Here is a 72089-nt window from a genome sequence, read left to right as displayed (position 1 = left end):
TAGGATTTCTTGTGGGACCATCTAGTGCATTTCCTTGACTTAGCATGAATCCTTACAGAAATGCAATGTTACTTTGTATGCCTGTGATTTTGAGTTTACACACATGGTACACTTGAAGACTTGTTCTGTGCTTCACTTTTTTTTTTTAACTCTTAGCACTGAGTTTTCAACTTTTGCTTTCAGGTAAAAATTTTTTAACTTATTTACTTATGTATAACTTATATAAAATGACACGCAAAACCTTAAGTGTACAGCTCAATGAATTTTTTATGGCAGATTTATTGAGATAGTTCACATTCCACAAAATGCACAGTTTGAAATTTTCAGTAGTTTTTAGTATATTCACCAGTTGTGCAGCTATTACTACTACTTAATTCAGAACATTTTCATCCAAAATCACTCTCCATTTGTTCTTCCCTGCCCTTCACTCCCGACAACCACTAATCTACTTTCCATCTTTAAAGATTTGCCTATTCTGGCAATTTCATAGAAATAGAATCATACAATATATGATCTTTTATGTCTGGCTTCCTTTGCTTAGCATAATGTTTTCAAGGTTCAGTCCTATTGTGGCTTGCACTGGTACTTTATTTCTTTTTATGGTTGAAGAATGCAACAATTGTATGGGCATACCACATTTTGTTTATCCACTCCTCTGTTTATGGACATTGGGTTGTTTCTACATTTTGGCTATTGTGAATAATGTTGCTACGAGTATTTGTGTGAAAGTTTTTGCGTGGACATATATTTTCAGTTCTCTTGGGTATATACCTAGGAGTGGAGTTGCTGGGTCTTATGATTACTCTACCTTTAACATTTTAGGGGAATACTAAGCTGTTTACCAAAGTGGCCGCATCATTTTACATTCCCACCAGAGATCTATGAGGGTTCTAATTTCTCCACATCTTGGCCAGCATTTGTCATTGTCTTTTTGATTAGAGCTATCCTAGTGGGAGTGAGGTGGTATCTCATGGTGGTTTTGATTTACATTTCCCTACTGACTAAAGATGTTGAGTATCATTTCATCTGTTTATTTTATTGGCCAGTTGTAGGTCTTCTTTGGAAAAATGTCTATTCAAATGTTTGTTGAATATCGAAATATATCAAATTATCCGTGTGGCTATCACCCGTGTAGCATTTCTAGCACCCTAGAAGACTCCCTTGTGCCCTCTCTCCATCAAATCTTCCCCTCAAAGGTAATTACTCTTCTGACTTCTATCACCACAGACTTATCTGTGAGTCTGTGTTTAATAATTGTATCAGTCTATCCCTGATAAATGTTTATGGATGAAATGATGTGATATTTAGAATTGCCCCCAAAATAATCCTGTGTATGTGTATAGATTTATATAAGTCAAACAAAATTGTCCATGAGTTAATCATTGTTAACCAATTTTGCCTAATTTTAAACATCATAAAAATGGAATGAATTCTTTTATATTTGGTTTCTTTTACTTAATACAATGCATGTGAAATTCATCAATGATGTTCTTTCTCTTTGTTCCTTTTCATTACTCTGCAGCATTCCATCATATGAATATATGGCCATGTGTTTATTCACTCTACTATTGATGTTGATCTAGGTTGTTCCTAGTTTTTGGCTATTACAAATGGAGTTTCAGCACTTTGAAAGGTCTACCCATTCAGCTGGTCCCTTCAGGACGGCTGGTTAGTAACCTGGGTCCCAGATCTGGCTGGTCACTGAAACACAGTGTGGACACACACCTGAGGCCCCAGGAGCAGTCAGGCTGGGACCCTGGTTCTTGGGCTGAGGAAGGTGATCCAATCCTAGGGCAGAACCAATGGTGGTGTGGTGGCCTCATAGGGCTTAGCTATGACCTGGAAGGAAAGGCAAAAGCTGAGCAGACAGGGAGGGGGGAAGATGCTGGGGGAGCAGGTAAGGGAGAGGGATCTCAAGAGGGGCTACTGAGAAGTCTTTCTCCCCAGCCAAGTGCTCAGACGTCCTCTGATGTCTTCTAGTCCAAGTTCTTCCTTCTCCTTAGCCTCGCCCCAATGAGCAGCCATGGCGGAGATAAAGCCACTGTAAATCAAAGAAGAAAGCAAAAATGTGCTCTTTTCCCAAGAATTTTAATCATTCAGTGAGTGTGGATGGCATGGGACATCCTGGCCTCACACTCTTGGACACTCTGGGAATTTGCTCCTTCACTAACTTTAAGGGGACAGGGACAGCACAATGCACAGCTCCAGGACACTGTTCACCCTGTGTTCCATGTGAAGGAGTCTGCTGGGACACAACATGGAAGAATACATTGTGAATGGTGTCCCTGGCACTGAGCCACTGACCCTGAGTGGGGTGGGCTTTGTCACTAACGGGCAGGGCACAACCAATAGGTTTCTGGCATTTGCTTAGGCTTAGCTGTGCCTTTGTAAAACCACTAAACAAAACAAGTATTTTCCTAATGCCACGAAATGGGCCAGGGCCACCAAACAGGACCTACCAACCCACAGTACTTGGGCCAATTAAGATTGCATATCTCTTCCGACCCAGACACTCCACTCTGCATATGAACCACAGGCTGATCTCATGAAGATCACCGGGGAGACGGATGCGGACGTTCTGTGCAGTGATGCTGTGGCAGCTGATATCGGAGGCACACGGGGGTCCGTTAGAGGAATGGAGAGATGGCGTGTGGTGGCAGGCCCTGTGAATTCTGAGCAGCAATCCGAAACAATGAACTAGATGCACATACAACTTCTCAGCTAGATCTTTGGAAATGGTGCTGAGGGCGAAAGAATAAGACAACAGGGTCTACAGTGCACACCACACGTGCAGATGAAAAGGACGTAAACAAGGACATGCAACTCCAGGGCACACCCTGAAGGACAGAGTGGTCACCTGTGGGGGTGAGGGTGGGCATTGTGGCTGAGAGAGGGGCTCTGTGGGGCTGAAGGTGAGGGTGCTGTGGCTGATGTGGGAAGGATGAAAACCCTGCCCGAGAAAGGAGGGAGGGAGAGAGAGAAAGACCATTCATTCTCTGACTTGCTCGAGGATGTACACTGAGTTGCAGACAGCCAGTCTAGAGGTTTTCAAGCCATTGCCATTTCCCAGGGTCTGCTATAGGGGAAGGGAGGGCTGAGCTGCCCAATGGGAATTAAGTGAGTAGTGCTCTGCTCCTCCTACTAATGAGCCCTCACTGGGCTGGCTGGGCTTTATTAAGTTTCTGATTCATCAAGGTTATGAATGAAGTTTCTCCTCTGTCCCTTGGAGTCTATTGAGATTTGTACGAGGTCCTGGGCAAAAGACACTCTGGGCTTTATTTTCCTTTCTGGGGCTCATTTCTTTAAGTAGGTGGGCTGGGTTCCCTTCTCCAGAGAAATGCCAAAGCTGGGAGTCTTATACCTCCAGTCTGCAAGCAGAAGCCTGTCTTGTGAGGGAAATAGCTTGTACCTCCTGCCATGTCATGTCCCTCCCTCCAGGTGCCACTCTGTCAATCCTGCCCACCCTCACCTCCCTCACCATCCCTCACCAAGGCCTCCTCTCAGGCCCCTTATTACCCTGGGGCAGAGGACAAGACCAAGGGGGATCCTCACTTACATGAACACATGCATGGCTGAGGCATTCGTCTTGCAGGCCTATGTGTGAAGGTCCAGCTGGAGAAAGCAGTTAAGGCAGCACAAAAATGGGGTGTCAAATGTGAGACACTAAAGAGCCTCCTCCAGGCTGCAAGGCTTGGAGCTCTTGGAGCCTCTGCCAGGATCCCTAGTGATGGAAGGACTGGAAAGGAGTTTGTGGACTTGTAGCCTTGAGTCCTTTGTGCTGCCACTTAAGCCCATTCCTGTAGAATTACAGAGTGTGAGTGCAGGGACACAATGTAAGACCATCTGTCCAGCCAACTCCCCCGACATCCAGATGGGAAGCAGGAAGGGAAGACACTCCTCCAGACATGCACCAGTGGGCATTGATGGCCAGGAAGACAGGAAGCTGGGTCCCCCTGCCCCTCCCCACTCACCACTGCCTGACTATGTGTGTGTGTGCGTGTGTGTGTGTGTGTGTGTGTGTGTGTGCAGGCATGCTTGCATGTGCATGTGCACACGCAAGTCTGGGCTCCCACTAGAACCTGACTCTGTCCTCATCCTGTGTGGGGGTGAGGGCGACCCAGTCTCAGAGCCCAAGGGTGCTAAGTTTTGTTTTGGAGGAAAGCAATTTTGGGAGATAGATGGAGAAAGACCAGGGAAAGACAGGGACAAAGACCTCTGGGCCCAGACTAACCTTATAAAACAGACCAGGCAAGGTGAAGAGAGAAAAGCAGACATGGGATGGAGAAAGTGAGGAGGAAGTTAAGGAAGAGCGATGCACGGAGTGGCGAGTGCCTGGCAGACAAGGGGGAGCAGCGCCCACCCTCAAAACCCTCCCAGGCCAGCTCTCTCCCCACACCCCATCCCTGCCACCCATCCATGGAGCCCAGCTCCATGGTGTGCACCAAGCCCACGATGGTGCTCCTTCTAGGCCATGCTGGGCCTTCCTTGCTGCACCCAAAACTCTGTCTGGTAACTGGCTTGGCCAGAGTGAGTGGGCAGAACTCCCATTCTCACTGTCTCCCCAAGCTCGAGACCAGCCTGGGCAAACCCGAGTTTGCTCTGGTGCCGGAGTACTGGAGTCCCAGTCCCTGGGCAGCAAAGGAGACACCGAGAGGCAGTTAAGTGAAAGCATGGTGTTAGTCCTGAACTTTGCAGCCCTGAGTGTGAGTAAACCAGGACTGGACTGGGACAGTGGGCAATAGCTGCTTCCTGCCAGCCTGCTGAACAGTGAATAGAGGCTAAACCATTTCACCCCACATGGTAGAAGCAGAGAAGCTTTGATCTTGAACGCTGCCCGCCCAGACCTTCATCAACTCTCAGTCTGGAGCACACAAAGCACATCTGAGGCTGGAGGAAATAAGGCTGCCAGAGCGGGCCCCGACTTGGCACCTGTGAGCCCTGTCGTGGTAGGAAGGCACTTTAACGGCCTGGCCTCAGTTTCCACATCTGTAAAGTGAAGTTAATAACCTCACAGACCTGTTGCTGTTTAGCAACACCTTCCAGCCCTGCTCCTGCACTCTAGTCAGCATTCCGTCCAGGCTTCCCCATTCCCCATGAGAAGGTACTGAGGCTTCTAGACCCCGCAGAACCCTAGACATGGCAGCAGACCATCAGACAGACAGGCTGAGCCCTTAAAGCTCTGTGCAGCAGCTAGAGCTCCTGGGGGTGTAGAAGGACCACGCAGACACATGCAGGACCCCTAGGATCCTAACACAGATGCACACAGCTTCTCACTTTTACATCCATGTGTTCCTAGTTTCCTAACTGGGTGGGAGGATAAACTGAGGCAGTCAGTGGAGAAGTGACGGATGACACAGGGTGGGCAAATATAACTTTGGAAAACACAGTTTCCATGCTTGGAGAGGATCCCCAAATTGGCAAGGGTTAGCACCCGAGGGGGCAGGAACCTCGAGGGGACCAGGCAGCACGGAACAGCTGGGTGAGTCCAATTAGCAGCTATCACAGCTGCACCCCTGGCCCACACTCACCCAGCCCCGAGGTACCTTCACTCACTCCTTTCTTGTCGCTCACTCTCTCTGTCTTCATCTCTAGCTGCCAGTCCGTGTATCTCAAAATGACGTGAGTTAAATGTCTTAAAGAACCGGGGATTCATCATGTGGCAACATCAACTCGAAAAGCAGTGCTTCTTGGAGCCTGTCACAAACCCAGGGATTTTTATCTCAGTAATGGATGACTACAGGGTCCTCGGTGCTAGTACGGACCTATGCGCTCGTGTGTTCTGGTCTGATGTGTAGGCAGTACACATGGGGGCAGTACACCCCACCCCCCAAATCATATTGGAGTCCTAACCCCCTGGGACCTGTGAATGTGATCTTGTGGGAAATAGGGTTTCTGCAGGTGTAATCAAGCTCTGATGAGGTTGTTAGGAAGGTTCCTAGTCCAGGGTGACTGGCGTCCCTATAGGAAGAGGAGCAGCTGGAGAGACAGAGAAGAGACAGCCACGTGAGGACGGAGGCAGGGATTGGATGCAGCCACAAGCCAGGGAGCAGATGGAGTCTCCAGGCTGTAAGACACAAGGAAGAAGAATCCTTCCCTAGACATTTCAGAGGAAGCCTGACCCTGCCAACACCTTAATTTCAGACTTCTGGCCTCCAGAACTGCAAGAGAATAAATCCATGGTGTTTTCGCCCATCCTGTTTGTGGTACTTGGTTAGAGCAGCCCCGAGGAAAACGTGCAATATTTAAGTGGAGACAGCTGGGCTTGGAAGGAAGGGGGGTGCCCTATTTTAGGGACCCCAGAGTCTCTTGTCTCTACCTAGGATGCCCTCCTCTCTTCTCTGTCCCTTCAGCTCTATAACCTGTGGATCCATTCATCATTAATCCATAAATGTTGGTGCACCTAGCTTTGTGCTGGAGGCTGAGAAGGACACAGCAGCATCAGATGGAAGTCCTCCTCAGTACCTGGGCTCTGGCAGGCACGTGGGGGGAGTGGCAAAGTGTGGGAGTCCAGGGTTAGAGCACTCAGCACAGAGCCCAGGGCAACACATCTGGCTGTGTGACCTTGGACATATGACTAAACCAGCCAGAGCCTGCTTCCTTCTCTGTAAAATAGGGACAAACCTCACCTACTTCACAGGGACCTTTTGAGAATTAAATTAGATAGTATATGTCAAGCGATTAGCCCAGGCAATCAATCAGTGCTAATTATTATCATGACTGTTGTTAGTAGTGCTAGGGAAACAGCATGGCAGAACGACGTATAATCCAGGAGAAAGTGTGATAAGTACCGGCACGGAGCTGAAAGTGAAGCATCTTGAGAAGACAGAGAGAGAGGGGTGGACTATCTCCCCAGGGACCAGGAAGGCTCTTTCAGAGTGGTAGCGTGTGAGCAGAGTCTGGAAGGCTGAGCAGACTTCACCAGTGGAGAAAGGGTGATGGTAAGTGCATGTGTGTCCACAGCGTGTGTTGGAGGGGGAGGGATAAAGGGCTTTGTCCTGGAAGAAACAGCATGGGTGGATGCAAGGGATCCGACAGGTGCAGCAAACAGAGTAGTGCCAGGTGTAGGCAGCCTTCTGTGTGTGGTGAGAAGTGACTCTCAGGACTGGAGTCGCTCTCACTTCAGGGGAAGGAGTCAGGTCTTGATTTGGAAGACGGTGGCCCCTGTGGAAGTTAGAATAATACCAGTGGCCTCCAAAAGCTAGAGGAAGTCAGCTTGGAGCCAGGAAGACCAGCCAGGGCTCAGCAATCCACTCCAGTGACAAAGAGGGTCTGAACCAGGATGTGGAGGTGAAGCAGGAGGGGCAGATTCAACAATCATGGAACTAACTGGATGGGCTCAGAGGGAGGGACGTTTAATATGTATTCCTTGGTTTCTCGATAGAATTACCTGGAAGGACCGTAATGGGAGCACCCGCAAGCCTGCATGAGGTGGTGGTCAATGAAAGTTTGTTGAATGCATTTGGTGGTGGTGGTGGGGAGGGGACCAAAGGAGTAGCGGCAGGTTTAGAGGGATGTTAATTAGGCTTAGGACACCATGAGGCAAACACGTGGAACTGTCCAGAAGGCTGCTGGAAATAAATGCAAAGGGGACAGGAGCAGTGTGAAGATGTAAACTTGGCAGCCAATAGCAGCAAAGTGAAAACAAAGCCACATACAGGTTTAAAGCCCAGAAACACCCAAGACTTTAAGCAGACTTCGGGCTCTGGGAGATTTGTCACAACAATAACTTTAGAGATAATAGCAGACGCCTGGTGGGGAGGGAGCACAGAGATGGCTTCAGATAAGCCAGAGATCCTCAGCAGCCTTGGAAACAGGACCAGCAGGTGCATTTTCCCACTACGGGACCGAGAGAGAAAGGCCTTCTGTGATCTATTGGGCTCAGACCCCTGCTTGGCTGGGCAGAGCACCTGGGATCTCCCTCCTCCTTTATCTGTCCTTTGAAATGTCAGCATGAATACTTTTCTCATCGAGAGATGATTTTAAGATTTGTTTTTAAAATAAAAAGGAGTTTCAGAGTTGGGAAGCCCTGCTGGCCACAACAAGACGTGTTTTATGGGACCATTAACAGGCACTTAAGAGAGCAGCAATGACCTATAAATGTAGTCATGGATTCAGACCCAGGGCGCGTTTTACAGGCCGGCTGCAAATGCCTTGGGGACGGTATCAGCAGTAAGACCACCGCTCAGTAACCACACCTCCTTGTCCTGCCTTCTCAAGTCCCCCTCTCCCTGCTGCTGTGGGGCGAATCCCAAAGTCTCAGTATCTATTCAAAGCTCTAAGATGCCTTTCAGGGAGACCCCAGGTCCTCACCCGGGTTGTCTGTGTCCCCTCAACCCCAGACACCCGGCCCATTCAGCCTCATGTGCACGATGCCCCCAATGAGCCCAGCACCCTCAGCTTGTCCCTCCCCCTCCACCATAATGTTTTGTGCTGACAGACCTGGTCTCCCGGCTACCTTTTGCACAGCCGGCCTCTCAGAGCCTCGCTTTCTCCCCTGTACGAGGTTTCTGTCCTTGTATGTCCTCCCCTAGGCCAGGCATAGTGCCTGGCTCCTATTCGTGCTCTGCAGGTGCTGAGTAGATGCATGGATGTGTGCTTCCTCCGGCCACCACCCGCATGTAGATTCACATCGCTGGCTGGATGAGTGTGTGGTGAAGTGGAAGTTGGCGTGCCGATGTTGGTTATATCAAACCACCTCCTCCTGGCATCCTGCTGGGCTCCTCATTTGCAAAGCCCTTGTCCACACTCAAGAGCACACATCTGCCTCACTCCCGGGCCCTGGCAGAGTCCCACCTTCCTTGTGCAGCTTTCTCCGGCTGCCCCTGGCCCGTGTGGCTTCCTCACTTGGAGGATGTCTGCCTTCCAGTCAGTTCCTCAGGGTCTGGGATGTGTGTGGGCTTGGCATCGCCCAACCAAGTTCTAAGCCCTTCACGGTGCTATTTGTTATTTCTGTGCTTGCTCAATACATGTGTCCCAAAGACAGGCAGACTGGCCAGTGGGTCCCGGAATCAGTCACCAGAAAGAAATCCTAGATTAATCACATTGTAGCAGGATCCTGAGATGCTGATTTGGGACTTGGGATGCAGTCCAGGCATTGGCAGGGCACGCGGGTGCACACGCACATATATATGCACACTTGCACGTGCCAGTGCACATCGGGGAAGGGACAGTCTTCGCTTTCCTTTAAAACTTCCCTGAGCTGCTTCCCATTTCGGAGGTGTTCAGGCCTAGGTTTGGAGGTGGCCCACATGACGTGAAGAAGATTCTTGTATGTTCTGGGGCTGATTGAGTGTGATGTGACTGCCGTGCCACTGCTGAGGTGGATACACAGGGGAGAAAGGGAGGGGACAAAGTTGTGCAGTGTCCTAGCTGGGGACACTGCTGAGCCTATGAGGTGCAGGGACAAGAGGGGGCGGGTGTACAGGGATCCCAGCCTGAGGCTGCGGGCTGACGTCTGGTGGTAGGTTTTGACTTCGGGTGAAAATACACTGACACACTCATGGACACCCATTCATATCACACACCACACCCCAGAGGCAGTGAGTGTGTAATCTGCTAACACACCCTGCTCACACACTGCTACAGTAGGGGCTCCAGTTGGTTTCTCGGGATAGGAAAATAGACACAGGCAAGGGGAGCACCAGTGGAGTGCGGGGCCCGTACACGGAGGCGCAGCCTCCCTGAGTATTGAGCGGTTGGTTACATTTGTTCAGCACATAGTAGACCCACAATGTGCCAAACACTGAGGATACAGATAGGAATAAGACACACATACACGTACACAGCACACATCCCCATAATCGTCTTTTCTGCAGCAAACTGCCCCCCCACCCCCCGCAAAAGGCATGTTTAAATGTGTACTCGTACCACAAATGCATGCACATGCGTGGATACACTCACATACACACACACTTGCTCGTCCATCCACAGATACCCACACAGACACTTCCTGACCTAACCCTCGGAGAATAGCAAACTGGGAAGCTTGTAGTTTTGTTTTTTTTGTTGTTGTTGTTGTTTTTTTTTAATTTTTTTTTCAACGTTTATTTATCTTTGGGACAGAGAGAGACAGAGCATGAACGGGGGAGGGGCAGAGAGAGAGGGAGACACAGAATCGGAAACAGGCTCCAGGCTCTGAGCCATCAGCCCAGAGCCCGACGCGGGGCTCGAACTCACGGACCGCGAGATCGTGACCTGGCTGAAGTCGGACGCTTAACCGACTGCGCCACCCAGGCGCCCCTGGGAAGCTTATAGTTTTAATGGCCAGCTCCAGGCCCAACACTGTTTTCCTAGTTACCTCCCCTGGGGCCAGGGGCCAAGCATCAGCTGAAATGACTTTAAATGTCCATTTGGGACTCCAGAAGGAAAAGGAGTCAGGAATAACCCTCCCTTTGTAACCTGTCTGTCTCTGCAGCACTTGAGAAAATTGGATGCTATTAAAATCAATTTAACTCTAAAGGGCATGAATAGTAGAGACGGGAAAGCCTGCAGTAGCAGCCCCGAGGGCTCTCTGGAGCACGGCAAGATGCCATTTGGGATAGGTCCCTGCACAGGAGGATCTTTCCGGCTGTCCCTGCGTGGTTTCTCAGCAACTGGAGTATGACTCTAATCCAAACCTCCTGCAGCTAGTTACATCCATCCTCTGCTCAGCCGACCCTCTTGGGGCTCTCAGGTAAACCCAGGTGACGGGGGGATCACCCCATCCCTGGTGAGTTCCTCCGCCGATGGGAGAAACAGCTCCTGCCTTCAGGAACCTCCTGGCCTCATTAAGGGGAGAGCCACACAAATGTGCTAACAAGCAAGGGAGGAAAAGGAGTCAGAAGGGAAAGAAATATTCGTGCAGTAGGATTAGCATTGAAATTTAAGTTTAAAAGCATGAAAAACAATTCCATACATTGCTTTGGGAGACGTAGACTTATGGTGTTAAGTACAAGCAGCCCCTGCTTTTGCACAATCCCCGTTATACAAGGATTTCCATCACTACCGTTTATTTAAGCCAGTCCCCTGACAATACGGCTCAAACTTGCGACCACGCTGTGTTGACCAGGAGTGGATGCCCAAGGTATGAGCTCTGATGCTAAGCCTTCATTCCACAAATCACTCCATAAATAGCAGGTGTATTATGAACAGCGACCTGTCATGTTACGGCTTTCACAGGCCACAGGGACCGGTCAGCAGGCATCTGGGATTCGGTTCCTGCACAGACAGCAAAGCATGCACTTGTGTTGCTTCGGTGTCTCCCAGAGGTGCACCTACGTGACATGTCACCAAAATGGATAATCGAAAGAGGAAATCGGCCAACAGAAACAGAAGTGGCACAACAAAGAAACAAAAAGTTGCTAATGCAGCAGTACTATTCAAATCCACCATAAATGGAGCCATGGAGGGAATAGTCTGGGGGCGCCTCGGTGGCTCAGTTGGTTGAGTGTCCAACTTTGGCTCAGATCATGATCTCACAGTTCATAGGTTCGAGCCCTGTGACGGGCTCTGTGCTGACAGCTCAGAGCCTGGTGCCTGCTTCAGGTTCTCCCTCTCTCTCTGCCACTCCCCCACTCACGCTCTCTCTCTCTCTCTCTCTCTCAAAAATAAAATAAAAACATTAAAAAATTATGGAGGGAATAGTCTACTGTGGATGTGCAGCACTGCTGTGTCTGGGGACACTGTGGAGAAGGACAGTTAATTCACATTAATGAGGACACGGTTGTGACGAAAAGGATGAAGGCAGCTCAGGGTGCTGTGAAAACTTCCCATTAAAGAAATTCTTGGAGATGTGTCACAACATTGAAAGTGCAAAGGATAAAAATGTGGAAAGTTGATCCAAACTTATGGAAAAGCAACTTGCTCTTTATTGTGAGATGAGAAAAATGCTAGACCTAGAAGATGTGCACTATTGATAAGCTGGGAAGAAAACGCCAAGCACTGCTCAAACTACTCTTGAGAGCCTTTTTTACAAAGAAATGAAACCCTTCAATTCTCAAGGCTTCTCATGTTTTAAATTGAATAATTGGGATTAAAATTTTAAACACTGGTTTTACTATTGTGAAAAGAATTCCCCTATATACATATAGTCTACAGTAAGAGTTTTCAATATTCTAATACGTTTTAAAGCTCACAAAGTTGGGGCGCCTGGGTGGCGCAGTCGGTTAAGCGTCCGACTTCAGCCAGGTCACGATCTCGCGGTCCGTGAGTTCGAGCCCCGCGTCGGGCTCTGGGCTGATGGCTCTGGGCTGATGGCTCTGGGCTGATGGCTCGGAGCTTGGAGCCTGTTTCCGATTCTGTGTCTCCCTCTCTCTCTGCCCCTCCCCTGTTCATGCTCTGTCTCTCTCTGTCCCAAAAATAAATAAACGTTGAAAAAAAAAAAAAACGCACGAAGCAACTGTCATTTTTTCCATTGAGTTTTAAGATCATTTTGCATGGTTTCAGTGTATGTGGTCATTTTTATGGCCCTGAATCACTATGCACAGTGAGGGCCGCCTATATATTATTCACATGAGAAATACTGTCTCAAGTATAAAGAAATGCATGGAAATGATGAATATGTAAGTCAGTGTCTAGGGTTGGATCTACAGGGGGAGAGACAGAGTGTGACTGGGGAGGTGAATGTGGGGGGCTTTGACTATATTTAGAATATATTATTTCTTTTTTTTTTAAGTGTTTATTTTTGAGAGATAGTGGGAGAGGGGCAAAGAGACAGAGGGAGACACAGAATCCGAAGCAGGCTCCAGGCTCCAGGCTCCAAGCTGTCAGCACAGAACCCGATGTGGGGCTCAAACTCATGAACCGCAAGATCATGACCTGAGCCGAAGTTGGATGCTCAACCGACTAAGCCACCCACGCGCCCCAGTATTTTGTTTCTTAAGTTGGAGTTGTCATTTCAATGATATTTGTTGCCTTTTCTTTACAATCTTTTACACAGTGAAAATTTCCCAATAAAAACTTAAAGTCATGAGCTGTGCAAATAAACATATGCAACAGGCCCATTTTTTTTACTACAAATGATAAATACTGGCGCTGATCAGTGGTGTAAACATTGTACAGACAGAGCTGGTTCTGCAAGGGAGACTTTCTGAAAGAGCTGGTGGCCCACGAGAAAGAGGCAGGAACAGGAGAGTGGTTGAAAAGGCGCGGCACTCAGGACTCCACAGTCACAAAATACCCTAGAGAAGAGTCCCCAGGATGCAGGCAGGGGATGCATGTGGAGGAAGAGGGGCTGCTGGAAGCCGAGGTTCTGGTCTTCTTCCCACACTTAACAAACTCTCCGTGCTCCGGGTCAGTCCGTCATCTTCCTGGACCTCAAGCATATCATCTACAAAATATAACTTATCTACAAAATATAACTTATCCAGTAGAGACGCTATCTCGTTGTTTCCTCCGGGACTAACTACTCTACTTTCTCACACTGTAGGGTTAAGGACAAGCGTTTCCAGTTTCCCCAACACAGGAGTGTTCCCATCTGCCCCTCTGGGCAACCTGTGAGCTCTCTGACAGTGCTCTGCAGTCCAGAAGCACACAGGGCCAGCAGTCACCTCTGCATGCGCTGACTGGGAAGCATCTCCGAGAGGGTGTTGGTAATTAACAGTGGTGGCACAGTGAGTCTGAGTGACCGGAAGGTGCAGGTGTGAGACTGACCTTCAGGGGGCAGTGCTGACCTCTTGGAAGGATCTGGGGCAAAGAAAACCGGGTTAGAGACCATTTCCTCTACCTGCTATGCTTGGAGACTAAAGAGAAAACTTAAATCCCATGTGCATGGCTCTGTTCCCACTCTCCCACCTTCTTGTCCCCACAAAGGCCCTCAGCTTTGCCTGGATCCTTCAGAGCAGAGTTGGCTCCCGGAGAACACGGGGACAGCTGCGGCCTGCCCTTTCTGACAGCCTGTCATTCATTCTGGCTCACCTTCCTTCCGGTTCTAACTTAGTCCCTGGTGCCCCTCTCTTCCCGAGTGACACACCCAGATGAAAATCAGAAAGAAAGAGACTTTCTGCAGAGGTGAGAGAGGAGCCAGGCGCTTTGGAGACATCTCTCCTCCAGGGACGAGGTCGATTTTCCTAAATCCATTATTCACGAGATGAAAAAAATAACCTCTGAATTCATAACTCTCTGAAAATATTACTTTTGGGAAACACTGGTCTGGACCCTGTGGGAAGAAAGTTCTTTGTTGGTGAAGGCACAGGTGCATGGACAGCATTTGCAGAAAACAGCAGATAATGTAAACCCACAGGAGGAATGGAAACTTTCCAGCCGGCGGAAGGAGACTTTGCAACATGGTGGGAAAAAGCAGTTGTTGGTGGGATATAATGATAACATAACTACCATTTACTGTAATAGCAAGTGCTGTGCTAAGAGTTTCACATTTAATCCACACATTTAATCCCCATGGTGTGGGTCCTGTTATTAGCCCCATTTTGCAGGTGAATATATGGAAGCATGCAACGCAATTTGCCAAAGCCGGTATAGCCAGATAGAGTCACCCAAGTAACAAATGCTGACATCTAAGAGAATGTATGAATGGCTTGCTGAAGTCAGTTGCATCTAGTTGATATAGTCTTTTCTACTTCTATCTCTTTACTAGTTGCTAGTACTTTCCTAGACCCAGCAAAAGAGGAACCCCAGAGCCAAGTGCTGGACTGGAATGAGGATGATCCATTCTGCAGCCAGCTCAGCCCTTCATTCTGTGTGTGATGCTGGGCAAGCCCCTTCCTGACCCCAGGACTCCTACATTTGTCAGGGGGACAGCAGGCAGGGGGACCAGCTGGCTTCAGAAGTCCATCCCAGCCCAATCGTTCCATGAAAAACAGTCCTTGGCTGGAGCAGGGGGGAGGGAGGGCAGATCCTCATGTCACAGCTGCTGCTGGTGATTTTCCTAAGGCTCCTCCTTTCTGGGTGTCGCTCCCCCTGCTGGCTCTGTTTTGCAGCCCAGCGAGCTGTGTAGGAGTGCCTAGCTGCCTGTCCCGTTCAGGATGTTTCTTCACACCTCTGAGTGCTGGGTGGGAGTGGACATCCCACATGTTTGGCTCTGAGGAGACACCTTCCTTCCCTTCTGTGGGATGCTTGCAGCACAGGACCTGGGGAGCGATGCCTCTATTCTGACCCCTTGTGAGCTGCTAGTGCAGACATCCATCGCCACTGCTATGTGGGCCATTCTTCCCTGGCCCCCAAAGGCCAGAGGAAACACACCCTTTGCCAGAGCCGGTCCCCACACAACAGAGGAAGCCAGTTGATTTCGCAGACTTGACCATGTCGCGTCTCCTCCCTGGACCTCAGTTTTCACATTTGTAAAATGGGACGATTGGACCAGACTGTCACAAAAAATACTCCCAACTCAAACGTTGTAGGGTTTTTTCAAATCCCTCCGGGTGCCCTCACATCTCCCATGACTTGTGTACCTCGTATCTGCTGGTTGGGATGTTAAGCTGCTTTGACCACCATGCCAGAAGGATATATATCTCAGCATACTGGGCTGGATGAAATTTTGGTGGAATAACCTGCTATTAAAATACGGTTCATACTGACATTTTATTTGGGAAGTAGCATGGCATGAGAAAGGCAGGGAGGATGCATGCAACGGTTGGGGCGTGGGGGATGCGTGTCTAACAGCGCTCGAGAAGGAAATCAGATATTAGTTGCTTATTTCATACTCAATCGATTCTTTTTTGGCTGTAATGTTGGTTAAGTTAATAATTTCTAAAAATTGTGGCTGATGAGACTAAGGGCCTTTCAAATTTCATCAAGGAGCCTGTGGGGCTTCCCTAAAATTTCATTAGGAAGAGACCAATTTAAAGATTAACTAATGAAAGAGATGCGGTTTATCTAATTAATTGCGGCGGGCTCATGAGGTAACGTTGAGAGAGAGGTTCCTGGCAGCTGATAGAGACCCAAAAGAGGGGATCCAGAGAGGGAAGAATCATCAGTGCTTCTGCAGCCTGTGTTCAAGGTAGAAGGTTCTCTTTCCACATGAGTCCCAGTAGTCCAAAAAGGGATGCCCTTGGACTCGAGACTTCTCCATACTGGTGGGATGAGAATATCCTTGAGATGACATTCAACTTCCTTTCACTTATTCCAAATTCCTCAATAGCTTTTTAATAGGATTTAGCTTCTGTGCAAACCTGCCTGAAAGGAAGAAGCGCTCTGTGTAAATATTGCTGCTAAACTGCCAGATATATGTCCCAACATAAGTAATGGGTCACAGTGCTTCCTATTTAAAGGCATTTCACATGCATTTAACTATAATTTTTATAGTAACCCTGCAAGGTGGGTAGTAACGTTTCAGGGCTACCATGTCCAGTCCTGCAGATTGTGCATTGCACAACTCTGGGAACACCATTCACAGGTAAATGGTATCTTCTGGAGTTGTGCAGTACACATCCTGTACTACTGTACTGGCTTAATCACAATAAGACAAGACTTCTCCAGTGTCCTACACTGTTCTAAGTATTTACATATATGTCAACTCATTTCATCCTCATACCTACCATTCAAGGTGTCTGGGTTCAAAATATACCTTTCTGTTATCCCATTTTGTGACTTGGGAAATTATTTTAATTCATTGTCTAATGGTGTCCGGGTCAGTCTCTGCCTGTGACTACCATGCATGCGTCACAGTGTGACTGCACTGAGTTCCTGAACCTGAAGAGCTGAGAATCTGGGGCTCCAATACCCACTGAGGCAGACATTGTGGGAGGTTGTCCCTGGTCAGCCAGGAAGACACTTTTGGTATGCAGCAATCACTGTGTTCACCATTCGCCACTGCCCCTTATTGAGGAAGAAGGATGGGTTCTGCATTTTTATAGAGTAAGAGCATAAACCATTGCAAAAAATTATTTGACTCCACAGTAAAACATAAGTGGGGGAATAATCTGATAACTATCTACCCAAACCCTTACATCTGAGTGACCAAGGAGGTTAACAAGACAATTTTCAGATCATTCAGACAATTTCTAAGACTGACCTCTGGCTGGGTTCAGCACACTGTGTCCCAGAAGAAGGTCAGACAGCTCCATGGCAGTCCTTCAAGAGCCCTGGTCCTAGCTCCTCTTTTTGCACCCATGCTGGTGTGATGTGTCTGGCCTGCCAATGGCTGGAGGAATTCTTTGAGGTTAAATGGGACGAAACACCAAACAATCCCTCCAAGAAAAAGGCACACCTCCGAGAAAAAAAGTACACCTGTTCACAGAACGAATAGTGAGGGTCACCACTGGGGCTGCCCCTGGTCTGTCTCCTCTGCTGCCCCTGCTGGCCAGCTGTCAGTATAACAGACACCATTTGTCCCTCAGCCAGGGAGGGCTTTTACCCTCCATGCAGCCCCCACTGATTCCAACAAGTCTTGCTGTTGCTATAGTAACTCTACCCAGCCTGCTTCCTTCACATCTCTGAGCGCAGATTGCATCCTGTCATCTTGTCCAAATGCCTGGGGCCAGCTTGATTTGGGAGGGGGTGGGGGGGTTAGTTAGATCGGACAACTTCATGTCCCTCAGCCGCTTGGCCTTGGTGGGAGAAAGCAGAATGGTTCAGTGTGGTTTCTTATGTGCGTTAGCCCTTCTCCCATCCACACCATGAGACATTCCCTGCTTGACTTCCCCAGATGTTCCTCCTTTTCTGGTGTTCCTCAGGCCCTTTCCACATGATAACTGTCCTCCTTAACTCAGTTAGTCCTCCAGAGGCCTCCAGACCCCACCCCCACTGAGTCGGATCTAGAGGTAGATGTGGGGCTTGTGTCAAAAGACATGATGGAAATAGTAACCTAAGAACAGAAAACTTGGTTCTCTCCGCCAACCTCCAGACTCCCCCTGCCCGGCAAAAAAATATGGGGTGTACAAAGATAGAGGAATCATTGACCTTATTTATCCCCGCATGTTAAGGATAGTCTTCCAGGACCCCTAATTTTCCCTAGGTCATTTCCAGGATTTCCCTGGGCTATTGACCTTAACCCCTCTTCCCCCCACCCTTCAAATTAAGTATTTTGTCATAGTTAACTTGCTGAATATTGAATGTAATTTTTTTTTTAATTTTTTTTTTCAATGTTTATTTTTATTTTTGGGACAGAGAGAGACAGAGCATGAACGGGCGAGGGGCAGAGAGAGAGGGAGACACAGAATCGGAAACAGGCTCCAGGCTCTGAGCCATCAGCCCAGAGCCCGACGCGGGGCTCGAACCCACGGACCGCGAGATCGTGACCTGGCTGAAGTCGGACGCTTAACCGACTGCGCCACCCAGGCGCCCCAAATGTAATTTTTAAAAGCTCTCCCACCAAGATCTTAAATTGTTGTGACCCCTAATATATTAGTGTACCCAATTCCTAACCATTCCTCAGAAGCAAAGCAAACACATGTCCCTTCCTTGCCCATCAAGTGACTTATCCTGGCAGTTCCCGCGTCTCGAGAGCCTGTGGAGATGGTGCCGGCCATCTTTTGAGAGGACCCGGCCTGGTGGCTTCAGAGCTAGTGTTGGGCGCTCAAAGTTATAGCACACAAAACCATTTGAAATTGACTGCTTTTAGGCAGAACACGCACACTTTTTTTTTTTTTTTTTTTTTTTTTTGCTATAGTCTCACTGTGCCACCTTGTCTTTTCACACTGTGTGATGTCACTAAGTGACCTCCTTGACCTGCAGAGGCATTCTTGTTTGCACCCTCTGGAACAAGGACTGGTTACTCTTTGGCCAGTGGCAGTATGTCTCAGCCCTGCTGTGAACCCATTCCTTTAACAAGCTTGGTAGACTCCCGCTTGCTGAATAAAGATCCATCATTTGGAGCCAAGGTCTGAGACACAAGATATTATTCATATGCAGGGTCGGATGCTAAAAAAGTTTCTGCTTTAAATAGGAACAGGTTCTCAGTCACGTTATTAATACACTGAGATAATTACAGGTCTCCTGACACAAATCCAGGAGAAGAATAATTGATTTAGGGACTGCTTGGAGTCCAAGTAAAGCTTCCCCTTGATATAATGTCCCCAGGAACTTGGGGAGCATTGTGTCTGAGGCTGTCCTCCAGACTTTGACGGGCACGGGCCCTTGCTGGATTCCTCCAACTGGCCTGACCACAAGGTTGGGTGAGAGCGATGGGTGGAGGGGTGCAGCAAGGTTTGGGAGGTGGGATGTACAGAATCCACAGAATGGGGCTCAGTAAACCAAGCCTCAGAATCTGGAAGGATGAGACAGGAGAGGAAATGCTAAATGTAGTAGACAGCTCTCTAGACCAGCTCTCTAGACCTAAATGGGGCCCACTGAACTTGGGTGGGGAAAAAAAATCACATCTTTCATTTGGCTAACTTCTTTTTAAAAATTTTTTTTTCAACGTTTTTTTATTTTTATTTTTGGGACAGAGAGAGACAGAGCATGAACGGGCGAGGGGCAGAGAGAGAGGGAGACACAGAATCGGAAACAGGCTCCAGGCTCCGAGCCATCAGCCCAGAGCCTGACGCGGGGCTCGAACTCACAGACCGCGAGATCGTGACCTGGCTGAAGTCGGACGCTTAACCGACTGCGCCACCCAGGCGCCCCTCATTTGGCTAACTTCTAACTGTAGTCAAGCATTTGCTTCAATTATGAATGTAGAGAAACCACAGTAGTGTTAGTGGGAATGGAAGCATTGCCACCAATGGAAATCAGCTATTTTCATCACAATACCATTTTTACAGATACTTCAAAATAGTATTTCTACTTAGCCCTAAATTCTAAATTACTTATTAAAACTGCCTTTAGATTTTATTCAGTGGGTTAAGCACAGATATTCCTATATTCTAAACTAAAACTTTTGATGTTGTATGTAATATATATTAATATATATTTGATATATTTTTTGATTTTATATCTATACACATGCTAGCTTCTTTCATAATCCTATCCATTTCACCTGTACATTTGAAAATATTCTTCTAAGGAGAGGACCCACGGGTATCACCACAGTGTAAAGGGGTCCATGTCTCCAGGAAGGGTCTAGAATTTCCTTTAAAAGGAGAATCAACTTCTGGAACTTATAGTTAAGGCCAGACTGAAAGGAAAGGCCTTGGAAATCCAGCTTAGGTTTCTAGATCCTTTCTAAGAAGACTCTTCTCTTCCTAAGAAGAATCTTGGGAAGGCGACGCTTAAACCAAAGTAGTAAAATTTGAATGGTGGCATCTCAGGCACTGGGGAGAGACTTTTTGGTGGAGGGCTTTAACATGCCCCTGTAAAAATACAGCACAAGCAAATACCCAGTCTGTAGGGCACCCAAAGTTCTGTCTCAGTTCAGATGGGGTCAGAAGGGTGAACGAAGAAGGATGCATATGGAAGGAATCAACCAGGACAGACCTTCAAATCACCCCACTGCGCAATGCGGGGATAGCATCTGTGAAGTTCCCCAGTGTGTGTTCCTCACACTTCTCTTTCACGGACTGGTGTGGTGGGGACCCTGGATTTCACCTTGAGTCCAGCAACCTTGGGACTTGGACACCCTCATTGTCCAGGATGCCCTCTCCTCCTCTGGGTGGCTGTAGCCCACTGAGCCCTGAGCTGCCTGGGAGCTCCCCTCCAGCTGACCCCATCGTCTCCCCTCACTGGAAATGCAAACAAAACAGAAAGGCCAGGCTTCCAAAATTTTCTGGAACATTCTGTACAGGATTATTTTCCCTGTTGCAGGTAGCAACTTATTACTGAGTCATATAATCGCTTTAGTGGATCACAACAAGCTTTGAAATATAGAATAGGAAATCACATGCGTCACCCCCCAAGTGAAGTATTCTCTACCAAGACTGGGTTTTGGTTTATACACGTGTATGCGTACGAGTGCTGGGAGCAATGTGATTTGTTCCTCACTGCAGATCACAGCCAGGAGTTTGAAAAACAGTGCTGTCAAGATGCTTCTGCAGCCCACAGAGAAATCATAGCAATGGGAAGAGGTAATAATTGAATTCAAGGACTTAAACATTATTTTAATGACTATTATGAAGAAAATGAGCATACCAAAGTCATGGGAATCCTGTATGAGGCTCAAAACTATGCCCCATTCAGGCCCTCACCTGACACAGAGCTCAACAGTGAGCGGGTGGCACTTGGGTGAAGATAACCCCAAACACAATGAGGGAATGACCTCCTTGTGGGGAACCCTGTGAGGGGAGAGGGCATGAAGTAAATAGACAGAATGGAGAGGGCAGGACTGAGAGTGGACAGAACACAACCTATGCCCTTGCCTCACTTATTTAAACTAGTGTACTGATCTCTCCAATGGGCACAATGACACCAGGCTGTCTGACCCCATGCTGGCTGGCTTCCTGACCAAATTGGATCATGTCGAGGAAAGCCATGGAGAGTGTGAAAAGCATCAGGAATTATTATTTTTTAATATGAAATTTATTGTCAAATTGGTTTCCATACAACACCCAGTGCTCATCCCAACAGGTGCCCTCCTCAATGCCCATCACCCACTTTCCCCTTCCTTCCACACCCCATCAACCCTCAGTTTATTCTCAGTTTTTAAGAGTCTCTTATGGTTCGCCTCCTTCCCTCTCTGTAACTTTTTTTTCCCCTTCCCCTCCCCCATGGTCTTCTGTTAAGTTTCTCAGGATCCACATAAAGGGCATCAGGAATTAATGCTGTCAACAGGGAGAGGTGAGTTTCTCCTGCACAGACCAGAGCAAATGTTTGGAGCTGTATGCATGACAATAAGAGAGAGACTGCAGCCTCCAGGCAAGCAGGCCATTAGCCACTTCCTGTTCGATTCTTCCAGAACCATTTCCAGGGGCGGATGTGGAGCATGAGCAGCAGGTGCCACAGAGCACAGTGTGGCCTGATGCCTTAGATGTGGACGTTACAAAAATGATGACCGGGGCTGAGCTGGCTGCTCCTCTACCAGTAATTTGTCACCCTTCTCCCGTGTGACTGGGCCCTGCTTATCACTGGTGGTGGCCGCAGGGCCCTCACAGAGATAAGTGCTGGTGGACAGACTCCCAAACCCATGCCACGGTGGTCCCTGCTGCATAAGCAGTCTCCGGGTCATCACCTGTGGGGCTGTCTGTTGCTGAGGAAGCCAGGCACAGAGAAAACAGAACAGAACGGGGAATGGGCAGAGTGGAGAGGGGGAGGTGTGCAAGTGGCCTGTTCCTCACAGGAGGCTGAGAAGATGCTATCCGCTGAAGCGAGTCCTCCCAAATTCTCGTGTGGAAGCCTTCAACCCAAATATCTCAGAATGTGCCTGTATTTGGGGATGGGGTTTTTTTAAAGTTACTTTTAAAGTTTATTTATTAATTTTGAGATAGAGACAGAAAGAGAGAGAAGCAGGGGAGGGGCAGACAGAGGGAGAGAAAGAGAACCCCAAGTAAGCTCTGTGCAGGCCACCAGCACAGAGCCTGATTCGGGCTCGAACTCGCAAACTGTGAGTTCATGACCTGAGCCGAAACCAAGAGTGGGACGCTTGACTGAGCCACCCGGGCGTCCCTGGAGATGGGATCTTTAAAGAGGCAATTAAGTTAAAACTGGGGGCTCCTGGGTGGCTCAGTCGGTTAAGTGTCTGACTTCAGCTCAGGTCATGATCTCACAGTTCATGGGTTTGAGCTCCGCTTCAGGCTCTGTGCTGACAGCTCGGAGCTGGGATCCTGCTTTGGATCCTGTGTCTCCCTCTCTCTTTGCCCCTCCCCTACTTGTGCTGTCTCTCAAAAATAAATAAATGTTAAAAAATTTGAGAAAGAAGACTCAATTTAAAAAAAGAAAAGTTAAAATGGGTCATTAGGATGGGCTGTAATCCAATATGACTGGTGTCCTTCCAAGAAGAGGAAATTTGGACCCAGACACAGAGGGAAGGCTGCACAAAGGCTCAGGGAGAAGCAGCCATCTACAAGCCAAGGAGAGGGCTCTGAAGAAACACATCCCACAGACACCTTGGTCTCAGACTTCTGGCCTCCAGAGCTGTGAGAAAGAAATTTCTGTTGGTTAAGCCACCCAGCCTGTGGTATTGTGCTATGGTGGCCTGAGCAAATTCACAAAAGGTGGCAAGCCCTGTGGTCAAGGAAGGATGGGTGTTACAAGATGGTTTCTGGGCTGCAAACCAAAATGGGGCATACCCGGGGAGCCCAGAGCCAGTGTGCACTGAGCAGCTCTGCACCAGGCTTAAGAGGGAAAATGAACCAGTGTTAAGAGCCTGTGATTAGCAATCGTGCAATCTTGAGCTATGCTATATACATAGTCTATACTGCATACATACTCGAGTCTAGGTGGTTCTCAGTAGAGTCTCAGACCAAGAGCATCAAGAGCACCTGGGAACCTGTTAGAAATGCACACTTTCTGGCTTCACCCCAAATCCACTAAATCAGTAACCCTGGGGGTGGGGCCCCCATCAGTGCTTTATTTATCAAGACCCACGGGTGATTCAGATGTGTGCTCAAGTTTGGGAACCACTGCTTCACACCAACCTGTTGATAATTAACCAGAAGGATTTGTGAAGTTGTGCTGTACAGAGAATCAGGGAAAGTTATTGTCCTATGAATTTGACCCACAGCCTTCTGGAGGGGCCCCTGTGACGTGCAGATAGAAATATCAAGGGTGAAAGGGACACTTCAGTCCCGCAGCTCAAGATGTTCTTGTCTCAGTCAGAAGTAAGAGTGCTGGGGTGACCACAAGATCTTAGCACCGGACTCATTCAAAATGCCTTCTGTTCTTTTTCCTTCCAATTCTTTTTCTGGCCAAATCTTCTCCCACCATAGATATAGTCTTAAATAATGACACTGATCCCTTTAAGATTTATACATCGGGAAGAAGTAGGGGTGGAGGAAGAGGAGAGCAAGGACATTCTTATTTATTTATTTATTTATTTATTAAAAAAAATTTTTTTTTCAAACGTTTATTTATTTTTGGGACAGAGAGAGACAGAGCATGAACGGGGGAGGGGCAGAGAGAGAGGGAGACACAGAATCAGAAACAGGCTCCAGGCTCCAAGCCATCGGCCCAGAGCCCGACGCGGGGCTCGAACTCACGGACCGCGAGATCGTGACCTGGCTGAAGTCGGACGCTCAACCGACTGCGCCACCCAGGCACCCCAAGGACACTCTTATTTAAAGGAATGCCTACATCATGCCAGATGTCATAAGGCAGCTTTCAAAGGTGCTCTAAGGAAGCATCTCAATAAATGTTATTTTCTCTCTCCTTCCCTCTTATTATCTAATAGTTAGAAGCACACCAGCGTATCAGGAGAGAGGGCAATTCCTCTAAAGCCACTTGTGGCTCTCTTTACATGGGACAATAATGACTAATGTCAAGACATATGTAAATATGGTTCTTCTACCTAATTTCCATTTCAAAGGTATTAGGACATAACGATAAACTAGTTTTGAAAAGGCATCTTCATGTGAGGCTAAAATAATACCATTCTAGAACGTAGCTTTCGGGCATTCTAGCTAGATTCAGGGATTCTGGAGGAATGAATGTTTAGAATGTCTTTTTCATCCTCCCAGGTACCCACAATCTGTGCGGGTGCTGGCTGGAGCGCCCCTTTCTGCTCTTTCAGTGATGGCCACCGAGTTTCCTGCAGCTCTAGAGAGAACATTTGAGTCTGAGGACTCTGGCAAAGGTCTGAAGTGCAAGCAGTGGATACAGACAAGGGGTCCATCTGGCAAGCATAAAGGTGGCTAACTTGTAGCTTGGTAATGACGATTGGGACTCCAGTTCACTGTCAGTTTCTCCTGACTGCTGGAGTTGGACTCTGACAAAAGGCACATTTGTCATAAGGGCAGCTAACACTGGCTGGGCACTTACTATGAGTGTCACATACTCCATGACACACTTTTTGTTTTTTTCTTTTTTTATTATTTTTTTCTTTTTTTCTTTTTTTTCTTTTTCTTTTTTCTTTTTTCTTTTTTTTCTTTTTTTTTTTTTTTTTTTTTTTTTTTCTTTTTTCTTTTTTTTCTTTTTGTTTTTTTAAACTGCCTTCCAGATTTATTTATTTATTCTTGTTTTCCTCTTTTTGTTTTTTAAGTGTGGAAGTTCAAGCAGAAGGTAGATGTAGATTTTTTAAGGCTTACAAAAATAAACAAATAAAAGCAAAAAAAGACTTCTCTTGCATCCATAAAAATTGACAGAAAAGCATTTGGCGGGAAGAGCAGAATGAAAATGGTCTCCATGGGATAGTGGCCAGTGTGTGCAGGACAGTGCTGAGGCCCCTCTGTCCTTTCTCCCAGATGATCAGTGAGTTAAGTAATTTACCTAGATCACGCAGCTGCTAAGTAGCCAAATCCGACTTAGAAGCCATGTTTTGGAGACAACATAAGTGCAAGCTGTCATCCAGCATATGGTGACTTGGGGAGCATGGAGTGGCATCCTTCTGGGAAGGCTGGAAAGGAAAAAGAGAAGGTTCACTAAGTGGCCGTGGTGACCACAGGGACAAATCAGGTTAGGAGATGGTAAGATTATCTACCAAGTCCAGGTCATATGGGCGTGATCACTACAGGAAGGGAGCCATTAGCAAGGGGACCCTTTGAGAACCTCACAGACTACATTGGAGGCATGTAGGCAGAAACCAGCAAGCCCGGAGCTGAGCAGGGAGTAGAAATAGCTGACCATGAGGAAGCACAGGAGATGTGGGACTTATGAATGATGAGGCCCCCTGGACTACAACACCCTGTCTCCTACAATTACCCTCGACAGAGGACAGGATGTTCTCGTGCACCTCCCCAGCCTCCACACTTAGGTCTGAAAGCTGCCCTCCAAAGCTACTGTATCTCTTTGCCATGCAGTCTCCCCTTGGGTCCTCCTCCTCCAAACTTCCCTGACCTCCCCCTCACCTTTCCAGGACCTACTTTAATATCTAGTGCTTCTGTTTACTTCCGGGACCAGACCAGGGCCTTTAGCATTTCACACGTCTCAAGATGTCTCTCCACTGAGGGATCAGACCTGTCTCTGTTGCTTCATGTACCCAAGATATCTGTGTTTAATTCTGTGAGATAAACTATCACCTTATCATGTCCATGGTAATCACTACCTTAGAGGTTCTGTCAACAGAGGGACTCCTACCACAGTTGACATCGTAGGTCGATGACTTCTGATTTTATTTTTACAAACATCAGTTTCCACACAAAAACGTAACAGTTCATCCCTTTATTACATGCTTTTTTTTCCTCATAGATAACTTCTTTTTTAAAAACAATGTTTTAAGTTTGTTTATTGATTTATTCATTTAGAGAGAGTATGAGCAGGGGGGGAGGGGCGGGGAGAGAGGGGGAGAGAAAGAGAATCCCAAGCAGGCTCCATGCTGTCAAGCACAGAGCCTGACACAGGGGTCAAATTCACAAACTGTGAGATCATGATCTGAGCTGAAACCAAGAGTTGGATGCTTAACCGACTGAGCCATCCAAGTGCCCCATCTCACAGATGCTTCTTACCTCATTTCCTCTTATAATGGACCCATCCATCCCCCACCTACTTTCCCAAACCCTCATTCTGTTGTCAGTCTCCTCCTTTCTATACTTTCACGGAAGTGCTGCCCCAAACCCCCCAGTGCCCTCCAAGCCTCGTGTGTGGACTGTGCTCTCATAGAGGTGCCAGGGGAACAGGGCGGTCAGCTCTCTTTTCATGCCCCCATGATGCTCAGTACACTTCCTCCTCATTCCTTTTGTACCTGAGACCAGGCCCTTACCTGTGCCCTTTCTTGCCTCTCCTCTAGAAACTTGCTCCATTAATCATGTTTCCTTGATGGCTTCAATACCATCGTATTGTATTGTATCTTATCTTATCTTATCTTATCTTATCTTATCTTATTTTAATTTTATTTTATTTTATTTTTGAGAGTGTGGAAGGGGCAGAGAGAGAGAATCCCAAGCAGACTCCACACTCAGAACAGAGCTCTAGATGGGGCTCGATTTCACCGCTGTGAAATCACAACCTGAGCTGAAGTCAAGAGTCAAATGCTCAACTGACTGAGCCACCCAGGTGTCCCCCCACTATTTTTAAAGAGAACAGGGGGAAGAACACCCTATTAAATGTTCCCCTCCTCAGCATGTGAACTTGGCAAATTTTTCTCATGAATCCCACTAAAACCTCCCTTGGGCCTCTCCCTAAGGCTGCAGACATTTTTATTCTCAAACTTGGCCTTCACATCTCAGCCTCTGCTCATGTCTTCAATCTGTCATATCTCAGTCTAATCAAGCTCTGGATCCCTCATAACTTCATGGAAACTCTTCTTGCTATGGTTACCAATAATCTCCTAATGGTAAAGTCCAACAAATTCACCCTGCTTCATTTGGTCTGTTAGTCACTCCTCTTTTCTGAAAAATGACACCATACAGTCACATGTTATCATCCACTATTTCTTTATGGTCTCTTCTTTTATGATCTTAGGACTTATGGACTCCAAGGACTTTACGCACTTAGAGCTGTATATATGTAGCCATTAAATGTTGCTTTATACACATAGAACTGTGTATATGTCGCAATTAAATGTTGTGTGTGTGTGTGTATATATATATACATATATATATATATGTTGTGTGTGTGTGTGTGTGTGTGTGTGTATATATATACACACACACATATATATATGTGTGTATATATATATATATATATATATATATATATATATAGATGGTGCAGGTCTCCCTTCCCATTTGCCATTTCCCATGGGGCTTGTGGGCTTACTCTTGTCCTGTATTCCTGACCAAGTCTCACAGTGTGGGCCTTCAGTTGGGAAAAGAAGGAAAGCTGAAAGGAAATGAGAAGGGACAAGAGAATGATCCATGTAAATGACCCTCCTGGTCAGACTTCAGTTCTCTCTCAAGATGCTCCAGGAGAATAGAACATGTTCATTTGCATGTTACTAAAGATGTTACTAAAATACTCAAAATACTGCCCATTCTATAGATAGTATAATCCCTTGAGCCACAAAGCCTCCTGTGTGACCCAGGACAACATCAAAATGTTTCCTGGAAAGAATTTTGTGAAGGAGTGGTAGAAACAAAAGATCTGGGACTAGCCAGTCCTTTCCCATATCTCTCTGTGAGCTCCATTCCGTCTTTCTTTTCCAGCCAGAAGAGCCCTCCAGAGGGAGTGTTCCAATATTTCAATTACCTAAACATCTCTCACGGATCTTGTATTTCATGTGGCCCAACCCGTAATGACTCTTCTCTTCTGCCTCCATCCGGCTTGTATATATAAAAAGCACATCAAACATAATTCTCATCACATGCAGGGATTCTCAATGACTGCTTGGGTTGGGGGGAGAAAAAAACCATCTATTGGCTGTTATTACTTTTTTATAAGTGGGTGGGAAGCATAAATAATTTGAAAAAGCTAACTCCTCCTAGCAGATCTGAACAATTTGTCCAGTCACTGTACATAGAGAGATTTATGTTTGAACAAGCATTTCCTGGAAATATTTTAACCAATGGTATCATCTCTGATAGCTTAAGTGATAAAGGACAAAGATGAAAAATATGGGAAAAGCTTTCATGGAGTGCAGTTGTACCTTGAGGGTAGATATCTCTTTGACATTTCATAAATCAAGGTTGTCTCTGTTTACATTCAGATCCTGTTCTTGTGCCTAGTCCTTCTGAGCTTGCCTCTCTTAGCTATGATTTTCTCTCTCCCTCAGATTCATGTCCCTCTTATCCCGCTAGGACAGGAGACCCTAAGGGGACAGGAGAAAAACCAGGGCCTCAAGAGTTTTGACATTTGTCTGTGGCTTTCCCTCTCCTATCCTTCTGGGATCCTTGTCTGTGGTCTCTCTACCACTCTTCTGCAAAGTAGAAAGTTTTAATATCCTTCATCTCTTTACAAATTAACACACAAATTCTGCTGACAAGCCTTACCCTTTCCGAGGTTTAAATCCCAGGGCTCGTGAGCTGTGACAATGTAAATGAGCAAGATTTCCAAAAACTGATGAGTGAGGTTTTAAATGTCTCAAAGAAGCAACTTGCCAAGTTCTCCTTAAAGACTTCTGTAGGACAAAGTAGATGGTGAGTAGTTGCTTGCGATAGCATTCATCTGCATGTACGGAGGTGGTGGGGAAGCGGTCTTTGAAGAGTAATTACCAAGCAAAAGAACTTAGGAACTAATGCACCAATAAGAACATTTTAAGGATGAATAAAACAGCTGAAGAAGGTTAGATCACTTGTTCAAGGTCATATGTCAAACGTAACTTATGTCTCCTGACTCCAGACCTAGTACTCTTTCTTATTTCATAAGGCAGCGGGGTACAGAATATGGAAGAATGATCAGGCACTGATCAAAAAGATTAACTTAGCTCACTGTGGAAAGAAATGGCAGGTGTCATCACAAGTCTACACATCTATTTGGTCCACTTGCTGCCGTTTGCTGTTCTCCTTGATAGCTTTCTGATGGCTTCATCTCTGTTTCCTCCCCTTCCCAAAAGTTAAGCCTCCTATAAGAGGTTCATATTATTTAAGGAAAAATTGAACCTTTATTCTAAGCTAGAGAGTGGAGGTAAAACTCTTAAGCTAATTACTGTAAAGTGCAAAGAGCAATTAAAATTCACTTAAGTCATTTCCACTTCTGGACAAGTTGGAGTAGACATATTCTTCTCTCTTCCTCCCAGTAAGTACAACCAAAAGCCTGGCTTTACCTATAAAACATACATAAGAAGTTTCTGAAAGGAAGAGAGCCTACAGCCAGCCCAGTAGGGAACGCAGGACCAGAGAAACAACATGGCGGTGAGTTTCCTGGGTTTTCTTTTTGCCCTCTAAATCCCACACTTGGACTGGGACAAGCCATCAATGTGGAAGTGCCAATGAGCATAAACAACAAAAAGCCCCAAGAAAAGCCTGCTCTCACTAGCCAAAGAACCAGGAAAGAGGAAGATCAGCAAGACAGGTACTTAAATATTAAGTACCCAACTTTAGCCAAACACAACAGAAAAACTGCAGCCCTACTCCATGGCAGAGGCTGGGTGGGCAGGTTAGATTTCTCTTCTCCCCCACAGTAATAATGGGCTTCGATATCTCTACTGGATGGTGTCAGAGGAGGCCAAGTGGGGAACTAGGATTTGCTTTCCCACCCAGGCAGTAAGGAGTATGTCCATCCCATGGTGATGGTGTAGGCCACATGGAGAGTAGTGATGAGGCTTCCCTTCCTCTCGCAGCCAGGATGGATGGCATCTACTGGGAGGCCTAAGAGGGAGGCTGAACTCCCAGCTCTACTTAACACTAACAAGGAAGGAGCCCTCTTCTGTCCTCCCTCCCCATGTCAATGAAAGTTGAGTAGTAATAACGAGACAGTGCCCTCCTTTACCCACTAGCATGATGTCAAAGAGGTTTGCTAAAACAGGAGATTTAAATCTGATCCAGAGTTTCATAGTAGCCTAAATTCCAAAGTTTAATAAAGAAAATCACTCATCTTGTCAAGAACCAGGAAAATTTCAACTTGAGTGAGGAAAGACACTCAGCACACAACCACGCTGAGATGACACAGTCACCACAGAAATAATTTAATGAGCAATTAGAGATGTGTTTGAAACCAATGAAAAACAGAGAAATGGAAGATATAAAGAAGGACCAAGTGGAAAACTCAGTACAACTGTAATTAAGAACTCATTGGATGAACTCAATAAATAACAGGATGGAGGAGACAGAGAAAATGATCAATGAATTTGCAGGCAGAACAACAGAAATGACCCAATCTGAGCAAAAGAGAAGAAAATAAACTGAAAAAGAATGAATAGAACCTCAGAGACCTCTGGGTGTATAACAAACGTCTAACATCCCAGAAGGAGAGGAGAAAGAGGGTGCAATGGAAAAGTTTTTGAAGAAATAATGGCTGAAAAAATCCCTCAATTTGGTAAATAAATAAATAAATAATAAACATACAGATTCAGGAAACTGAGTAGCCCCAAACAGGATAAGCCTAGAGAATCCTTACCAAGACACATCATAATCAAACTTCCGAAAACCTGCAAAGAAGAAATCTTGAGAGCATCAAGAGATACATGGTATCTTACCTACAGAATAAAAACAATTTGAATGACAACAGATTTCTCACAAGAGGCCATAAGGAAGGCACAAGTGCTGAGAAAGTGCTGTCAACCCAGAAGTCCACATCCAGTAAACATATCCAGGAGTGAAGGGGGAATCAAGGCCCTTTTAAATGGAGGAAGATGAAGGAAACTTACTTTCAGCAGACCTACCCTAAAAGAACAGTGAGAAGAAATGTTGGAACCTCAGGAAGGCAGGGGGAAAGAATAAAGGAAAGAGTAAAACTAGGGTAAATACACTTATCTTCTCTTGGTTCTCTATATTACATTTAATGGTCGAAACAAAAAAATAACACTGTTTGATGAGAGTCTCAATATATGTACAGGAAACATTTAGGAAAATTATATACAGGAGAAGATAAGGAGAAGTAAAATTTCTAAACTTTGCTCAAATGGGTAAGATGATGACATCAGGAGATTGTGATGTTATGTTTATATTATGTAACACCTAGGACAACCAATAAAAAATATACAAAGATACATTAAAAGACACTATAGATAAAATGAATTCTTAAAAATGTTAAAGTACCTCTCAAGAAGGCAGGAAAAAGAAAACAGAGAAACAGAAAACAAAAAATAAAATGGTAGACTTAAGCCTGAAGATATCAATAATTTCATTAAACGTAGATATTCTAAATGTATCCATTAAGAAAGAGATTGGTCAAGTAGATAAAAATATGTGACCCAACTATATGCTATCTATAAGAAACTCACTTGAAAAATAATAATACAGGTAGGCTGAAAGTAAAAGGATGAAAAAAGATATACCGTGCAAACATTAATCAAATAAAAACAAGGTAGCTCTTTTAATATCAGAATAAGTAGACTTCAGGCAAAGCAATTTACCAAGGACGTTGCATGATGATAAAAGGGTCAACCTACCAAGAAGACATTGCAATCCTGTGTGCAAGCCCAAAGAACAGAGCTGAAAAATGTGTGAAAAACAGATAGAACTGAAAGGAGAAATCGACAAAGGCACAATTACAGTTGATGATTTCTGCTCCCCCCAGCTGACTGAACAACCAGACAAGAAACCATACCAGCAGACCAGCAAGGATTGTAAAAACTCAACAACGCTGTCAATCAACAGGGGTAGACATTGATAGAACACTTTACTCAACAACAGCAGCATATACATTTTTTTAATGTTTGTTTTTATTTTTGAGAGAGAGAGAGAGAGAGAGAGAGAGAGAGACAGAGTGAGTGGGGGAGGGGCAGAGAGAGAGAGGGAGCACAGAATGCAAAGCAGGCTCCAGGCTCTGAGCTGTCAGCACAGAGCCCCATGTAAGGCTTGAACTCAAGAACTGCGAGATCATGACCTGAGCTGAAATTAGACACTTAACTAACTGAGCCACCCAGGCGCCCCAGCAGAATACACATTTTAAAGTGCCCATGGAATGCACACCAAGATACACTACATGCTGGGGCACAAAAGTGACCTCCACACATTTTTAAAAATTGATATCATCCAGATTGTGTTCTCCAACCACAGCGGGATTAAACTAACAATCAAAACAAGAAAATGAACTGAAAGTCTCTTAACACTTGTAAACTAAACAAACATGCCTAAAAAATAATCCACGGTTCAAAAGAAGAAGTCTCAAGGCAAAAAGAAAAAAAGAACATACAGTATACACACTCACACACAGTCACACACACACACTCTCTCACACACACAAGCAGTGCTGAAAAGGAAATTTATAGAACTTAAACTTTACCTTATAAAAGAGGAAAAGTCTTAAATCAATCATCTAAGCTCCCACTTTAAAAAAAAGTAGGGAAACAAAGAGCAAAATCATCACAGGCAGGAGGAAGGAAATAATAAAGAAAAGAACAGAAAAAATCTTTGAAATTGGAAACAGAAAATCAACAGAGGAAACCAAGAAAAAAGCTGTTTTTTTTTTTTGTAAGGATTAATGTAATTGACAAACCTCTAGCAACACTAACAAAGGGAAAAAGAAGACTCAAGTTACCTGAACCAAGAATGGAGCAGCAGATATCACTGCAGACCCTGCAGACATCAGGGGTTAACATGAGAATACTTTGAACAGCTCACACATGCAAACTTAACAACTCAGGTGAAATGGACCAATTCCTTACAGAGCACAAACTACCACAACTTACTCAATTTAAAAGAGATAATTTGAATAGCCCTGTCGCCATAAAGGAAATAGATTTTGTAAGTTAAAAACTCCTGAGAGGGGCGCCTGGGTGGCGCAGTCGGTTAAGCGTCCGACTTCAGCCAGGTCACGATCTCGCGGTCCGGGAGTTCGAGCCCCGCGTCGGGCTCTGGGCTGATGGCTCAGAGCCTGGAGCCTGTTTCCGATTCTGTGTCTCCCTCTCTCTCCGTCCCTCCCCCGTTCATGCTTTGTCTCTCTCTGTCCCAAAAATAAATAAACGTTGAAAAAAAAAATTAAAAAAAAAACTCCTGAGAAAGAACTCTCCAGGTCCAGATAGTTTTACTGGACATTTAAAGAGATCTGTATCTATATCTATATCTATATCTATATCTAGATGCATATCTAGATATATATAGAGAGAGAGATATATATTACATGGTTGAGTTCACATGGTTGGGTCTGGCATCTCAGCTGGGTGTTTGGAAGGTGAAGAAAATATAAATTATGTATAAATTATGGATATATATGTATATATACATATATACACGTATATATATAAATATATATATATATATAATTTATTTTTAGAGAGAGGGAGAAAGAGAATGTTAGAAGGGCAGAGAGGGGGAGAGAGAATCCCAAGCAGGCTCTCCACAATTAGTGCAGAGCCTGACAAGGGCTCGATCTCACTACCCTGAAATCATGACCTGAACCAAAGTCAAAAGCCAGATGCTGAGGTGCCCCCAAACATTTAAAGATTTAATATCAACTCTACAGAATCTCTTCTAGGAAACAGAGAAGGAGGGAACACTTCTCAATTCATTTAAGAAGTCTATATTACTGTGATAATAATATCAGACAAAGACAGTACAAAAAAGAAAACTAGAGATCAGAATCCTTCATGAATACAGATGCAAATTCTTAATTTATCGGCAAGTAGAATTCACCGATATATAAAAAGCTAAGCTTAAAAGGTCATATACTATATGACTTCATTTGCATAACATTTTCAGAATGACAAAATTATAGAGATGGAGAACAAGTTTGTGATTGCCAAGGGTTAGGGATGCAGTAATGGTGAGGGGGGTGTGACTATCAGTGGGCAGCATGGGGGACATCTTTGTGGCAATGGGATAGTTCTGTATCTTGACTAAGGTGATGATGACACAAATCTACACACATGAGAAAATGGCATAAAATTACACCCACATTGTCCTGATATGCTTCCTGTTTTTTTTTTTTTTTAATTTTTTTTTTCAACGTTTATTTATTTTTGGGACAGAGAGAGACAGAGCATGAACGGGGGAGGGGCAGAGAGAGAGGGAGACACAGAATCGGAAACAGGCTCCAGGCTCTGAGCCATCAGCCCAGAGCCTGACGCGGGGCTCGAACTCCCGGACCGCGAGATCGTGACCTGGCTGAAGTCGGACGCTTAACCGACCGCGCCACCCAGGCGCCCCATGCTTCCTGTTTTTGACACCATGTTTTATAAGATGTAACCATTAGGGGAAACCAGGGGAAGGGTACATGTTACTCTGTACCCTCTTTGCAACTTCCTATCTATGATTATTTTAAAATAAAGAGCTTAAAAATCACCTTGTCCATATCTCAGCCAACAGATGCATCATGCCAGGCCTTGCTCTACCTCTGGCCAGGTTCCCGTCTCCACCCCATTGCTGCTTCAATGTCCTAGAGAGTGTCAGGTCCCACAAAACATTTTCTCAAGTCTTAATATCCACAGCTGTTCCTTCCCCTTAATAAATTAGAACTCTGCACCAAGGTACCCATGAAGCCATCGTTTTGTCCTTAGCTCACAAAGTTAATGTCTTTCCTTTCTCTCTTTGGTCTCTGCTTTACTCTCTGGGAAGTTGAGGCTAGAAAGGTGGTGGAGAAGAAGGATGTCTTGGTAGCATCAGGCCTGGATGAGGTGGCATCCGTAAGCCCTTCTCCTAGAGACATTCCAGATCTCCAGCCAGAGTTCACATGGTCAGGTCTGGCATCTCAGCTGAGTGTTTGGAAGGTGAAGAAAAGCCGATGTTGCTGGCTGGAGAGCAGATACCGGGAGCCCAAAGTGAGTGTCAACGCTACAGACCGGAGATGGGGCTGAGGCAGACAAGAGACCAGGAACACCAGGTGCAGATCAAAACCCAATTACTTCTGTAATCAATCTTCTTATCGGGTCCCTAATTGCTCTAAGGATGGAATACTGAAAGTGGCAGGCTCCTGCAAGGTAATCTCATTTATTCTTAACAGCCACCCTTGAACCATTTACATGTATGCAGGGTAACGCAGTGTTTGCACAGGTATGAGTGCACGTGAGTCCTCCAACCTACGTGTACTAAGTCACTGGGGTAGAGTTAATAGTTAACTGGTAGTTAAGAGTTAGTAGTTAATGGGTAAGTGACCAAGGCGAAGGCCGATCACATGAGGAAACTGTTATGAGCTTTGGGGACAGCATAAACAAAGATTCCCCCCCCCCCCCCACCTCAACTACTGCAAGCATTCTGACCATGCCTGAGTGGTTTGGGGGGAGGGGGACGGGGGAAAAGGAATTCATAGTGGACTCACAAAGGTTGACTTTTGGAATCATTATTCCCCCGAAGCTGATTCTCTCCTTGTGCTGCATTTGACCAAGAGGAAGGGCCATTTGTTGTATATTTCTACGAAAATAGCTTCTTAAAGTCAAGCTAATTATATGCCAAGATAAGTCTTTCATATCCTAATTCAGTCTAGGGCTTTCTTTTCTGCTATACCTCAAAGCTTGTCTCCACACTGGAGTCCTGTGGTCAGCCCTCCTCCAACCCTCAGAGCCTAGCACCGAGCTCCCTCGCAGGCGAAAGAGGGGCACATGTACGATCGGCTTTATTGGCTGCTAAAACTGGGTTGTTCCATCACCATCCACGCCTAAGCATCCCTGGACAACTTGGTCCTTTTTGTCCAGCACATTGACTCCTGTCAGCAACCTCATTACAAGTCAGACTCATCTCAGTGACCAGTATTCAAGTTCTCCACCTCCTCACCTCATGAGAAGCTTAAGACTTGATTTGCAGCTCAGGGAATGGGCTTGCACAGAGCCTGGAGAACCAAACTTAAAACCTGCAAAGTACTGATGCCCCAAAGCAGCTGAAGCCAGTCTGAAGCAAGGCGTTTGCAAGGCTCAGTAAGGAAACTCCAACTCCCAAGAATAGGGCTAAAAGACCAGCATCTTAAGAGTTTTTCCAGAAACATCTAGTATGTGACTTGCAAATATCACAACTATGAGGAATCAACTCTCTTACAGCATTTTCAGCTTATCTGCACATGTTTGGCCTCAAAATCCTGAGCCTGGGCAAATTCAGCAGTGTAAGGACCAGCACTTCGACATAAAACACACTCTAGAGGGGCGCCTGGGTGGCGCAGTTGGTTAAGCGTCCGACTTCAGCCAGGTCACGATCTGGCTGTCCGTGAGTTCGAGCCCCGCGTCAGGCTCTGGGCTGATGGCTCGGAGCCTGGAGCCTGTTTCCGATTCTGTGTCTCCCTCTCTCTCTGCCCCTCCCCCGTTCGTGCTCTGTCTCTCTCTGTCCCAAAAATAAATTAAAAACGTTGAAAAAAAATTTAAAAAAAAAACACACTCTAGAGTTTATGAGGAACACTCACACATACCACACTCATTTGGTCTCAACCATGCATGTGAAGGAGGCAGGACAGGGCCCTAAGCGTAAGAACCATGTCCATTAGCATATGCAGGCTTCACTGGCTTAGAGCAAGCGTGGACCTTTTCAACCCCCTCTTCCGTCCCTGCCAGAGAGCAAACACTCTGTATTTATTTCTTAAATATTTTTTTAATGTTTATGTATTTTCGAGAGAGAGACAGACAGTGAAGGGGGAGGGGCAGAGAGGGAGGGAGACACAGAATCTGAAGCAGGCTCCAGGCTCCGAGCTGTCAGCACAGAGCCTGAAGCGGGGCTTGAACTCACCGAACTGCGAGAGCATGACCTGAGCCAAAGTCAGACGCTTAACTGAGCCACCCAGGTGCCCCTGTATTTATTTCTTAAGGAAATTTGGCACCATGCTAAACCAAGAGCTATCCATTTTTAAAGAGTTTTGTTTATATATAGCTTTCATTTGATAAATCATGAAAATCACTTATTCCCAAATTTACTTCCTATCATTTCACTCAATAGCACCAAATAACTCATCAGTAAGACTTTCTGATAAAATTGTGCTCAGTGATTTTTGCCTCAAAAATATGTAGCTTTCCTTTTTTTCCTTTCTTTGCTTTTTTCCTTTCTTTCTTTCTTTTTTCTTTTCTTTTTCATTTTCTTTCTTTCTTTTTTTTTTTTTTTTTTGTAGTGTTAGAGTCAATGGAGAGCAGAGAAAATTGAGAGGAAAAATGCTTTTAGTACAAAGCCTGGAGCTGGGTGGGCAGAAGTAAAATAGCCCCAGGCGATTGCTTAGTGCTCCTGGCACCCCCATTTAATCCTAGGGAGCCCAAGGACACAGCGCTTCTCCTACACCCAACATTTACTGCTCAGCAGTCTTCTGAATAATCACAAAAGTCAGAGGGGCAGAGGGGGTGGTTAGTTAAAAACCAAAGTTCTACAATTCCTTTGTTAACTTTCGAGTAGGAAAAAAAGGCTGTAATAGCCACAATGCTATCAGCAGAAATTCCAAGTTCCTGTTCAATTGCATATCCGGGAAGTTATCATTCCATAAAAAAGTATGCTGACTATATACTGGGCACTAGTCTGCAGTCATTCCAAAGGCCCCCTAAAATATTTCCTTTGGAATGAAATGTTCATAGTTAAAAATTAAAAATTTTGAATGGATAACCCATGACTGAAAAATTTAAAGCGTCCAGGGAAATATCTTCCTGACATTCAGTTTCCTGCCCCAGAGGACTCTAGCATTAACAGTATGTTTTGGGGGCACCTGCTGGCTCAGTTGGTTGAGCATCTGGCCCTTGATCTCAGCTCCAGTCTTGATCTTGGGGTTGTAGTTTCAGGCCCTGCCTAGGGCTCTGTGCTGCCAGTACAGAGCCTGTTTGGCATTCTCTCTCTCCCTCTGTCTTTCTCTCTTTCTCTCAAAATAAATAAATAAACTTTAAAAAATTACAAACAAATGAACACCAGTATGTTTTGCATAGTGTGGAAAAGTGAAAGAAAATATACAACCTATTTTTTTTTAATGTTCACTTATTTTTGAGAGAGAGAGGGATAGAGAGAGCAGAGGAGAGGCAGAGAGAGAGAGAGAGAGAGAGGGAGACACAGAATCTGAATCAGGTTCCAGGTTCTGAGTTGTCAGCACATAGCCCAACACGGGGCTCGAACTCATGAGCCATGAGATCATAACCTGAGCCAAAGTCAGATGCTTAACTTACTATGCCTCCCAGGCCCCCCCTAACAGAGTATTAACCTTTTTTTTTTTTTTTTTTTTTTTTTTACTTAACGTAGCTTCAACATTTCAAAGATCCTAAAGGAATTCTTCCACTCGTGACTATATAGTATTCCATTGTATGGATGTACCCAATTTAACCAGTACCCTACACAAGGCATTGTTTTAAAATTTTTGCTATGATAAACAATACCGTGATTAATTGCCTCTTACATACATCACCTTGGAACATATATATCTTTAGGGGAAATTCTTGGAAGTAGGACTCCATTTGTATGTTTGTCATTGTGATAGATACTGCCAAGTTTCTCCCCGTGTCAAATGTGTGTTGATGTCAGGCTTTCAGTCTTTGCTGATTCTCAGCAGCCCAGAACGCTTTGGTTTAGAGGTCGTCCACGACAAACTTCATCATACAATTTAATGCATCATGGCACATTTTGTTACACATCTGAGAATCCTCATGTCCTCAAGAATAGTCCACAGAGAAGTGAGCACAATCGAAAACTGACCAAATTGAACGAGGGAATACAGGATATAGCTCCAGTCTTTGGACAGTGACCTGGAAGGACTGAAGTTGATATTCTAACTAGAACTTAACTCTACTTCTCTGATTCAATCTGACAGCCTAAATACTTTTAGTAATGCTTCAACAGAGACATAAGCATGAATCTTAAGCATGTCTGGAAATTTGCATTACATTTTCTTCAATTATGGCGCCTTTCAAAGTTCATTCACAAAAGGCAGTGGATTCCAGCTCCCTCCTCTCAAAAGGTAAATGTGTCTCACAGTTATTTCATTTTGGAAAAGATAATGGGTTTGTTTAACCCAAACGCTCAGTCGGTATACAGTTGATCCAACCTCAGCTGCAGTTCTAAAGGTTCTATCCACATATCAGTATTTAAAATACTCCCAAATCTGGGATAATGAACTTCAACATGCATGTCTCAAGGCCAAAAATCTTAAGCAGACACTCCTGCCTTTCAGTTCATCTGTTTTCATCTGAAACAAGGATGTTGTGGCAACGACTAGCAATAACTGTGCTTGCTTGTCTTCTTAGAGAAACGTTGTTTTTGTGTGGTAACATCATGAGCTCTCTAACAGATGCCATACGTGTCCAGCCAGTACAGAAGAATTCACATTTTTGAGGTGTAACAATAGCTTACTAGTGAATCCGCAAACAAGTGCAATAGCCATCCTCATTTCAGGAGCGACATCATCTAAGCTGTAGCCTTGTATCTGCCTTTACTGCAGGGATACCTTTGTTCTGAGCCCTTTTGGTACAGCTTGTATATCTTCTACATCACCCATAAGTCATTGTTCTAAGAAGCCTGATGGCGGGTTATAAGCTTTGATAAGCTTGTACTTTCTAACGTGCTGTGGACATATTCCTGCTGCATTTTAAGGATGTAAGCAAAACCATAGTGCCCTTGATGGTCCTAAGGCTGGGGATAAGCTGTTTAGATGGTGTTATCTTAGCTCTGACCCCATGTACTAATTCATCCAGTGGAGTCTGTCATGGTTTATCACTCAGCTGCTAAACAATGGGGCTAGGTGCACAATCTGGGATGAATCTGCTGACTGATCAGGTCCCTTTCACATGGGGAAGTGTCAGAGGTAGTGACAAATCTAATCCTCCAGTGATAACATAGTTTTCTTTATTTGTTTGGTTACTTAAGTCTTATTCATTTATTTACTAATGAAACTTCTCCATCTCTTTCTTCAAGATGCCTGGCTCCCCTGTCTGGAAGCAAATATCACCAAATTTTTAGTGAAATCCTTCCAGAAACACCCCATGCATATACAAGCAAGTATATACCTAACCCAAAGCACATGCAACAGTATCGTAGTATTCTTATATCAATTTTCCCAATGTCTGTCATTAGTATACTCCTCTGGAGCATACGGGTGATAGCCAAGAAGATTATAACATGTCGTTCAAAATCTACATGTTAAATCAATACTTTTCTCTGAGAAGAAGTCCTACTCTCCTTCCTGGGATGTTGTCTGTCCCTGTATTATCCGAAACCCACTTACAAAACTCCTCCCAGGTGATATCTCCTGGGGAGATTGAAAACATTTTTATTATGAAACTCTTAATCATACATAAAAGTAGAAAGTTTCTGCTATCCCTTACTGGATCTTTTTAAAGAAAATCCCAGATGATAATTCATCCTGGGATGCTTTTCCCTTCTTTTTTTTTTTTTAATGTTTATTTATTTTTGAGAGCGAGAGAGCGAGAGAGCATGCGCACAAGTGAGGGAAGGGCAGAGAGAGAGAGAAAGAGAGAGAGAGAGAGAGAGAGAGAGAGAGAGAGAGAGAGAAGAGAGAGATACAGAATCCAAAACAGGCTCTAAGCTGTCAGCACAAACTGATGTGGGGCTTAAACTGCGAGATCATGACCTGAGCTGAAGTTGGACATTTAACTGACTGAGCCACCCAGGCGTTCCCAGCCCTGGGATACTTTTTCAAAAATGATTAAGAATACCCATTTCAAAGGGTATAATTTATCTTCCCCAAGGCTCAAGCTTTACTTGTGGTCAATCCCATGATAACTATCTTTCCTTCTTAATGTGGTCATTATCATAACCCTGTGCTGTTCAGCAGCTCTGTGGATAATGTTTTTAGATGGAAAACCAGAAGGAACCCTGCAAAAGGATTAGAAATGAGGAATGTGGTACAGAGGACCAAGAACTAGGTTCATAGGAGACACCCATAACCCTTTACAGATTTGGGGGAAGGGGCTCCTTCTTCCCCATTTGCCCCAAATAAACAAAGTGGCCATATCAGGCCTTCTAATCAATTATGCTTCTGTTTCTTTCCAACTAATATAGCCATGTAGGAGATCTTCGGTATTTCCTTTTTTTTTTTTTTTTTTTAATGGACTACTGAAAGCAGACACTGGCTCATACAAGTCCCTGGGAATCTTTCTACGGAAATACTAGGAATAGAGGAGGTAGGTAATAGTGAATAGAAACAGAAGAGAGCTTAGATATTTATACATACGTATACAAACACACACTCAGAAACTTGAACTATCTAGACTCTTATAGGCAGACTGGACAAGGTAGGAGAAAGTGATGCTTGAAGCTCTGGCTAGAACATAGAAATAGTATGTTAAGCTAAATGCCAACATGGGCAGTATGGTCAGGGGCCAACCTTCCAACCTGAGCCAAAATGCTAACAACAATAGCACTAGAATCCAGAACACACACACACAATGTGTAAGCACTCAGGTGGATATTTAACAGAAGAAAATTGTGCTGGCTTAATGAGACTTCACAAATAAGATACTTTTGCAGGGGAGTCTGTCCCTTTTAGGACTCCAGGGCAGGTATGCACCAGAATGGAAATGGGTTCTAGCTGAGGCTCAAGTTTTTCAAGAAATTTACTGGGCTAGGGTAACTCGTACCCAAAGCATAAGAAGTCACCTTGGGGGAAAGAAGATTTCTAGACTCTCCGTCATAGCTAAAAGAAAGGAAATAAAGGACATCACCAGAAATAAGAATCATTGAAGACACTGGCTGGCATTAAAGAGAGCATTTCTGAAAGTAAATCTTGAAGCCAGAAATGGTCTGGGACTTGGAACAGGAACCCAGCCAAGGGATCTGGGCCCAGCAAGAGAAATGTCCTGGTGGAGAGAAGTGGAGTACCTGACTTGCAGAGGGTCAGAGAAAAGCAGTCTGGGGAAAATGCTCTCTTTTTCTTAAAAATAGCATATTCACCAATTAGTCTACATTGAACTTCTTAGATCTTAAACCAAGGGAGTTTTCTTCCAGGTGTGGAAAGTGTGTAGTTGAATCAACCCTCATTAATCTGCCATTTCTTGGACTATGTCAATTTCTGCATTAGTGCTCACTGGAGTCTTGTTAAACCATCTCATATGGGTGGGGGGTGGTTCCAGGGCAGGCTTAAAAGAGAAATTATAGAGTTTGCTGCTGATTCAGAGAGTAATGGCATGTTTCCAACAGGGCTATTTACTGGTGGTACCAAGCACTGCCTAACTCTGGACTAAAGTGAAAAGGGCAGACAAATATTTATTCATGGAAGAGATACTAATTATGAAGCTGTATTATGATCTTGTTAGCACAGTACAGACTATTGCAGCCAAAATTATTCCATGACCTTGGCTTCAATATTGCATGAGCTAATTCTTCATCCTTGAAGTTCTTGAGAACTAAGTGAGGGGACTTTTGTATAATTTACCCATTCTTCTTTGCATCTACTTAAGTACCCTGGTTTTGTTTTTTTTTTCAGTTGTGAATTTTGATAGCAGGGACTTCCCCACCAGCATCATAGCTGAACCGACCTGGAGTTTTTAACCTGCTTTTTTTTTTTTAACTATAAGAAAAAACATCCTCCAACAGTCCCACATACTGTTCCCTTCTCAGGTGGTCTGGGGTTTTCAGAAGGTAGTTTTATGTGGGTTCCATGACTGCTAGTTGTTGTCCATCATCTTCCAAATGATAAGCATGGTTCTTCCAACCTCACTAGTATCAAGGTTAGAACTGCATCAAGCTGTTCTCCATTGATAGACACCTTAAAATTCCTCCAATTCCCTCCCAGAAGGGTCCTTAGCTGCCTCATAGTCATCTCGGTGGAGGCTGGTGACACTGAATGTTGATCCTGTCAGGTTCCAGTGGGGAGGGAGAAAATACGAAGTTCTTTTTGCATATGTTTGGCTGCCTGGGCTGGGGCAGTTTCTGTGGCAAATTTAACCTTCTTAGTTGGAAAGGTGCACTTTGCGTCAGCCTCATGAATACATCATGTTCCCTCATCAACCTCACTAATGAGATTGAGGGGAAGTGAGCATGGCTGCCATATTCAGTTAACCAGGCAGGCAATGTTCCAAATATTCAAATGTTCCAATTTTATCAACAGTATATAAAGGTGATGACAGACACTAGGTCATTTCCCTTCCCTTGAGTCATTGTATTTGTAAGCACACAACATGCAGGATTTAGGGGGGGCGCCTGGGTGGCTCAGTTGGGTGGGCGTCCAACTTCTGCTCAGGTCATGATCTCACAGTTCATGGGTTCAAGCCCCATGTCAGGCTTTGCGCTGACAGCTCAGAGCCTGAAGCCAGATTCTGTGTCTTCCTCTCTTTCTACCCCTCCCCCACTCATGCTCTGTCTCTGTCAAAATTGAGTAAACATTAAAAAATTTTTTTTTTTAAATGCAAGATTTTTCACCAGTCAACTTGGCTCTTTAGTTGAATGCACTGACGTTTTCTGAAGATTGGCCTCTTGGGAAAGTTTTGTCAGATAATGTGCTTATCTGCTTCTTTAATGACAAATGCTGAAGTCATCCCAGTGGCCTTTGGTATCGGCGTGGATTTAGAAACAACCACTGATTTGTGGGATCCAGAAGTAAAACCTGATCTCTCTCCATCAGGCTTTGGGTACACCAGGGGTCCAAACAAGACATGACATCCTGTCAATTGACACAGACATTGTGATTTTCAGAAATTTCAATTTATAGTCACTCAGCCAAAGTTAACTATTAAAATCTGTAATGAAGATTTTGTTGCATACAATAAAACATTTCAGCATGGCAGTATACCTTTCCTTTCACTGCCCTGTGTGTGAACTGGCTTTTAAAAATGTTTGAACCTTTGAAAAAATACTTTGTGGATCAACCTACGTGTCCTGGAGTGGTATTGAAAACTTGTAATCAAATTTTCCACATTTCAGTTATTTGAAAAAATCAGTTAGGAAACTTTAATCAACATATTCAACAAAGTGCCAGAGCACTTCAAGTTTTAGCAAAAAAAAAAAAAAAAAGAAAAAGAAAAAGAAAAAACCCACAATGATTTAAAATAAAGCTTGTACACAGGATGAAATTGAAATTCATCCTTACAAAAGTAAGAGAAGAAATGAACCTATCAGCATGGCTACAATAAAAAAAAAATAGTGACAACACCAAATACTGATGAAGATGTGGAGAAATTGAATTGCTCATATATTTCTAGAGGGAATGAGAGTTGAGTGCACAAGATTCCATTTCTTCATCCCTTTTATTTGAAAATAACTATAGATTCAGAGAAAGTTGCAATAAACACGCACAGTGATGTTCTGTGCATCTGCCAGCCATTGTCCCTCAATGGCAACATGTTAAATACCTATAGCACAATATCAAAACCAGGAAATCATCCTTGGTATGAAGAACAGTACTCAGATTTCTGCAGTTTTACATCTGTTCCTTTGCGTGTCTGTCTAGTTTTATGCAACTGTATCACATAGTTCAGTGAACCATAGTTCATGGAACCACCACCATAATCAAGATACAAACCTATTGCCTCAGCAGGAGGCTGGCTAGTGCCACTCCTTTATAGTCACACCTGTTCTGTCACCCCCATTCTTAATCCCCGGCAAGCATTATAATTTTGTGATTTCAAGAATATTCTAGAATGTTATGTAACCATTTTACAATGTGCAATCTTTTGAAATTGGCTTTTCTCACTCAGTATAATTCCCCTCTTGGGTGTATCAGTAGTTAGCGCCTTTTTATTACTGGGTAGTAGTCCTATATGTATTGCAATTTGTTTAACTTTTTACCCATTGAAGGACACCTGGGTTGTTTCCAGGGTTTGGTGAATTTAAATAAAGCTGCTATGAACATTTGTGAACAGGTTTTTGTATGAACATAATTTTTATTTTCCTAAAAGATAAATTCCCTAGCATACAATGACTGGGTCATACGGTAACTGCATATTTCATTTCAAAAGAAATTGCCAGACTCAGTTCCAGAGTAGTTGTACCACTTTGCATTCCTGGAAGCAATGTATGAAAACCTAGTTTCTCTTCATCCCAACCAGCACATGGTGGTGTCACTGTTTTTAATTTTAATCATTCTGACAGGTGTGTAGTAATAACCTATTGTGGTTTTAACTGGCACACATTTTTTTTTAATGTTTTTTCAACGTTTATTTATTTTAGGGACAGAGAGAGACAGAGCATGAACGGGCGAGGGGCAGAGAGAGAGGGAGACACAGAATCGGAAACAGGCTCCAGGCTCTGAGCCATCAGCCCAGAGCCCGACGCGGGGCTCGAACTCACGGACCGCGAGATCGTGACTTGGCTGAAGTCGGACGCTTAACCGACTGCGCCACCCAGGCGCCCCTAACTGGCACACATCTAATGGCTAATGAGGGTGTGTATCTTTTCATGTATTTACCATCCATGTATCACCTTCAATGAAATATCTGTCCATGTATTTTGTCCACTTACTAATTGGAGTGATATTTTTCTTCTACTGTTGGGTACTGAGAGTTATTTATATATTCTTCCTACAAAAACTTTGTTGAAGATGTGGTTTGCAAGTATTTTCCCCCACCCCGTTTCTTACCTTTTTCATTTTCTATAAAGGCAGAAAAAATGTTTTCAATACTGTTGAGGTCCAATTAATAAAATTTTCCCTTTATAGATTATGCTTTTAGTGTCAAGTCTGAGAACTCTTTGTCTCCCTCAGGTCTCAAAGCCATTCTGTGTTTTTTTATTTTCTAAAAGTTTTATGGTTTCATGTTTTATGTTGAAAGTCATGGTACATTTTGAGTTAATTTTGTAAAAGGTGTGAAATTTAGGCCAAAGTTAATTTTATTTTTGTCTATGTATACCACGTGCTCCAACATCATGTGTTGAAAAGACCATTTTTCCTCTACTGGATTATCTTCACACTTTGGTCAAAAATCAATCAGGCACATTTGTGTAGATCCATTTCTGGGCTCTCTATTTTGTATCACTGGTCTGTGTCTTGCTATCCACTAATACTACACAATCTTGATTACTGTATCTGTGCAGCCAGACTTCACAGGTAGAGTGATTCTTCCCACTTTATTATTTTGTTTGTTTGTTTCATTTTTTTTTTCAAAATTGTTTTAGCTATCCTAGGTCCTTTTTTTTACATATAAATTTTAGGATAAACTTGTGTGTATCTACAAAACATCTTGCTGAGAATTTGATAAGAATTGTATTAAACCTATAGATAGATCACTTCAGAGAGAATTGACATCTTTACCATGGTGAGTCTTCCAGTGCACAAATATGGGATCTCTCTCCATTTACTTGGGTCTTCTGTGATTTCCATCGTCAGCATTTTGTAATTTTCAGCATACAGATCCTTTACCTGTTTTGTTGGATTTATACTGAGGTATCTCGTTTTCTTTGGAGCAATTATAAATGGTACTGTATTTTCAAGTTTGGTTTTCACATGCTTATTGTTTATAAATAAAAAAATGCTATTGATTTTTGTGTGTTCCCCCTTATACTCTGCAACCTTACTGAACCCACTTATCCAAGGTATAAAAAATGTCTTTGGATTCTCTATGTGGACTCATGTCACTTGCAGATAAGGATGGTCTTATCATTTCTATTCCAATGTACATGTCTTTTATTTCTGTCAAGATTTAATTTGAAAGTTCTATAATTGTGTTTGCAAATATGTTGACTTGTTTGAAGAATCACTGGATGCAACTCCTGTTTTTATTTTATCTTCAAAAAATATTTATTTATTTATCGAGAGAGAGAGAGAGAGAGAGAGAGAGAGAATGATCAGGGGAAGGGCAGAGAGAAGAGAGAGAGAGAGAATCCCAAACAGGCTCTGCACTGTCAGCCCAGAGCCTGAGGTGGGGCTTGATCTCATGAACCATGAGCCGAAATCAAGATTTGGACATTCAGCCAACTGAGCCACCTAGCGCCCTGCAACTCCTGTTTTTATATGGACACGTTTACTGTCTATGTTAGAAACATAGACCTATGTGAAGGCCTACAGTTTTGAAGCATTTAAATTTAGTGAAATATTCAAAAGCTTCAGAGATAATTTATTTAATCAATTTTGTCTCAGAAAAATATTTGTTGAAGACAGGTAAACATTAGGGGCGCCTGGGTGGCGCAGTCGGTTAAGCGTCTGACTTCAGCCAGGTCACGATCTCGCGGTCCGTGGGTTCGAGCCCCGCGTCGGGCTCTGGGCTGATGGCTCGGAGCCTGGAGCCTGTTTCCGATTCTGTGTCTCCCTCTCTCTCTGCCCCTCGCCCGTTCATGCTCTGTCTCTCTCTGTCCCAAAAATAAATAAAAAACCTTGAAAAAAAAAAATACAGGTAAGCATTAGAGATAAAACAAAACATATTTGAAAATATTTGTGGGTGATATTATGCATTTTAATTTCAAAAAATAAAATTCCAGCATTTAGCAGATGCACTCTAATCTTCCCCAATATTTCAGCACCTCTAGAGAGTTTATTTTCACAATTAAAACTATGATGACCAGCAGAGGAGTCAATTGAGCTATCCATTCCAAGTTCGTTATCATAATATACGACTTTGATTGCAGGCTAAATATTGGAAATAATATCATATTGAAATAAATACATTTTTTTCCTGAAAAATAGAGCAACAGATAACAGTTAAGAAACTGGTTAACAGCTGTGAATATATAACAAACAATTATTCTCTTTGTTTTTTTTCAACGTTCAATTGTCAATATAAAGTTTTTATTCTGCTTTCATGTAAATGGGTTTGATTTTTTTTTTTAGAAAAGACGTCATTTTAACAAGTTTCAGTAGAACAATTTTAGGCCCACCAATTTAATAGAAGTCAACATTGGTAAATATATACTTCAAAAAGTTACAGAAATTTAACTATTTTTGACATCTCCTCTTACTCTAAAAAAGAGTGCTGAAGTGGACATTACATTGCAGTGACTACCTTTAGTATGACTCAACTTTGAAATTACAGATACTTTCAGCATTTTGACATTCTAACATAGCACCGCTAATACAGGTACAAGGGTAAAGGATTATCTGGTGAGAAAGTGGGATGGATGGTCAGGGTAGTCCCAGTGAGGAGAAATTAAGGGCCACACACATCAGAGGGATCAGGCCTGGGGGTTGTGCTCTGAAGAGCTGAAACCTTTTGCACTTGTAACAGAGAGGTATGCTATGGCAACACAATGGCGCTGTTGGTTAGGGAGAAGCAGCCTTGTGCAGAACTGTGATCCAAGATTAGAAATCTAAAGGCAATGGGAAACAAGTTCATTGGATTGGGTGAAGATGCTGGGGGTGGGGAGAGTGTCCCCAAATCGGTTTCTGGGTTTTTCTCTTTAGTAACAGTGGTGACACTAAGTGGTTATGTATGCTTCCCCAGTGCACCTCCAGGGAAGAAAAATCTGACGCTGACCAGCTCCCTTGATGCCCCATGATTGTTAGCCATTGTATACAAAGATGGGGCCACCAGCTATCAGCCCGGGAGTGTTCTTCCAAGAATGTATTTAAGAATCCTCTGTCCCTGTGTCTAACCAAAGCGAGGATAGGGCAGATGCCACTTGCACTGAAGGCACTAGCTTAGAGGAAAATAGACACAGGGATGTTGAAACAAAAAAAACCCTATTACTCGAATTCTATTTAGTAGACTGGGAAGGTGCATCGGTTTCCTAGGGCTGCTGTATGAAAGGACCACAAACTGGGTGGTTTAACACAACAGAAATGTACTCTCTCACAGTTCTGGAGGCCCAAACTCTAAAGACAGAGCATTGACAGGGCTGTGTCTTCTACTAAGCCTCTTCAGGAGGAGGGGCCTTCCTTGCCTTTTCTGGTGCCCAGAAGTTCCTAACATTCCTTCGCTTATGGCGAACCACTGCTTCTGATTTCACACAGCTTTCTTCCCTCTGTCTCCTTTCCTTCTTATAGGGACACCAGTCATATTGAATTAAGGGCCCACCCTACTCCAGGATGCTTCATCTTAAGATACATCTTAATTAAATCTACAAAGACCAATATTCGAATAAGGTCACATTCACAGGTACCAGGGGTTGATACTCCAGCATACCTTTTTGGGGGACAGAATTCAATTCAGAACAGGGGTGTTAACAACTCTAGTCAAAGGTTTTGAAGAGACATAGTCAGTGAAGGGAAAAATAAAGTGTTACACTCAGATTATGGGAAACTTTAGAAACTGTAGAGAAGCAGGCATGTAAACTCAATACAAAGAGAAATTTGAAATATCAGAAAAAAAAGTTTGGTGAATTTGTGTTGGCCAGAAGCATTTCAATAGAATAATCTCTTCAGAGCTCTTAGTGGAACCAATCATAAGACAAAGTTTCTCATTTCCGGAAAAGATTTTGAATACGTACACTCTACTGTTAGCAAGGAATATGACCAAAGCCCAGTTAAGACACAAATGACACTATGTGCTCATGTGTGCCATTTGAAATACTTAATACTATTACTGACCCCAGAGAAAATTAAATGCAAGCCCAGTCATATCTCCACAGAATCAGGAACCTGGTGGTCTTTGCTTCAGGAAATTTCCCTAGGAGCCATGAAGCAGTTCATATAAATATGCTGACATCTTTCAACAGCTGGAAGTACTCATTCTGGGTGTTAACACAGCGGGGAACAATCAGAACTGGAAGAAGAATAAGTGATTGGCATGCTGGCACACTGCTGTAAGAATTGCAGTGGGGAACAATTACAGCGCTCAAAGAACCCTTCACAATCGGATAGGAAGGGAATTATGTCAGTGCTGAAAGATTTCACAGCTGTACTCCCAAACAAACCTGGAAATGCACATTATAGGTACTGGAAACAAAGGAACCTATTATTTTGCCTTCTTTTAGGTAAGTGGTAAAGTACTGGGAGGTGGCAGAAAAGATAATTCTAAAGGGCAATTTAGCCTCCTGTCAGCACCTGGTTCTTGCTAGTTGTCATTTCCAAATGTATAACTACCTATCCACAACAGCCGGGTGAGGCTTTGTGTAGAAGGTTCGAATGAACTCAGTCTGATAATTCTGTCTCTGTGCCCAGAATGGTTATTTTACTATGTTTATTTAGGGCTCAGAAAATTTCTGGCATCAGTTTGTAGTAAGACTTTTTGGTATACGATTGGAGGAATAATTAAAAAAAAAATCTGACTTGGGAATAGTAGGTGGGCAGAACAAATTCGATCCCTCGATTTAAGAAAGCTCCTAGGATCATTGTGAATTTAAGTAACCTGATTTCCCGCTTCACTTCCCTCCTCCGCATGCAGATGGTGCACAGATGCGTTCATCTTGTTTGGGTTGCTAAGCCCTTGTCTCTCACCTCTTGACCACACTTCCTGTTTGGCTGTGTGATGCGAGTTTGGGACCCTGCAAATCACCTTTCTCCTTTGCGGCTGGCTCTTTCCTAGGTTCTGCCACTAGGGGGCACTCGAGGGAGACTGGAAAGCTAGAGCTTGACTCCTAATTAGAGTCTGGTTCTTTGGACTATGATCCCAGTAACTGTGTGTTCACCCCAGCCAGTGGTAGTTGGTTCCAGGTCTTTCTGTACTGTCAGAACTAGCCTCACCACACTCTCTCAGAGCCACCAGCCCAGACAGCCGGTGCCCTTTCTTCAGATGTCCAAGTCCTCATCCAAGTGATCAAGTACCAGCAGCCAACGGGCAGCAGTCCCTGCTCAGAGCTGCAGAGGGACCGGCACCCCATCTGAGCTTCTAGTAACCCCAATAACCTTCTCCAGCCCAAAGGGTGCCGTTGTGGCACACCCCCTTTGCCTTTCCTGCTCTCCGGTATCTGTCAGCCAATCCCTTAAGCTCAGTTCTTTCTGCTAATAAGCTGGTGCTGCCTTTTCCTTACCAGACCTTGACTAAAAGGCACCTACATGTTAATGCAATTTCTCTCTATACTGTTTACTTAACCATTATACAGTAAAACCTTGGTTTGTGATCATAATTCGTTCTGGAAACATGCTTATAATCCAAAACACTCGTATATCAAAGCAAATTCCAATAACTATTGGCTCAGTTGTGATCACGTGACATTCAGTGTCACACACTACTCGTGTTGCAAGACGTTGCTTGTTTACCAAGTTAAAATTTATTAGAAATGTTTGCTTGTCTTGCAGAACACTCGCAGAACAAGTTACTCACAATCCAAGGTTTTACTGTATTTGATGTGTCTGTAGGTCATTTACTGGTGTGTATAGTTATAAGAAATAGATGTATGAAGGAGCTCCCAGGTGGCTCAGGTGGTTAAACGTCTGACTTTGGCTCAGGTCATGATCATGCAATTCATGAGTTCGAGCCCTGCATCGGGCTCTGTGCTGACAGCTCAGAGCCTGGAACCTGTTTAGGATTCTGTGTCTCCCTCTCTCTGTCCCTCCCCACCCCCACACTCACACTTTGTCTCTGTCTCTCTCTCTCAAAAACAAACGTTAAAAAATGTTTTTAAAAAAGAAATAGATGTATACATCAGGGTTTGCTTGGAGCTTAAGTGCATCATCAGCCAGGCTTCTTAGCCTGTGTGTCAGATCTCTCACCTGAGATAATACTTTAGACTGTTCAGATACCGCCTGACTTGAGATCTCCTCCTAGCAGGCTGTCCATCAGTCATTAGCCCAGTCATTACATGATCACATTGCCTGCCTCAATGGCACAGCCACTTTTTAGATTATGGCTTTGAAGCACATAGACTATCTTTGATAACTTGGCTGCCCATTCCAAAACTCAATGAATTGTTATCTTGACATAGCTGCAGTTAAATATTTGAGACACAAAGGAAGTGGACATATTAATCTAGATTGGGGAGAAACTTCCACGATCAAAGAAAAGGTGCTTTACTAACCGATAACCAGGGTAGATCAGTCCTTGAATAAACATGACGCTGTGGGAGATTTACTCCTCATTTAGCGATAGCCAGACTATTCTGTGATTTAACCCAGAAAGGAAAACCAGATAGAGTATAGGAAGCTTTGAAGCAAGAACACCTTAGGAGCCTCTTCTAGTGACTTGTAAGATGCAAATTCAGCACCCGCACGCCCTCACACAGATGCATGTGAGACAGCCAGTGAGCTATTTGAGTAGGAAGTTTTTACTCACAGAAAGAACTCATGTCAGCTCTGGGAGCTTGAATCAAAACAAATCTTTAAAAAAAAAATACATATATATATATATTTAATTCTGTCTTTTTTGGGGGGTGTTAATGTTTGTTTATTTATTTATTTATTTATTTATTTATTTATTTATTTTTGAGACAGAGAGTGGGGGAAAGGCAGAGAGAGAGGGAGACAGAAGATCCAAAGCAGGCTCTGTGCTGACAGCAGAGAGCCTAACTGAACTCATGAACCATGAGATCATGACCTAAGCTGAAGTTGGATGCTTAACCAATTGAGCCACCTGGTCACCCCAAAACAAACCCTATAAACGTGAACAATAAATCACACATAAACTTGGATTGAGCCTATGTGAAAACCACTGACAGATTCTTAGAGACTGCAAGTTTCTGTATTGAAGAGAGAACAAACCAGAATAGAACAGGGGGAACTCCAATGTTAAATAGGTCTTATACAGACAGCAGATGCTGTACTCAAAAAAGTTCATGGTTAAAAAAAGGGAAGGGGTACATGTGGTCATCAGATGTGAGAATTTCATAGTTGTTTGAAGCATGAGGTATGGTGCCTCTAGAGTTCCAAAAAAGCTCAAGCACACAGAGGCAAATTTATCTGCAGCCACTTGAAACACAGGACATTTTACTTGTAGACAGACCAGATTTGCAATAATTCAAGAATTATATCCGAATGGTATAATTCATTCCTCCTCTTGGACTTCTGGCTCAGTCATGTTTACTCAGCAACAATAGATGCGTCCATAACCTTTCTACTCTGTTTTCCATCACGGGAACCAGGCTGCCTCTCTGATCAAGGTCAAAGGTAAGAGAGTGAATTTGAATAGTGAACACTAAACCAAAGGACTCCTGCACTCCCATGAACTCTTTTGACTTTGGAATGGTGCACTCCCCTGCCCACCGAGACTTTTCTGGATCACACCTTTCATTGCCTCAGATAACTGAAAGCTCCCCGGTCTTTCTATTCCCACCTCTGTCTTCACCACAGGGAGAACAGAAAATTACTCCATCTGATCCTGTGAGTCCAAACCCCACTCCAGAGCCCTCGTTGCCAAGCTTGTCACGCACAATTTGTCCCCAACCACGTATGCCCCTTGAAAGATGCTCTCAGTTTGCAAAAGGTCTATAGAACCTGTCCTGTGGCCTCTCCATCCTGTCAGGGATGTGCACAGTCGCTTCAATATCCTGTTGATGATCTGTTCAGTATCTTCTGCAGCTGTCTTCCCTGCTGCCACAGGTGAAGCCATGACTCTGACCTTGACAGATGCCTTCCACACCTCCGAGATGGCAAACCCTAAGCTCCTCCTCTGACCCACTGCCCTCTCCTTCCACACAATCTCAGTTTGACACTGAGCCACTCTTGAGCTCTAAGCTACCCTCATCACAACTTGGCCCTTCCCAGAATCCTCTTCCAGCTTCAGGAAGCCCTTATTCTTCTTGCACCCATAACCCATCTCCACTGGGCCACTTCACTTTTGACAGCATAGTAATTCTCTCACCTTTTTAGAGGTTTGGCCCCGGATTTGCCAAACTTGACCCCTGGTCAAAGAGAGCCATCAATCTTCTGGACACCTTCCTAGCTAGAAATCCCAATACCTGACATTTTCTGAGCATTCCCCTTTCAGCCTGAAGACCCCCATCTTGCTGCTGGTGTCTGATTCCTTTAAACCCTCTGCATGAGGCTGCAGTCATTATACTGAGCTACAAATTTGCTTTGGGCACTTAGAGCTGGTTTACTAACCTATTCCTCACTCTTCTTTGCCCATCCCTGCTTCAATTGTCTTCAAGCCCAGAATCTCCCCTAGTCAGCCTGCCCTCCATCCAGAGTTGCAAAGCCAACTCTGCCATCAGAGCTAATATCAAATCACCTCCAACCTCTTCACGGTTGGCAACTTAATGCCTTTTTAAATTTCCCAATTAATAATCTTGACTTCCCAGTTCTCCAACTTGAAGGACTCTGTACTCCCCTCCACCCTCCCTCTGTCTCCAAGAAAAAGAGCCCCTTCCTTCCAGCCAACTTGGGTTCAAAACATATATCCGCAGCTTCCTTCCATCTTGGAACTATGTCACAAAAGTAGGGGCCACTTTGTCATCTGTCACTCACTGACCTTGCAGACTAACATGGTATAGGTCCCACGCCTGTGTAACTACGGTTGGCATAAGTCTGTTACAGATCCATATTTACAACAGACCTTTGACCTAAGGATGCCCCAAGTAGGAGCTGAAATAGTTCTGCCTGCCCTACCCCACTCAATGTTTTGGCAACAAACAAGGGAGGGAGGCTGCTCCTGTGAAAAATCCCCAGTCGCCCTTCAGTGGCAGATCATCAGGAACTGCACTGTCACCTGGGGCTGAGGCCACGCCCCGTCCCCCGTCTCTGGTGCCTCAAATCTTGGCAGGAAACACAGCTTCCAGTTCCAGCTCTGGGAAGCATTTACAGGGCAGGTGCATGCTGCCTTGGCTTTCCTTAACATGTTGGCTGCCTGGTCCCTTTCCCCCATATCACAGGAGCCACTCTGGGACCTCAGATCCCTGGCAGGGACCTTGACCTTTGGACAACCCCTGCAAGTCAGTACCTAGATCAGGGATTGGCAAATGTTTTAGGCTTCCAGGAGCAAAAATGAGGAAATTATACAGGAACTTACAAAGCAGGGGAAATTGCTACCTCACCCTGCCTTGTCTGCCTGGGGCAGGCCATCTGGGAGTGGCACACCTCGTGCCCAGCTGCCACCAGCTGGAGTCAGCTGGAGACATTCTCAAGAAGGGAAGCACAGGTCCAAGCAGGAGTGGCTGACGGTTCTGGTGGGCAGGGTTCTGGGCGTCACTGGACAAAGAGGGAAAGGGAGACCTGCCAGCTCACATCACCTTGGATTTACTTACTCAAGGGGACTGACTGTCATCTGCTCCCTTTCCTCACATCACATGGACACTATCGGTGCCTGAGACCCTTGGCTGGGGAGCTCATACCTCTGGTGCCTACTCCAGAGCTCACCACGGTGGCCTGGTTTTTTCTCACACTGCTCCCTGCATCACTGTGACACAGCAGGGCCTCAGCTCCAGGACCCTGGGATCTTATTTATGGAGTCATCAGAGAAGAGGCATCAGAAAAGTTGCCAGAGAAGAGTTATGGCATCACCCGGCTTTTGTCACATGGTACCACTAGGCTGCCCAGCCCCCTTTCCCCACTCCCCTGTTTCAGACCTTGGCAGGTGGCCTGGGCCCATCATGCCAACCTCCAAACCACTAAGACGCAAATCACAGTCTTGCTTTGGCTCTTTTTAGAGTAGACTGACTACTTTATCCACTATATCCCCAGGGTTACCCCAAAGCCTCCACCTTAGCAGTGGACTAGCCTCCAGTAAAAGCCCAGTAGTCCTAAGAAAGTGGTCCCCACATTGCCTTGGTTCTTCTTAGAGGTGCTTGGTTGCCCAACCCCCCACTCACCCCACCTCCCTGACATCACTGGAACCACACCAATGCCTTGGACTCTTGGCAAGGGACCCGGATGGCTGCAGCCAGCCCCCCCGCGACAAGCCATTAGAGCTTCACTGCAGTATAAATGGCTATTGAGCACCCTTGAAGGGTTCAAGTTGAAAAGGGCTGTTAATTTACACACCAGATTTCAAAGTCTTAGTCCTAAAAGAGATGTAAAATATCTCACTGATATTGTTATCTTGATCACATGTTGAAAGGACAGTATTTGGGATATATTGGGCTAAATAAAATATGTTACGATTAATTTCACCTGATTCCTTTTACTTTTTAAAGATGCAGTTACTAGACAATGTAAAATTATATGTACCTCACACAGGCAGGCCTGCGTCACTCTTATCATTGTGAAACTTCTTGCACATCACTGTGGCCACATTAGGAAGTCCACCCTGGCCAGGGATCTGGCCCTTTGGTGCCAGCCCCACAGTGATGAAAGACATCTCTATATTGCTCTGGTTCTTAGAGTGTGTTGACTGCTGGACCTCAGCTTGCCAGATTAGGAAATAAAAATGCAAGATTCCCAGTTACACTTGAATTTCAAATACAGAACAAATAGTATCTTATTATAAGCACGTTCCAAGTCCTTATTTGTTGTTTATCTGGAATTCGAATGCGGCATTCTGTGTTTTATCTGTCAACCCAATGAGTCAGTTATCTGCCAACCCCACATTTTCCCTGTGTCTTCCTCATCTCTGGGGTCACACTGGTGACTCAGCCCTCAGAAAGGGGCTTGGATTGTGGGTTCCAGTCACAAAAGCCCTTACAAAGTAGTCACCACATTGCCTTGGAAAATCTTAAGAGTATCCTGGATGCCCGGGCCCTGGCCCCTGGGGCCATGCCAGTACCTCAGACGTTTCACAGAGGTTCTGGGACTCTGGGGCCTACCCTAGAGTTTTTGTTCTTCCTTTGTGTGCATTGGCTGATCTGATGGACCCATTTCACTGTGTCAACACTAAAACCTTTACACTGACTTGATTCTTCTTAACGTATATGACCTAGATTTTGCCACACATTACCAGGTCACGTGAATCCTTAGCCCTTTGATGAGGAGCCTGGACCACTGGTGTAAGCTACAGAAACCATTGGCCTAGTCTTGGCATTGCCTTTGAAGCCTTCAGTGTGTATTGTAGGCTGGTCTTCACATTCCCCACTACACAGCAGTGTATGCCCCATAATCCATTAGACAGTGGGCAGTGTATTATCCTGGTCCCCCTTATGGTGAACTGGCTGTCTAAACCGTCTCCCCACACACTGCTAGGTTCATGGTGCATTATACCCTTGACAGGTGGCCAGGTCACTCTGGATCCCCAAGTATGTGGCTCATGCAGCACACATCCTTCTTTATGCGTGAGGAGGCAGGGTGGGGCCTGCCTTCAGAAGGGGTTGCACATGGGTCCCGGCCATCCCAGGGGTCTCCTACTTGTTTCTGGTTGAGCCCTTCTTTCCTTCCCACTCCTGACTTCTCTGCTAGTGAACAGTGGGCTCCACCACAGGCTCCAGAGATAAACCCCTAGCCCAGCTGACCAAGCTGGTTGGTCTCATAAGCCTTTGCATGGCCTACTTCTTGGTTTTTCTGCCCTACTCTTGGTAATTGTTTTTATTGCTTGGGGTTTTCCAGTCTCACTTCTAGTTTCTCCTTTGAATCTGTGATTTATTGATGTTAAATGAGAGAGGGCACCAGGAGAGTGGGTACTGCACTGAACCTCTCATGGAAAATGGTCATAGCTCAGCCACTAAAGCACCATGCAGATGTGGAAAAGTTACCTCAACCTTCAGCCTCAGTTTCCTTCCCAAAAATGACACGGCGTGTCTGTTTGTGCTTTTTTGAGGAAGAGGATGTTGTCTAAGTTCTCTGGAGATTTTAGAATGCTCTCTGACATACTTATGGTTCCATGTCCACTTTTTGCCTTCTGGTTCTGTTGTAGAAACAAGGACAGCCCCAAAGAAATGGTTGTGTGCTAGGAGGGAGAGAAGACCACCTACAAATTCAAGACACATTTCTAAAATGTATTATTTTATTTCTGAGAGAGAGAGAGGCAGAGAGAGAGAGGGAGACACAGAATCCGAAGCAGGCTCTAGGCTCTGAGCTGTCAGTACACACTGAGAACGACACAGCTTAAACCCGTGAACTGTGAGATCATTACCTGAGCTGAAATCGGATGCAGAACCGATTGAGCCCCCCAGGTGCCTCTCAAGACATATTTTTAAACTCCATCTGTAATTGCTTTGGGAATAGAAGTTAGAGTGGCGCCCTCTGCCTGACTTTCTTATGCCTGGCACAGACCCCTACCTAACCAGATGACTTTGCTTCTATTGCTGCCCTGAATCTCCTTGTCCCAAATCTCAGCTGTAATCTAAAGAGTTTTCTATTTGCCACCAGCATCGAAGCCAACACTTCAAAGTGGCAAGAGTCCTTCAGCTTCGCCTGCAGCCTTTAGAAGACCCTGGATGTTTTGTTTTTGCCCAAGGAGTTTGCCCAGTCAACTGGGCTCCTTTAAAAGATTTAATGGTGTTTTGTGTGTTATCACTGTGACTTGGTGGTGTGAGCTCAAAAGAGCAGGTTAAGATCACCTTTCAGCCAGGAACTTTTGGTGGGCCTGCACTGGAGGGACAGACACAAGATATCGGGGCAGATGCGGAAGGAGGGTGCTGTCATTCATGTGCTGGCTCCCTGGCCTCTGCTCTCTGTGTGAGGGACTGATGGCCGTCTGCCTTTCTGAGCAGAGCCTTGTTCTGTCACCAGTGACTTGGTATCTGTGGCCTAGTGGGAAAACCTCCCTATAAGTTATTGTAGTTCTAATAAGTGGGTATTTTTATCCCTGAAAGGAATAAACCCAGGTATCAGAACACTGGTGCTGGGGGAGATCTGGGGCCATGGATGGATTTGCAGGGCTCTTACACCAGTCGTGGGAAAACAGAGTTAGGTAAGGGATACTGAAACTGTCCATGATGGTTGTAAGTGCTAGTTGCTGACTTTTTACAGCCAGCCTGGGGTCTGTAGCAGAGAGATCTGGAAATTTCTAAAACTTTCTGAGATCCTCTGTTGGTGCAATCTAGAACAAAGTATTCTCTGGGGCCACAGAGGATGCCAGCTGTCCCCTGTACCTCCCCACTTCCTTTTCTTCTCAGAGCCATGAAGAACAAGACCAGCTTGACAGGAGGATAGTGAACATCCTGGAAACTTCAACAGGGACCCCAGTTCAGGGTATGGCAACTCTGGTCTGTCTTGGGTCTCTAGAGCTCTGTGTTCTCCAAGAAGGTCAGAGTGATGGACAGTCACTTCCCACCATGGATCCTCTGGGCCTGGGGCTTGAGCCAGTGAACGCTGGGCTGGGTGGTGTACAGGCATGAGAATTCCTTCTTGAGTAGCTCCCTTCACTAGGAGAATTCTGAAATTAAATGCGCTTGTCATTTGTAATGCAATTAATACCACTTGGCACAGATAGGGACCAGGGGATGCCAGCAGCAGATAAGGAAGGCTGCACGGAAGAACCTTGCTTGCTCTGGGATTCCATGAGCCTAATCCTGTTATTATTGTTAATATGTGTAATTTAAAATATCAATGATGCATATCAATAATGAGAATTTGGTTTGTCTTTTCTAAATATACGGGTCACACATCTAAAGCATTCTGAAGTTTACAAAGCAGAACTGTTGGAACCCCAGCAAAAATGCACTGACTTTTACAGTTTTATGGTTGAGACAACCAGCTCTCAATGCCAGTTTCCAGGCCTGGCCTCCAGAGCCAGCAGGTGGTGGGGCAGGTAGCGTCCAAGGGATTGCCTGAGCTCTGGGATGGGGACCCTTTCTGGGCCCTGCTCTGACAAGTTAACTGTGTGATCCTGTGTGAAGAGTCATGTCCCATACCTCTCTACCTTCCCAGATCCCACCCCCATCTATCCGACAAATACCAGGTGACAGCTACCTCCCCATGGGTGCACCTGGGGCTCTGTGACCCTCTGATCATGCCTCCCCAATTTTTCCTGGAGTGTAGGTCCCCAAAGCCACAGGGACTCTTCACTCTGAGTGGATAAGCCACCAGAAAGTTGAAAAAAACTGGGCCCTGGGAACCAAGACATTTTTCAATCTTTTGGGGTAAATTGTAAGAACCCTAAGGACACTATTATGGACTGAATGGCTCTTCCAAAACCCATACACTGAAACCCTAATCCCCAGTGTGATGGCATTAGGTGGTGGGTCTCACGGAGAGAATTAGGTTCCGATGTGATCAAGTGTGGGGTCCCATGGTAGGGTTAGTTAGTGTCCTTACAAGAAGAGGAAGAGGGGCGCCTGGGTGGCTCAGTCGGTTAAGTGTCCGACCTCAACTCAGGTCATGATCTCATAGTCTGTGAGTTTAAGCCCTGTGTCAAGCTCTGTGCTGCCAGCTCAGAGCCTGGAGCCTGCTTCAGATTCTGAGTCTCCCTCTTTCTCTCTCTGCCCTCCCCTGCTCACACTCTGTCTTTGTCTCTCTCTCAAAAATAAATAAACATTAAAAATTTGTTTTTAAATAAACGAAGAGGAAGAGACTAGAGCTCTCTCTCCACACTCTGAGGACACAGCAAGAAGGCGGCCATCAGTAAACCAGGAAGAGGGTCTTTACCAGAACCCACCCATGCTGGCATCCTGATCTCAGACTCACAGCCTTCCAGAACTGTGAGAAACATGCTTGCTGGTTAGGCCACCTACTCTATGGTATCTTGTCATTACAGCCCAGACTGACTAAGGCAGGGACAATGCCTGCACATTGAAAATCTTACTTCCCAGCAACTTGGGGGCAGGGTGTTAGGCACCTAACAAGCTCTGGGTAAATAAACCTTCTTTTGTCCCAAGGGATGTAGCCTTCTAAATCTCACTGCTCACATGTCAGGCCTTTGACACAACACCCAGAAAACTTCTTGCATTTCTAATCTCCTGTGTTCCCTGCAGGTAATTGCACAGAAAATTCATGCTGCAAGGGGAATTACAAGGAATTATACATCTCCTTTCACCTTACTAGGCTTTCGTTTTGACAGAGAAGCGGCCATGATTTTAGGATGGTGGACGGGGGGCAGGAGGTAGACAGACTACACAGCTGGGCTCTACACTTTCCTCAACTCACTCAAAAATCAAGATGGTACCTACCTAAGCTTCTCCCCAACAGATGCTCAGAGCCTAGGGCTGCAGTGGCTGTCAGAGTTCTGTCCATGCAGCCTCTGTGAGGAGGCTGTGATCTAGAGGTGAGCCATGTTCAGCTCAATGACATAAAGCTGGGTCAAGCTGACCTGGAATGTTAACCACCTAGGGCTCTTAACGCTGCCTCGTGGCTGAGAAACACCCACTCTTTCTTAGAATAATGGTCAGTATGGATTGGAAGGTGGAAGGATAGGGCAGGACATCCATGGAGCTTCTTTGCAACAGCAGGGGTAGAAACTGAGGTTATTTATACATACTAAGAACATTTTATGAGCTCTCAAATGGGGAAACGAGGCCTGATTGTTGGACCAACATGTGAAACGAGGCCTCTGAGAAGTTGTATCTGCAAGGTCATCTTATCCGGTTTGGCATCTCCAGGAGGCCAGGTGTGATAGAAGGGAATCATGAGTCACAGATGTCCTGCCCTACCCATCCTGTCCGCATCCCTATCCAAAGTGTCCCCAGACTGTTGGTCTGTTATAGGGAGGATAAGTGTGAACAAGGGGGTTGAGAGACGTCGGTGATGTCAGAAAAGTAACAGTTCTGGGAACTTTCAGGAAGGCATATAGGAGAAATGTGGGTATACAACAAAAATAGCAGTCAATAATAATAATAATAATAATAACAATAGCAGCTCCCTTCTATGGTGACCACTGACCATGTGCTGTCTTATTGGATCCTCATTAAAACCTTGTGAGTTTGATGTCATCACCCCCATTTTATAGATGAAGATACTAATGTTCAGAGAGGCTGTCACTGACCTGAGGCCTCTCAGCAAGTGGATGGCAAGACCAGGGTTCCAACACAGACCTCCATGTCCCCTCCAAGTTATAGCTTTTCCACTGTGGTAGAGTAAAAACAAAGCATAGATTTTTATATCAGACAGGTCCTAATTACTGTATGCCAGCCATGTGACCTTGCGCAGGTGACTTTCTGTGCTTCCGTTCTGTCTTCTGTAAAATGAGAATTATAAGAAGATTGGGTGAGACAAGGCTTAAAAAGCACTGAGTATAGTTCCTGGTTGATTTTATTACACACATAGGTGTGCAATGAATCCATGCTGCTGTTACTCTTGTTTCTATTTTTTTTAAGTTTATTTATTTATTCTGAGAGAAAGAGAGAGATCATGTGTGTGAGTCGGGGAAGGACAGAGAAAGAGGGAACGAGAGAATCCCAAGCAGGCTCCACACTGAGAGCTCATAGTCCAATGTGGGGCTTGAACTCAGGAACCCATGTGATCATGACCTGAGCCAAGATCAAGAGTTGGATGCTTAACTGACTAAGCCACCCAGGCACCCCTACTCTTATTTCTAAACCTTCATTATACTAGGCATCTGTGGCTTTGGTCAACCATGTGTTATCTGAAAATCTGTGTGTCCTCACCGGTGGCAAGGATAGATCTCTCTTTCCCCAGTGGACTTCCCAAGTCCTCCCCTCTCATCAAACAGTACCAGTGCTATGGACTGAATTGCGTCCCCTCTACATTTTTAACTTGAAGCCTGAACCCCCAATGTGGCTGTAGTTGGAGACAGAGTTTGTAGGAGGTAATTAAGAGGAAATGATGTTCTAAGAGTGGGGGCCCTAATCCAATGGGATTGGTGGCCTTAAAAGAAGTGAAAGAGACACCAGAGCTCTCTCTGCCACATGAGGACATTGTGAGTAGGTAGCTGTCTCCAAACCAGGAAGAGAACTCTCATCGGAAATCTATCATTCTGAATGGGACCGCTCTTGCACTGTTGGTGGGAATGCTAACTGGTGCAGCCACTTTGGAAAACAGTGTGGAGGTTCCTCAAAAAAAAAAAAATAGAACTACCCTACGAACCAGGACTAGCACTACTAGGAATTTATCCAAAGGATACAGGAGTGCTAATTCATAGGGGCACAGGTACCCCAATGTTTACAGCAGCACTTTCAACAATAGCCAAATGGGAAGAGCCTAAATGTCCATCAACTGATGAATGGATAAAGAAGATATGGTTTATATATACAATGGAATACTACTTGGCAATGAGAAAGAATCAAATCCTGCCATTTGTAGCAATGTGGATGAAACTGGAGGGTATTATGCTAAGTGAAATAAGTTAGACAGGTATCATATGTTTCACTCATATGTATGATTTGAGAAACTTAACAGAACACCATAGGGGAAGGGAAAGGGGAAAAAAGTTACAGAGAGGGAGGGAGGCAAACCATAAGAGACACTTAAATACAGAGAACAAACTGAGGGTGGATGGGGGGGTGGGGGAGAGGAGAAAATGGGTGATGGGCATTGAGGAGGGCACTTGTTGGGATGAGCACTGGGTGTTGCATGTAAGCGATGCATCACAGGAATCTACCTCCAAAACGAAGAGCATACTGTATACACTGTATGTTAGCCAACTTGACAATAAATTATATTAAAAAAAAAAAAAAAGAAAGAAAGAAATCTATCCTGCTGGATCTTGATTTGAGACTTCCCAGCCTCCAGGACTGTGAGAAACAAATCCCTGCTGTTTAAACAATGTATGGTATTTTGTTTTCACATTCCAAGCTGACCAATGTGGAGAATTGCTACACAAGCCAGAGCCCTGGGTGTTTTTCTAGATACTTCTAGATACTCCTGGTCCCGCATCATCCAATACCATATTTTATCAATTCTACCTCTAAGACATTTCTCAAATCTCACTTCCCTTGTTTCCATGAGGCACCGTTATTATGGAATTTTTAAAGATCTAGAACAAGAGAGGAAAAAAAAGAGAAACCAATATACCCACTAGCAGCCTCAACAATTGTTAGCACATGATGACTGTTAATTCATCTATGGTTTACCCACTCCCCCATTCCAGATTGTTTTGAAACAAAGCCCAGATATCATATAGTTTTACCTAGATATCAGTATATTTCTATAAAAGATAAGGACTCCTTTTAAAAACTATGACCATCTTACCAGTATCACATCTAATTTTTTCAATAATCCATTAAAATATCCAGTCAGCATGTATATTTCCATAACTGGCCAGGGACAAAAAAAAAAAAAAATTCTTATACATGGTTTGAATTGGGATTCAAGTAAGATCCATAGGTTGTGATTGGCTGACATGCCTTTTAAGTCTCTCTCTTTTTCAAATGTTTATTTTTGAAGAGACAGAGAAACAGAGTGAGCAGGGGAGGGAAAAAGAGAGGGGAACAGAGGATCTGAATCGGGCTCCATGCTGACAGCCTGATGCAGGACTCGAACTCACAAACCTCAAGATCATGACCTGAGTCCAAGTCTGATGGTTAATGGATTGAGCCACCCAGGCGCCCCTAAATCTTTTACTTTATATGGTCTCCTGCATCTTTTTACTTTCCCCCTTTCTGGTGTGCTGATTCCTTCTGAACGCATCTCTTCTTCTGGCTCATCACTCTGCCTTCTTGGTGCCTCTGGAAAACCGATCTCCCTCACTGGGGCCTCCGTGCCAGCTGTGGGCCTCTGTCTGGAACATTCCCTCTCAGTGCTTGCGTGGCTGGCTACTCTTTTTCCAGGTCCCCTCCTGAGCAGCTCTTCCTTGGTGAAAACTGCCCGGGGCCTCTCTCTGCTAATAGAGCCCCTGAGCTCCCACACTTCTGGGCCCTTCATGTTTCTGCACACTTATTTAGGATCTGCCTTTACCACCAGCTTGCAAATTCTACAAGGTCAGTAGTAAATCTCACTCACAATTTAGCTTCTAGCACAGGGGTTGGGACACAGTAAATGCTCAATAAAAATGAAAAGTGCCCGGGTTGGGGGAAGTAAGCTTGTATGCAAAGAAGAGAGAAATGGAAAGGCATGAATTCCAGTTCTTTGCAGTTTTGGGGGAAGAATTTTCTCTGCCCTTGTCCCTCTGGTGGTAGCAAGGAGGAGCTGGTGAAGAACAAGACCAGTGGCAGCCAGGCCACAGTGCTGGCTTCTGATGTTTGGCGTTATCTTAGGGTCTTGGTTTGAGGTCCCCTAAAAGCTAATGCTGAGATGTAGATTTGAGTGAATGTAGTTTATTTCGAGGTGAAGGACTCTCCAGGAGAATAGGGGGTGAGAAATACTAATAGAGGTGGGAAATACTAATAAGGGGGCTGTCGTCAAGTCAGCTCCCCCAGGGGTGAGAGGGGCTTAGTTCCATGGTTGTGTTCCGGGACCCCTGCCTTGGAGTCTCCCAGCCTGCGGGCAGGGGGAGGGGGTGCGGGGGAGGAGCCAGCGTATTTATCCACCCATGCCCCTTAGTCATGGGCTGACAGCTGCTTTCAGGTGACATTCCCAGGGACTTCTGGCCTAACGGCAGCTGGCAAAGTGGGCTCCAGCAGGTAGAAAAGGCCCTCAGGTGAAGGATACGCTCTCGGGGGTAAAGTCAGGGAACACGAGCAGAGCACAGACAGCACCCGGCACACCAGAGACACCTGTTACCCCCACAGAATCTGGCCCTGGGCACTGCAAGAATTACCCAGACACTGTGCCTTCCCCATACCACAGACAGACATCCTGACAGAGGCCAGACCGACGGCCATGGTAAAGACTGAAGGATGAATTCCACCTCCAGCGGCAAAGAGGGTCTGGTACCTGTGCTGGGAATCAGGTCAGGAGAGTCCACCTGTCACTTCCACTTGTTCCGGGTGACACCCCGGGTGGGTTAAGGTCTCTGCTAAATGACAGAGGGGACGTTGGGCAGATGATGAAGGCCGTTTGCACAGGCTGCACCTCTCAGAGCACTCTCTGAGCATCTCTGTTCCCACCTGGTAACTGTTCGGGGAGGTGGGTGGGAAGAACCGATTGCCCTCATTTTAGAGATGAGGAAAGCATGTGGAAGGCGAGGGGACTGTGCCAGGGCCCATCCCCCACGGCGGAGAGGCGGGCCTGACCCTGACCCCCAGGCGTCTTTCTCAGGGATGAGCATTTGCATGAGTGAAGCTTGAAGCTCTGCTGTCGGAAGGTAAATGGCTACAGGGAGGGGCACAAAGATCCCAGTGAGAATTCTGTGGCAGCTTTTCCAAAGCAGTGGGACAGACGACGTTCTTAGGAGCAGCCACAAGATGGCAGAGGGACTGCACACAGCTCCTCTCTGGTTTCCTTGGGGCCTGGGGGAAGGGGACCAAGGTTGAAAGTTTGCTTAACATACCTTGAGACCGAGGGTGGCTCCTGAAAGGTTGGCAGGGAGTAAAGGAGAAAACGCAGAAAGAAACAAGAATATGGAAATTCTGCCAATTACTGTGTGACCATAGGCCAGTTTCTTGTCCTCTCTGGGCCTCAGGCTCCTCTGCTGTAAGATGGGGGTTTGGCCTAAAGCACAATATTGCAGTCTTCCAGTTCTCTCATTGAAGGAGGCACTTTGGGAGCTGAAGCCGTCTGTGGCTCAGACTCTGGTTCCCGCAAAGCTGGAGGCTGGGGAGAGGGTCACAGGTGGTCCAGGAGGACTGGACAGCAGTGGTCTAACTGATGGTTTCAGAGCTGGGTGAGGAGGGGACAAGAAGATGTTGGAAGATACAGAACAGAATGTGGGGGGCAAAGAATCAGACATTTAGAGGTGTCTCCCTGGGCATAATTCTCAGTTGAAAGCTCCAGCTGAGCCATCTTTTCTTTGTGCCCCCCTCCAGACTCTTCCCAATTACACAGTTCATACCTCGTCAGCCCGTTTATTATCTTAAAAATTTTTTTAAATATTTATTTATTTTTGAGAGAGAGAGAGAGAGAGAGACAGAGACAGAGTGTGAGCAAGGAGGGGCAGAGAGAGAGGGAGACACAGAATCCGAAGCAGGCTCCAGGCTCTGAGCTGTTAGCACAGAGCCCGACACGGGGCTTGAACTCGTGAACCATGAGATTATGACCTGAGCCGAAGTTGGTTGCTTAACCTGCTGAGTCCCCCAGCACCCCCTGTTTATTTTCTTCACAGCTGCTATTGCTCATTTCTGCCTCTACCTCCTGGAATGTATGCTCACGAGGGCACAGACTCTGTTTTCTTGCTAATTCTGAGTCCTTGGTTTAGAACACTCCCTGGAATATAGTGGCTGCTCAATAAATAGCTGCTGAATGAATGTATACATGAATGGTAATGTAGACAAAGCCCTGGACCAGAAATCAGAGACCTAAGGTCTCTCCATCTCTGCCCCAAACATGCTGTGTGATTTTGGGGAAACCTCTTCCCCTCTCTGGGCTGTGCTTCCCTCACCCTTAAAATGAGATGTTTGGGTTCCATGATCAAGTGTCTTAGAGACTCCAGACAGTAAATCCTCCCCTCCCGGATCTCAAGTCCCAGGATTCGATCAATTCAATCGCTCCCCTATCGTGGTTTATTTGCCCCTCAAGGACCAGCTGCAAACTGATGGAGGAAGACCTTGGAAGGCAAGCATGGATTCATTGAACAAACATTCCTGGAAGGAACGACTTTGCATGAGGCTCAACTCTCAGTGCTGAGAGTATGGTGCAGGCCGAGCCCAGAGCATATGCTGGCCTTGCTTGGCCTTCACAGTTTAGTGGGCAAAGGTAAGACATCCTGGCTCTTCTCTCTTCAGTCCTAAAGGTGGGAACGGCCATGTTCTAGAGGAAGAAAATTATCTAGGCTCAAAGTCATCAAACAAGAAGACTTCTAATAATAGGAAGATGGGGCCTATCTATGGGAATAGCGCCCCCAGAGAAGGTACCAGCTCTAGTAAAAATAATGGGCTGTGTGAACCAGAGTTTCAGCACCGCTGTTGTGGCTGTTTGGGCCTGGTCCCTGGGAAATCCAGCCTGGTCTGTCCGTGTTCTCTCCAGTTCTGCCCCAGCCTGGAAGCCTGTCTTACCCCATCTGCCCATCTCATGAGAACATACTGACCCTGTATTCCTTCCCTTCAGTGCCTTGCTTTGTGTTGTGAGATTAATATGAGTAGAGAAAGCAGAACCAAGAAGGTTAAGGAACTTATGGCTTACCTTCCCCAAATAAGAAGTTGAATTTACTTGCCACAAAAGTCCCACAGAAGTAACCCTAATGGTAGAATTTTGGGCCACTGACAAGTTAGGTTTGGGGAGAAAAGGTAGGAAGTCTTGCCTCCTAGAGTCAGTTGCCGGTGATGACTCCAGCCTCTCCTGTCCTGGGGTCTAAGCACACGGGTGTCAAAGCCTCTCGAGAACCTTGCCATTCAAGGTGCAGTCAGAAGCCACTGCATCAGCACCATCTGGAAACTTGTTAGAAATGCAGGGTCTCAGCCCCTCCCAGAGCTGCAGAACCAGATTCTTCAGCTGGACAGGATCCCCAGTGATTGCATGCACCCAGGGTCTGAGGACCACTGGGCTGCAATCCCCCCTTGGTCCCCAAGAAGGACGCCACTGGCAGCCCAGCTCTATGTCTGCCCATCTCTGCATCATCTGCAGGGACCATCTATTTACTCATTAGGAGGCAGGAGAAGGAAAGGGCTGGGGATTCTGGAAAAGTAAGAAGGTTGTTAGCGTAATGAGCCACAACAGCTCCCTGAAAGAGCCTCCCTTGTGAGACAGGGTGGGCTGGCTAATGGGGAGCCCTCCTTAGAGTTAGAAGCTCCCTTTTCATCCGGTCTGGTGTTTATTCACAAAGGAAACCAGGCCATGAAACAGCATTTACAATGTTCCTCTATAAAAGCTCTATAATCTGTGTGCAGACCCCTTCCCTTTACCGCTTCAGAGCCACACTGCACCCTTCTCTACCAGCCCAAGGGACTGCCCTGTCTGGATGGGATCACCCAGCTCCCTGCCTCTGGTTTCTGGGGGATCCAGGCAACGGGAAGCCCCAGTAAGGGATAGGAGAGCAGTGGGACAATAACATGGGCTCATGCTCTCCCACGGTGGCCCCCCAACAGACCTTTTCTTTCCAGGTTCTGGTAGCTGCCCCTGCCCAGCCCCCTCCTTCCTGTCTGGGGGTGTAAGCAGCGCCTGCTGTGGCCAGCCCAGGGGGTTGGTTGCCTTGCCTGGGTTCTGTCCTTAAGCCCTGCCTGCACCTTTTTAAACAGGGCCTTACTCTTCAAATCACCCAGTTTGAATGAGCCATCTGATCCCAAACTTATTTAGCGCGCCTGAGAAAAGACTGGAAGGAAACAAACTGAGGCAGGTCACTGCCCCCCCCCCTTTCCCTTCCTGCAATCACCTGTTGGATTCTGAATTTTCAGTGATTCCGTTTTCGTTTTCTTCACTCCCCACGTGCACTTGAGGACTTGAGAAGCTGTGGGAGCTAATTTCATTTCTAAACATTTGTCTCCTCCCACTCTGCAAGCAGAGAAGGGGCCACAGCTCGGCAGGAAGGCCCACACTGGGAGGGTGTTTCAGTCGACAACGTGCTCTCTTCCCCTCACTGTGACCTGTGTGTCCTGTCCCGGCTCAGGGGGCACTGGCAGCGGATGCTAGAGTTATCCACCCTCTGTGCCTTACTCTTTCTGAAAGTGAGACCCTCTGGAAGGTCTTGGAGTAGGGACGCCCCCGGGACTGTTGACCAGTCCATCACACCTCTCTGTCCCTGGCTCCAGCCATGCTGGCTCCTCCCTGCTATTTCTTTAACACCAGGTACATGTCTTCCCTTCCCTCTGGTTGACTCTGGATACCCAGAGGGCTTGTCTACCCCTCCCTGCCTTCAGATTTCTGGTCACATATCACCTTCATCCCATTGTCCTGACCATCCTAGGTAACATAGCCCTCTCTCCCCCTGCCGTGTTTGTTAACAGACCTCAACACCAACAGACGCCTTAGCTGTTTATAAACTCCACAGGGCAGGCTTTGCGTCTGTTTTGCTCGTCACTGTATCCCCAGCACCGAGAAGGCACTCACTGAAGTTTTGTTTAGTGAATGAACGAATGCTCTCTTACGGTCACCTTGGGAAGTCAGCATTGCACAAGACGGCTGTCCCAAACATCCACCAGCATTCAGGACACACCTGTCCCCTTCCAGGGTCAGCACGGCATGACAGGTGACCTGTATGTGTCAGCCACTTCAGGTGGCTTCAGTCAGAGCTGTGCTTACAGCCAGACACAGGCTTTTCTTCCTGCCCACCCCACCCCTGCACCCCTGTCCCTGTCCCTGTATGTCTCAGGAAGCCTTGGGAACTGAGGAGCTTTGTGGGATGTTTAATCTCTGTAAGTGCCTTTTTCAGCCCTACTTTGTGCTTCTGCTCTAGGAGCTACAGTGTGTCCCCAAGCCAGGCACAAATGTCTAATACCTGTTAAGAAAGATCTCACCCCCTGTGAGGAACCCTAGGAACCACTGCGGGAAGCTCCCACTTTCTCTGATGGTCAGGGACCCAGGCTAGTCTTTTCCTTCTATAGCCACCAAAGCTTCACAGACATTGAGAATGCCAACCCTCTTTGGGTGCGGGGGTCACCTGCAGAAAGAATACCATCTATAGGAAGGTTAAATCCTGATACAGGCTTCTCTGCATGGTTTCAGCTCAGGCCACTCATATCCTAATGAGTTAGAGTCCTGGGTTCTAATGGCCTGTCCATGAACCATCTATGTGGCTTTGGACAAATCATTTCCTTCTCTGGGTCTTGGTTTCTGCATTTCTTAGGGACCTTCAGGCCCTAATAGTTTATGATTCTATTGGTCTACAACTTGACTACAGAACCCAGATTTGAACAGATCAGGAAATAAACCAGACTTGGGGATTTCCTATAAATCTGGGTCTCTGCCATCATCTCTTCTAATTTAGGTGACATCTCCCTCTGGGTCCTTTTCCAGGATGTTCTCTCTCCTGGTTTTCTGTCCCTGTCCCCTGTCAGATCTCCCCTTTTTTTTGTACCTGCTGGTCCCTTTGTCCTCAACACCCACCCTTCCTTGCTCTGCTGGATTCGGTAGCAGAGGCTGCCGATGTCTGCCCGCCTGCCTCCAATCCTAGCCTTTCTGTGCACACAGTACAAAGTACTGTGACACTTGTGCCTCTGTGCCTGAGGGCTGTCGCTTAATCTCCTCTGTCACTGTTGGTGTCTGCATTGCCACGATGGGGAAGGAATTGCTCTCTTTGGTGATTGATAGGAGTTGATTAATGAGTAGCCCCAATATCTGCCCTTTGGGGGGTAATTCTGGGGCCAGTGTTCTTCCACAGGACTGAGCATGATTCACCTACGCTTTTTGAGAACACACTTTTTTTTTTTTCAACGTTTATTTACTTTTGGGACAGAGAGAGACAGAGCATGAACGGGGGAGGGGCAGAGAGAGAGGGAGACACAGAATGGGAAACAGGCCCCAGGCTCCGAGCCATCAGCCCAGAGCCCGACGCAGGGCTCGAACTCACGGACCGCGAGATCGTGACCTGGCTGAAGTCGGACGCTTAACCGACTGCGCCACCCAGGCGCCCCGAGAACACACGTTTTATTGACTGCCTTCCCTTCCCTGTCTCACTTCCCCATTCCCTACTCATTTTGGGGACCACTTCCCAAATAAACCATTTTCACTCCAATCCATCCATCCTTGAGGGCTGAGGTCAGTGGTCACTTTCCATTTGAAACTCCCCTGACTCCCTCAAGTTAGCTGTTCACGTTTTGGCCTTTTGTCTCTGTATCCACCCTCTTGGTGGGATTAAAAGGACCCATTGTAGGGTCTAGTGGTGTCCCACTAGTGTGAAGTCTCTCCAAGGCCAGGGACCCATGTCTGATTTCCTTTTGCACTTGTAGCCAGAGTGGAGGATGTCCCACACAGGAATGTATGTGCTTCCTAGATTCTTCTAGTCCTCCTGGCTCTCTTGCCTTTCCAGCAAGCTTCCTGCTGCCTTTGCAAAGAATTCAACCAGTTTCAGGTTTTTATTCCTCTACTTTCACCCCTAGATAACTGTGGGTTTAGCTTGTCTTCGTCCACAGCTGTACTTCTTTATAAATGCCCTGCAAGCCCATCAATAATTGACCCTGTAAAACACCCATGTGGGTTCCTAACACTTAGGACAATGGTTTCTGTCCCTGACCTGTCTCTGCACAGGGCACCAAGGGTCAGGGAGTGTGTTCCTCTCCCTCTTCCCCAGGCCCTGGGCTCGCCTCTCTGGACTCTGCTGCCTCCACACCCCCTTGCTCTTGTCTTTCTTCTCCAGGAACATCTTCAGAGAAACAGCACAATCCTGACCTTTCTATCCTTCACATTGAAGTTTTTTGCTTTTCCCCCTCTTCAAATTCTCCAAAGGGAAGTGGGAGGGAGGCAGGAAGGAAGGGACACTGGTTTGA

At 45.4% G+C, this 72089-nt stretch overlaps 1 long non-coding RNA gene across 1 annotated transcript; it reads right to left on the bottom strand.

Moving 5' to 3' along the window:
- Positions 1-49666: 49666 nt before the first annotated feature.
- Positions 49667-57649, bottom strand: LOC121029093 (uncharacterized). The gene is made up of 3 exons (XR_005789578.1): positions 57555-57649; positions 56101-56277; positions 49667-49825 (listed from the first exon to the last, which is right to left on the bottom strand). It is a non-coding gene; the product is annotated as an uncharacterized LOC121029093 (long non-coding RNA).
- Positions 57650-72089: the final 14440 nt, after the last annotated feature.

This window comes from Herpailurus yagouaroundi, unplaced genomic scaffold (assembly GCF_014898765.1).
Source record: "Herpailurus yagouaroundi ecotype Mexico unplaced genomic scaffold, PumYag 139, whole genome shotgun sequence".
NCBI classification, from domain to species: Eukaryota; Metazoa; Chordata; class Mammalia; order Carnivora; family Felidae; genus Herpailurus; species Herpailurus yagouaroundi.
Note: the sequence above shows the minus strand (reverse complement) of the source record. Positions and strands in the feature narration are given on the sequence as shown.